We start from the raw sequence: 72089 nt of genomic DNA, 5'->3' as shown, positions 1-72089 counted from the left end.
CAGCAGATGCACGGCCTCTATGGTGCCCACAGCTTAACCGCCTCTCCTTGCCTTTCAGCCCCTAGACTTGGTGTCCTTAGAGGGCCCTCACTTCTGAAGAAACTTGAGTTGCCACAGGGCCAGCCAGGGGCTATTTCTGACTCCTGCCCAAGAGGCTGAGAGGGGTCAAGAGGGAAGACCAGCCTTGCACCAGTCACTACTACCAGGAGGAGGATGCACCAGGCAACCCCTCTATCAGAGGATAGCAGGGCAGGGAGGAGGGTTTCCCAGAGCTGGTGGCTCCCTCTCTATTTTATAGAGAACTTAAGTATCTTGTTCAGGGTCACCCAGCCAGTCCAGGCAAGAACCACGGTTTGAACTCAGGCACTGTGGCTCCAGAATTCATGCTCCTATCCATCCTGCTGTGCTGTTCTCATAGAGTGTTTGGGTATACTGTGGGCTGGACCTCGTCCTGTCCACTAGTCACTCTGTGCTTTAAGCTCTTCTAAGGACCCGTGGTCTTCCAGCTTCTGCTCACATGTGCTTATTGCCTCCTACCAAGGGTCATTCCAACTTTGGACAGAGCTAACTTTTCAATTGCCTTTTGTGGACCTGGAATTATCCTTCTTGAAGCTTTCACTCAGGCGTCTCTAGTCCACCTGTGGCCATAGAGAGCAATTCTTCCTCCCCTCCCCTGCACCTTGCAGAGATCAGCACTTTACAAAGTTGAAAACAGTGGCGAGGAGCTCCATGGCTTCTCTTCTTTGAGGTCATTATTCCCAGGTCCTCAACTCTTCCTTATATGCTGTGGCTTGAGGTCTTGCACTACCCTGGCCATCCTCTGAAGTTTTCTAACTTCAAAGTGGGCCATGTATCAAAGTCTCCAGAGGAGAACACTTTGACCCTAGTGTGGCCCAGTTATCCCAGAAGTGCAGACAGTATCACTGCTTTTGCTTCATAAAAGTAGCCTAACACAGGTTGACTCCCTAGTGTCTGCGTTATGTGGCTGAATTAGCTGGGCCTGAAGGTTACTCTAAGCCCCACGTCCTTCTTCTCTCCCTTTTATGGCCTTTGGTCAATAGAGAAGAGGAATAGAACAGAAAAACAAGAAGAAAGTTGATATCATGGAAAGGCCCTTGGCCTGCCAGTTTCTGTCCTGACTTTATTACCAGGTGACCTGGTAAGTCACTTCCCCTCTTTGGGCCCCAGTTTCTTCATCTGTAAAATGGGAAAGCTGGGCTACTTCTTATTCTATGATTCGTTCTTCAACTTTACCTGGCTGAGGAATGGGAGTCTTAAGCAGATGAATGCATATACCTCCTTTATCTCCACTGGCACCATGGGTCCTCCTACTGTCACTATTTTGCTGAGAGGACATCAAGGCTCAGAGGTCATAGGACCTGCTCAAGGTTGCATGGCTCTAGTAAGTGGCAGAGCTGGGATTCCAGCCCAGACTTTGCTGATCCCCACATCAACCGTTACCCCAACACATGTCACTGCCTGTTTAAAAGGGAGAAAGGACTTTCAAAGATGCCAAATCATTTTGAAAACGAATCCTGCAAACATTCCAAACAGTGCAAACCTGATGCTCAGTGCATCTTAATGATGTTCTCTGAGTCCAAGAAGGGTCATTACAAAGGGAACACAGGGAATCTTTGACTCTGAGGCCTTGCAGAAACGGGCTGAAATTGCAGTGAGGAGTTTCCTGAAGTTCAACCTGAGGAAAATGACTGGCCCTACTGGAAGTTTCATGGCCTAAGGCACCCAAAGGCGACCTGTAAGAACACAGCAGGGCCCGCCTGCCACACACCACTTACCTAGGGCCTTACCTGAATGCTAAGGAAGTAGAATTAGAGGCATGAAAGACTAGGTAGAAAACAGTTGGATAAAAAAATGTGTTTGTTGAATGGAGTAAACTCTCGTGTGGACAGGCAGTGGGGCTTGCCCTGGGAACTCAAATCTGAGGCTCTGGAGTGACTCAGCCTCTCTGGCTCAAGTATTTTTATTTTTATTTCAAACATACATATTTTCTGAATTGATTAAAAGAACAAAACATCCTAAGTCCCCTACTCCCGAACTCTCCTGCTATGAGGAGGTTGAAGTTGGTCACTAGAATGGGGCTATTAGAAAGATTTTCTTTGCCACCAGATGTTCCGCTCCTGATCTTCCTTAAAGGCAATCCCTTGGCACTACTTGTTAGTGTCAGCAACAGTGATGCTTTGGTGCTTCGATCGACCCAAGTCTTTGAAGCAGGGGAGGGAAAGGTAGAGGAGTGAGGAGGTGGCTAAATCATCCTGGCATTCCTGGTGTTGCAGAAGCAACGTGTGTCTAGAAGAGTACAGGGAAGATGACTTAGGAGTGGAAGAGAGCCTGGGGCACAAACGACAGCTAGGAGGAAGGACAGAGGGTCGGGGCGCCTGGGGAGGAGAACCTCTGTGGTTTCCTGTCCCTCTCACACTCGCAACCAGGAGTCTTGGGATGCTTGCTGTTCACCTGAAATTCTAGGCTCATCCAACAGTGCCACCCAGTGGCCACATGGGTTCAGGGACGTGCCTAAGGAAGTGGAAACCAGATGGGAGGAGAAAAGAGCCTCACCAATTCAGAAAAAGAGAGACCTGAGTTTCTTTCTGCCTTGAGGATGTGGTATAGGGCTCTCCAGGGGTCTTTGGACCTGGGCAGAGCCATGCTTTAAGGGTTCTGCATGCCTCAAAGGAATTCCTCTCTTCTCTGAACTCTGGCCATTAGAATCTGCTGGGTTAAATCAGGGACTCTGTAACCTGCAGATCCCCAAGTCAGCCTGGAGAGATGGGGCATCTGTAGCCCCTGGCCCAGGCTTCACTTCCTGAGATGATGAGGGGCTGGCAATGCAGCCCCACCCCCACCCCCACCACCCAGGTTCATCTAGTCAGGGTCAGGGGCCGTGGCAGTTGTCAGGTCAGCTCTGTGGGACAGCAGGGTAGAGGGTGGAAGTCAGAAGGTGGAGTGACTTCATAGGGGGCTGCGCATCACTTCCCTTCTCTTCCAGCTGCACCTTTCCAAAGTCCAGGAGCTTTCTGGAAATAAGAAAAAGTTCTTTCTTTAAGAAACATGGGACCCCAGAGTTAGATCATAAATAAGCCAGCATGGTTCCTAAGGAAAAAACAACAGAGCCTGGGAACAACCGAGCCAGGGTCTAACTGAAACTCTCCAGGCTATGTGAGAAGGATAATTCCTAACAGAGGCAGGTGCTATGTTCACTCCCATTCAACAGTTACAGAAACAAGCTTGGTGAGGCTGAGTGGTTTGCCTGTAGCCACATAACCAGCAGCTGGGTGCAAAAGGCAGGAGCTGAGTCATGGTCTGTCCTCTAGCCCCAGCTCTAACCAGGCATCGAGCCAAGCACTGTGGGGGACACACAGAGCGTGGCACAGAGGAGGTGCTTGATAAATACTAGTTCCTTCCCTAGAAGGATGGATAAGGAAGCAGAATTGTCAACAATTACTCTAACCCAAGGCAGAATGAATTGGCTTAAATTGAAGAATAAAGTACAAAAGCACCTAAGAAGAGGAAAGCCTTCACCAAGGATGGACATTGAGAGATGTCTTTACGGAGGAGCAGAATGTCCAAAGACCCCGAAAGAGGCGTTGAAGTGAAGCTTGGGCATTCTGCATGGGCAATCTGCATGCCTCGCTGCCTGCTTCATTCATTCACTCCCTGGAGAAGGGCTCTCTGCAACAGCCTGTCTCACACTGTGTGAGGAGGGATTTTGAGGATTTTGTTCTCTCCTGTACCCCCAGTGCCTGGAGCACACTGGGAGCTTAATACATATTTGTGAGCTAAATACCCAAATGGGTGAGTGGATTCCAGGAAAAAGGCACAACAGGGACAGACCAGAGAAGCAGCCTCACCTGTGCCAGGGACTCTGCGCCAGATGGAGTGCCAGGAGCGAGCAGTGTGGGAGGACATGGTAAGATGAGAGGTCGATGGGGGAAGACTGAGAAAGGCCTTGAAGTCATGCTGAGGAGTTCAGGTTGTCCTGTAGGTGATAGGGAGCCATTGAGAGTTCTGAGTGGGAGAGACAGGATCCAATCTATGCTTCAGAAAGATAACTTGGGAAATGTGGAGTATAGTGGAAAGGATGGGTCTAAGAGCAGAGGCAGGAAACTGGTAAGGAGGAGGTTGCTTCCCCTCAGAGATGTCAAGGGTCTGGACTCAGGCCATTTGTTCAATAGGTGAACGGTAGAAGGGATGAAGGCAGTGATGAAGAGAAAAGCACCAAAAGGGAGACATTACAGGGAGTGCAGGATTCAGTGATCAGCGAGATGGGAGAGGGAGAGAGAGTGTGGAGGGGCCTTCACAGGGCTTCAGAGGGGTGGTGTGCGCAGTGCATGTGCACCTGTGTGTGTGCACTCATGCATGTGTCGAGGGATGGAGCTCACATGGTGGGCAGTTCTGACATACATGGGGGTTTGTGGGGCTGCTCTGATGGGCCTGTTCCTTGTCAACAGGGCAGATGGCAATGCTGGCCTGATGCTTAGGAGAGAGGTAGAGGGTAGGGAATGGAGAGTTGAAAGTCATCATCATGGAGGGGTCATTGAAGCCAAGGGTGAGAATGAGATCCCCCAGGATGAGAATGTAGATGGAGTGAGAAGAGCAGAGAGGGCCTGGGTGCGGCGGCTCATGCCTGTAATCCCAGCATTTTGGGAGGCCAAAGCAGGAGGATTGCTTGAGGCCAGGAGTTTGAAACCAGCTTGTGCAACATAGTGAGACCCTGTCTCTACAAAAAATAATTTAAAAAAATTATCTGGGCATGATGGCACCCACCTGTAGTCTTAGCTACTTGGGAGCCTGAGGTGGGAGGATCACTTGAGTCCAAGAGTTCGAGGTTACAGTGAGGTATGATCGTGCCACTGCACTCCTGGCTGACATGTGAGTGACCTGTCAGTGTGTGAGAAAAGGCATTTTATCCTCTTTTAATTCCTCTCTGGAGAATGGAGCCTAGAACCCTGACTGCCTCTGACCTTGCCATCCAGTTGGGGTGTGGCCCTGGAATGTGGCTGCCTTCCCTCAGTTCTTTCCCTGTGGAATTGCTGCTCTGTGTGGGCTTCCTTTCCTTTCGGAGGTAGGATGAGGCAGCTTGGGTGGCCCTCAGATGGGAAAAAGACCCAGGAGAGCCACGAAAGGAACATAAGGAGAGGATGGAGAGGGTAGAGAGCCTGCTCAGGTGCACCGAACATCATGACTTAGAGTCTAATTGGCAGCTCAAACATGGCACATCCCAAACCAAATTCTTGCTTCCTTCCCATGCCCCCACACCTGAACCCCCATCCCTCTGAGTAGCACCACTCCTCCCTCATCCAGTTGCTCAGGCCCAAACCCTGGGACACAGCCTTTGGCTAATCCAACAGGGATTCCTATGGCCTCTGCCTTCAGACCATCTTCTGAACCAGATGTCTTATCTCTTCTGGCAGGCGAAGCAAACCTGGCCCCAGATGCTCTCCTCTCACCTGGGCTCCTCACAGGCCTCCCTGTTCCTATTCATGCCCTCGCAGAAGCCAGAGTGATTTTATAAACAACATAAATCGAGTTGTTTTATGCCTTTGTTCAAAGTCCAATAGTTGTTCACTGCTCTCAGAACTAAGCCTGAAGTCCTATGGCCCAGAAGGCTCTGTACCGTCTGTCCCCTGGACACCTTTCTGACCTCATTTCCAACCACCCTCTGCAGCTGCCTCCTTCCTGGTCTCCACACCCAAAGAATGCATCCCTGTGGCCTGGCTGTCCCCACTCGCTGGGAGACTGTACCCCCAAACATGCTCATGACTTTCTCTGCTTACACATTACTTTATGTAATTCCTTTATGGGGCCTCTGCTTACACATTACTTCCTAGGAGATGCCTGGCACACACTAGGAAAACGAATGAATGTATGTATGATAATACCGGTTTTAACCTTGTGCCTGGCACATAGGAAGTTCTTACAAGCTCTCCTGTCTCGGCTATGAAATCTGCTCCCACTCCCAAGGGTATGGCTGGTTCTTTGTAAAGGAGGCCCCTCCTACACATACAAGGTGGAAATCAGCTCTGCAGAAAAGACAGACGCACGAGCTGCCACTGGCCGCCAGAGGGCGCCACATGCAGCGGTATCTGCACACTGTGGCTCGGGCGGCGATGCAGCAATCTGGGAGGGCTGCAGCCGTCAACGCCCACGCAGCAGGGAGAGACCGGGAGTGGACAGCCACAGGCAGGGCTTCTTAACCAGCCGCGCCTGGCTCCCTGCGCATCCCGTATCCCGGGTCCTAAGAGATAAAAGGTCAGGGGAGATTTTGAGGGTTTGATATTTTTCGCCACCTATTTGTTAAGCCCTTAAACCCCAGCACTTTCAGTCACCTGAGGTCACCTCTCTGACAACACCTCCCCTTCCGCATTCTAAAAATACAAAACCCAGAAACAGAAGCTTTAGTGTGGTTAAGTAACAAACACTCTCTGCCTGACAAACCCCTCAGCCCTCCCCTGGACAGCTCCCAGTCTCTCCAAGCCGACTTAATGTCCTAGGAGACCACCTCTCCCTGTTCACGGGCCCTGTAGCAAATGCTGCTGTGAACTGCGATTGTGTGAGCTTCCTGAGAGCAGGTTAATGAGAGAGAGAGAGAGAGAGCGAGAGAGAGAGAGAGAGAGAGAGAGAAATTTGGTGGGTATGCAGGGCAAGGAGGCTCCTATTAGACTTCTCAGCCCCCAGACCAAATTGGATATCCCTAACATACCCCTGTCCTCACACATCCCGGCCTCTCCTTTCAGACCCTCTCTTCTCCTTTCCCTCTGTGTGAACCATGTCAGGCAGGTTAGCCTTGGAGGCTCTCAGTGTAGACAGTGTCTTAGAGATCCCCTCACTCTTCTTGGGTGCACCCGGCAAACACGGGTTCCAGGAACTCACTGATCACCGCCCCATCCACAGCCCAGGTCTTCCTGTTGTTTTGTGGTCTACTGTGATTGGTGGGAACGTCTGCCCACCGTAGCCAGCAAACTCTGTCTCCCAGGCATGGCTGCCCATCGTCTCACCTGTCTTTCCCATTGCGCCTTCTCGGAGGTGAAGGCTGTGCTGCTAAGAACCTCACGTGGCAGAAGGCCAGAGAGGAGGGCTGGGCAGGGCAGGGTAGGGCATGAACAGTGAGCTGTTGGTCTAGGCAGGGCATGAATGGATGGTGAGCTGTTGGCCTAACCAACAGATGGTCTGAGGTGAGGATGCAGGGTGGAGAGAGTGCTAGGGTCAAGGTAGCATTTGAAGTGGGTAAAGTCGGTCACCTAGGTGCTCCTGTCATCCACATAGCTCCTGAGTTTTGTTCATTATCACTGAAAGTTCCTTTTAAAATATCCTTCCCACACACCCCCAGCGGCCCCGTGTGTTGGATCATCTTGCCTGCAAAACAAACTGCTCTTATTATGTAATGATGAGTGAGTGCGTCTATCCACCGTTAACAACCTGAACGTTTGTAACAACCAACATAGCTTCTGGCTGGCGTGAGAGGCTGTGGACTGCCTCACTCTCACTAAAGTGTGAGAATTCAGCCCCAAGTAGAGTCACTTGACATTCTGTTTTGCCTGGGCAGGCTTGTCACATGTAATAGTGTGACTTTCTCTCAGGCTTCTTGAAATTCTAAAATAACTGAAGCGCCTCCATATGACCCTCTTGGACAACCAATCTCTGGGGATTCCTGGGTGCGGATATTGGCTTTGGTGTCTGACTTGCTCTGTCCTGCAGAGTCCCACTCCTTGTTTGCTGGGTGGGTAAGTGTTCATTAGCTAATATTTTTAACGGTTTCCATAAAAAATGGATTAGTGTGCTAATTTTAACCATAGCTTCACATGGCATAATGCCTTAGCCCAATAAAATACATAAAATTGTATATACAGCCTGATTATAACTTCATTAAAAAGCAACAACAAGGGGTAGGATTTCTAGCCATGGCAGAGTGAAGATAAAATTATATGCTTATATTAGAAAAGAAGATCTTACATCAATGACCTCGTTTCCAACTTAAGAAACTAGAAAAAGGAGAGCAAGTGAAACCCAAAATGAGCAGAAGGAAGGAAATAATAAAGATTAGAATGGAAATTGATAAAACAGAGAACAATAGATAAAATCCATGAAATCAAAACTGGTACTTTAAGAAGATTAATAAAATAGATAAGTATCTAGCCAGTCTAACCAGAAAAAAAGAGAAATAACCAATATCAGAAATGAGAGAGATGACATTACTATTAACTCTACAGACCTCAAAAGGACAATGAGGGAAATTCTAAACAACTCTATGCCAATAAATTGGACAACTTGGTTGAAATGGAGAAATTCCGTGAGAGACATAAACTACCAAACCTCACACAAAGGAAACAAATAACCCAGTACCCCATAGTTATTTAAAAAATAAATATGTAGTTTAAAACCTGCTTAGTTTTAACTAATTTTCTTGGTTAAAAACAAAGAAAATTCCAGGTTCAGATGCTAAACTGACTAATGCTACCAAATGTTTAAGGAAGAAATAATTCTACACAAATTCTTTTAGAAAATGGAAAAGATAATACTTTTCAATCCATTATGTGAGGCCAGCATTACACTTATACCAAAACCAGACAAAAACATCACCAGTAAAGAAAACTACAGGACAATATGCTTCATGAACATAGACGTACAAACCGAATAAAAACGTATGAAATCAAATACAAAATTATAAGAAAAGAATAATACATCATGACCAAATGGAGTTTGTCATAGAAATTCAAGGTTGGTTTAACTTTAAGAAATCAATGTAATTCACCATATGAAAAATATGAAAAAGCAAAACCACATGATTATCTTAATAGGCAGAGAAAAATGTTTGACAATATTCAGTATTCACTTGTGATAACATCTTTCAGCAAACTAGGAATAAAGGGAGTTTTTTTGACCTAATAAAATACATCTATAAAAAAACCTGTAACCAACATTATACTTAATGATGAAAGACGGAATGCTTTCCTTCTAACATCAAGAAGACGAGGATTTCTGCTTTCACCATTTCTATTTAAGATTCTATTGGAGCTTGTACCCAGCACAATAAGGTAAGGAAAAGAAATAAATCACATCTAGATTGGAAAGGAAGAAGCCAAATTATCTTTATTCACAGGTGGCATGGTTATTTATGTAGAAAATCCAATGGAATCTACCAAAAGAGCTACTAGAATTCATAAGTGAGTTTAGAGAGATGTCACAATACAAGATCAATGTACAAAAATCAATCATTTTTCTAAATACAACAAACAATTATAAATTGAGATTTAAAAACCCCATTTACAATAGCATTAAAATATAAGATACTTAGGGACAAATCTGAGAAAGGATGTGAAAGACCTATACACTGAAAATTCTGAAGCATTAATGGTAGAAATGAAAGACCTAAATAATTGGAAAAATAGACTGCATTCCAAGACATCACTTCTTCTTAAATTAATCCACATATTCAATAGAATCTCAATAAAAATCTTGGCAGAATTTTTAACAGAAATTGACAAATTGAGCTATACAATACTGCAAGGAACCTAGAATAACCAAAGCAATTTTGAGAAAGAACAAGATTAGAGGGCTAATACTATATTATTTCAAGACTTACTACAAGGCTGCAGTGATAAAAACAATGTGGTATTGGTGTCAAGATAGACAAATAGATAAATGGAGTAGTAAAGAAAGTCCAGCAATTGATTCACACGTATATGGACAATTGATTTTTGATAAAGATGCAAAGGTAGAAAGAAGTCTTTCAACAAATGGCGCTAGAACAACTGAACAGCTATATGCAACATGAACACATGTACATAGACCTTTTCCTAATGTCATAAACAAAAATCAGCTCAAAATGGATCATTAGACCTAACCAAAAGAGCTAAAACTATATAATTTCTAGAAAAAACAGAAAATGTTTTGACCTTGTGACCTTCGGTTACTCAAAGATTTCTTAGATATGACGCTAAAGAAGCATGATATATAAAAGAACAAATTGATAAATTAAACCTTGCTGAATTAAAAACGTTTGCATTTCAAAGACACCATTAAGAAAATGAAAACATAGATCCAAGCTAGGAAAACATATTAGCAAATCCTACAAAAAATTACTTTTTGTAGAGACAAGGTCTCACCATGTTGCATAAGCTGGTTTCAAACTCCTGGCCTCAAGCAATCCTCCCGCTTTGGACTCCCAAAATGCTGGGATTACAGGCATGAGCCACTGCACCTGGCCCCTCTCTGCTCTTCTCACTCCATCTAACAAGGAACTCACATGCAGAATATATGAAGAATTTCTATAACTCAGTAAAAAAGAAAAACAAATTTAAAAATGGGCAAGATAACTGAATAGGCATCTCACCAAAGAACATATACTAATGGATAATAAGCACATGAAAAGATATTCCCATCATTAGTCATTATGAAATACAAATTTAAAGCATAATGATCAGAACAGTGAAGCCAAAAAAAAAAAGAGAAGCACAAAAAGATATCACTACACACTACAAAACTGTAATATAAAAGACTGAGGATAACATCTGTTGGTGAGAATAGGGAGAAATTGAAACACTCATTCATTGTTGGTGAAAATGTAAAATGGTGAATCTACTTTGGTAAATAATTTGTAGTTTCTTTACAAAGTTAAGCATATACCTACTATATTAGCAATTTATTTATAGGTATCCAACCAAGAGAAATAAAAACATATGTCCACACAAAGACTTATATGAGAATACTTATAGCAGGAATAGTCAATATAGCTAGAAACAGAAAGGAATCCAAATGTCCACCAACTGCTGGATTAACACAATGTGCTATATCCATACAATGGAATGCTATTCAGCAATAAAAAAGAAATAGACTACTGGTATATGCTATAACATGGATGCACCTCAAACATGCTAAGTGAAAGAAGACAGACATAAGAAACACATATCATATGACTCCACTCCTGTGAAATTGCCAGAAATGGCACATCTATAGAGAAATAAAGCAGAACAGTGGTAGCCTGGGGCTTGGGGCGGGAGTAGGGATTGACTGACAAGTGGCAGGAGTGAACTTTTGGGGGTGATGGATATATAAATCTATAAATTTACCAAAACATTAATACTTAGTCTAAAAATGAATGCATTTTGTAGTGTATAAGTTATACCTCGATAAAGCTGTTAAAACTACACAATAACAACAACTACTACACATGCTGGGAAAAATGATGGGGAAAATGTGCCAACATACCAAAAATGGTTATGTTGAGATTGTGTTGCGAGTGGATTTTTTTCTTTATTTCTTACATTTTCAATAATCTGCACTACATTTATCATGAAAAATATAACTTAAACAAGAGTGAATTCAGGACTATTTTGTAAGACCATAAATAGTGGCAAGTCTTGGAGATGGAGGTTGATATCGGTGAAAACTCTGATTGGAAAGGCATTCTTATTTTGAAGATTCTTTATAGGTCCTACAGCCATTCAGAAGTAATAAAATCAATAAGCCTGGGGCTGCCAATAAAAAAACCTTGGCATCATCCTGACTTCTTCCTCCTTCATTTTTAAGACTTCATCTCCAGGTCTTGGCAACTCTTCCTTTAGAGTCAGGATACTTTGGTTTCTTTCTGCCCATTCTGGCCACACAGCCCTCACTCAGCCCTTGGCCCATTGCAGAACCATTCTAACGGGTCTGCTACCTTCAGTCAGCTTCCCCTTCAATCTTCCCAGAGCAGTGTAAATACATTATTTGTAATGGGTAGGGAAATGCCCCACTACTTATTCCGTACTGTAAAACCTCAATAATCAGAAGAGTGTGGTGGTCCCAGCACATAAATATACAGACCAATGGAATTGAATGGGAAGTTCAGACATAGCCTGAGGACATATATAAATTTGTATACATAAAGGTGACATCTCATATAACAATGAGAGTAGGGATGGCTTTTTAATAAATGGTGTAATGACTACTGAGTAGCCACACCACACCCTCTGCCAGTATAAACTCCAAATAGACTGAATATTCAAATGTAAAAAGTAAAATTCTATGACTAGGAGAAATCTCAGGGAAATATTTTATAATCATAAAGAATATCTGTCAATATATGACTCATAAAACTAAGCTATAAAACAAAAAATTGATAAATTCAATTACAACAACAACAAAACTTTTGCACAGTAAAAAATATGGTAAGACAATTCAAAGAAAAATGATAAAGTGGGAAAAATATCTGTAACTCATTATCCAGACAAATGGCTAATCTTCATATATAAAGAGCTGAAAGAAGTCAATAAGGTAAAAGGTAAGCAATACAATAGAAGAGTGGGAAATGGCAATGAACAATCAGTCCACAGACAAAGAAGTGCATGTGCTCCTTAATATGTGAAAAGATACACTCCTTCATTCATAATTAAGAGAAATACATATTAAGGCTACACTGAGACATCATATTTTTTGACCTATTGATTTGGCAAAAATTCAAAAGTTTAGCCATATATTTATTTTCTGTGCTCTCAAGAAACAGGCCCTCTCATTCATATATTGTTGGTGGGAGTATTAATTGGTTCAGCCCCATGGAGGCCAATTTGGCAACAGTTTTCAAAACTACAAATACATTTACCCTTTGACCCAGAAATCACATTTCCAGGAATTTATTCTATGAATACACCTAAGTATATTAAAATGACATATACACAAGGTCATTCATTGCTGCATGATCTATAATAGTAAAAGACTGGAAACAGCCCAAGTGTCTATCACTAGGGGACTGGTAAAATAAACTGTGTTATAGCCATACATGGAATACTATGCTACTATAAAAATGAAGCAGGAGTATTTCTATGTTTTGATACAGAAAAAAGCTCTGGATATATTATAAAGTGAAAAAAAAGCAAGATAAAGCAGTGTATTTAGTATGCTACTTTTGAGTACAAAAATCAGAGGAAGGGAAAGATATATTTGTATTTGTTCATATCTGCACAAAAAATACTAGAACGATACACAAGAAATGAATCTCGGTGGTTATCTACAGGGATTATGGAATGGAGTGGACAGGGCGGAGTGAGAATGAGACATCTCAGTGTGTACCTTTTATAATTTATTATTTTGGTTTTTTGATTTATGTGAAATATTACTATTCAAAGCAAAAAGTAAAAATCTCTTAAATTTCACCATTAATGCATGTTAGAAAACATATATACACAACCATGTTGAAATGTTGTTCCCACAGTCCACACAATCAAGTATAAACTCCTACACCTGTCCTCAAGAGTCTTAATTTCCCAGCTTTATCTCAGCCCTCACCTCTACACAAGCCTCAGGCACCAGCCAGACCAGACTGGTTCTGGTTCTGTGACAACACCATGTGCTCTGGGACCTGAGTCTTTGTTTTTTCCACCTCCCTGCATGGAATTCCCACCCCTACCAGTTAATAACTTTCAAGGCCCTCTTCCTGCATCTCCAGTGAAGTCTTAGTATAAGAAGAATGTGATGATGATGATGATGATGATGATGATACCTCTGTTTACTGGGCACCTATTTTGCAGGCATTGCACTAAGTGCTTTATTGCATCTCATTTAATCTTACCGTCAACCACGTGAAGGAGGAATTGCTGTCTCTGTTTCACACACACAGGAAACTGAAAACAGAAGAGGTAAAACCAGACATGGTGCAGCACCACGACCAAAACCTTCATGTCTAGGGTCAGACAGGCTTGGCCTAGACTCCCAACTCAGCTCCTTTCTGGCTCGGTAACCTTGGAAAGTGACATAATCTATGGAAGCTTTAAGTTAATCATCAGTAAATGGGAATAATTAAAATGTTTATTTCATGGAGTTGTTCAGGATTAATGAGACGCTGGAAAGAAAACACTCGGCACACCGCTTGGCACATAGTAAGTGTTCAATTATTGGCTAGTCACAAAGTCCTTATAGTACCAGATTTTATCCACTGCCCATGTTGAAGTCTCCCTCCCTTGAAGTGTGAAGTCCTAACCACCCAAGCCTCTTGTTTATACGGACAACACCATGCCAGCCAATGCTATGTTCTCTTTCTCTATCTCCATTTGTCTTTATTTCATCAGTTAGATCATAATGGTTTCCAGGGCTAGGGCTAGCTCCTGGGTTTCTCTCTGTGCTCCCTCATTGGACCCAGCACTTAGTAGATGCTCAATAAATGTTTATTGATTTTGTCTGAAGAAAGTGGGTAAGAAAGGAAAACAAAAAGGAAGAAGGAATCTAAAATAAAACAAGAGACATCTAGGACTAATATAATTATAAAAAATGTTAATACAACCCTTGAGCCCAGAAGTTCGAGATTGCAGTGAGCCACGATCCCACCACTGCACTCCAGCCTGGAAAAACAGTGAGACCCTGTCTCGAAAAAAAATAAAAATAATAATAATGCCAGGCTTGATGGGGAGAAAGTGAAGAGGGAGAAACTCCTATGAGGTGGACAGGAAGTGACATAGCAAGAATAGGAAGTGGGAAAAGAGGGTACTGAAAGTAGTGCAATGCAATGCGGGAAACATATTTAGAGGGACTACTCTTGGGCAACACTGAATTTCCTCATTTCTTGAATTCACTAAGATATGGATGATTAAAAGGCCACTGTTAACTCCCAAGTTAGTCTTATTGTTTGGAGATGATGGTGATGGTTGAAGGGCTTTTAACTGATCACAAGTTGTTCTTGTGCCCTGATGGGGGAAAAGACAGTATGTAGCCCTGAGCATTAATGGGCCTGGGTGCTGCAAAGGCCAGGAAGCAGTTCTCCATTCTGTCCTCCACACTGGGTATGCCTTGATTGGGAGTTTGCATCTAGTTTTGATCCATGGACTTTATAAAAAGAGGGAGCAGTGGGAGAGTGTAGCAAAGTGGGTGGGGAATGAAATGCTGTCCCCTTCGTCCATGATCGCCCTCTGAAACGCCATTCATCTTGTTAGGTTCACTGTGAAGAAACCTCCTGGGTGTTAGAATGGGCCTGACCATCCTCCGTATTCCACTGGTTTCCACTTGGTGACAGTACTCACACAAAGCTATTTTGCATAAGAGAAATGAGAGAGCAAAACTCCCTCACCCCAGACTGGGAACTCCTTGAGAGCAGAGACCCATTGTGTCCATCTCTGTACTGCCTGATGGGGGCCTTGTCCAGTGTCCGGCATCTGGTGCCTGACTTAAACAGGTGCCCCATAAATATTTGTTGGTTGAGGCGTCTCTGTAGAGGACTGGACAAGAGGTGATGACTTGAAAGAAGGCAGGAGGTCAGATTAGATGCCCCACTGCAGTGCTTCTTTGACACTCTAGACTTCCCACACATTATCACCAATCTCACAGAATTCGTCTGTACATTTTAGGCCTCTCTCCCCCAACCAGATCCTTCAGAGCAGAGATGGACTGACTTGTGCTAAAAGTAGATACTAAATGATTGTTTATTGAATACACAGACACAGCTTCATAATCCTGTAGATTGCTTTAGAGCTCAGCAGAGCTGATTCCCCTGGGAATCATGGTGGTGCTGCACCATGCCTGGTTTTACCTCTTTCTTGGCAGCAAGACCTGATGTGTTCTCCTCAAATTTGCATTTGATATCATTCGTGTCCCAGGCTAGATCCCTGAGGATCTTCAAGAATGGCTCCCAAATGTTGGCTGCATATTAGAATTGCCTGGGGAAGCTTTAAAATTCTAGTGCTGAGGTCACATTTTGGATAAATTAAATCAGAATGTCTTGGGGTGAGAGCCTGAGTTTAGTGGCTGTTAGTGATCCCCAATTACCACCAAATCACCAAATGATCCCCAATCAGCGAGTGATTTTTAAGGACCCCACCAACGGCCCCAAGATCATCATTCCAGACAATCCCCAATGGATATGAAAGTTTGGGAACTACTGGTTTTGGAAATGCATTTTTATTATAGAAATTGAGTAAGTCTCAATATATCAGAAAATTAATAATGAGACCTATGTCCCTGACACAACATAAATGGAGCTGCCACTGTAGAACATTTATCAAAGGATCTGGTGTGACAGCTGGAATTTGTCCAGATGCTGTTAACGTTTGTAGACTACCCTGAGAAGCAGCTCAGTGAGGCACCTCTTCCTTAGCACAGTTACTCTCTCCTTCCCCTGTGTGTATTCAGCACTTTAAATTATTTGTTGCTATGTTTTTCTCCTCACTAGTTGTGAGCAACTTGAGGGCAGGAACTGTGTATCTATAAGCACACTGAGCATCTGGTGTCTGACCCTCGGTGGATGACAGACACCTGTTTGTGGCATAAATGTGTCAGTGAATTCACTCATTCATTTATATACTCATTCAACAAATGATGATAGTAACAGACAGAAATGTATGGTATTGGCAGAAAACAGGAGTTAATTAAGACGAGAGAAAAACGAGGAGACCGAATTAAACACAGGGAAGTAAAAGCTGAAGAATAAAAGAAAGAAAAGGGTATTCATTTATCATTTGAATTCATGTAATGCAGTGGTGGGTAGGTTTGACTGGAAGAAGCGTTTTTTTAAATCAAATGGACTCAAAAGTGAGTTAACATCTCTAAGTGCTCTGTACTTTTTTTTTTTTTTTTTTTGAGATGGAGTTTTGCTCTTGTTGTCCAGGCTGGAGTGCAATGGTGCCATCTTGGCTCACCGCAACCTCTGTCTCCTGGGTTCAAGCGATTCTCCTGCCTCAGCCTCCCAAGTAGCTGGGATTACAGGCATGCGCCACCATGCCCGACTAATTTTTGTAATTTTTTTTAGTAGAGACAGGGTTTCTCCATGTTGGTCAGGCTGGTCTCAAACTCCCGACCTCAGGTGATCCGCCCACCTCGGCCTCCCAAAGTGCTGGGATTACAGGTGTGAGCCACCACACCCGGCCAGTGCTCTGTACTTTTTCTCCTTTTTAGGATATTTAGTTACAATTAAAATAAATGAGTTACTATGTATTATTTGCATAGCATCCCTTTTCTCTTCCAAGTTCTAGAAAGGCAGAACCTACTTGTGGCACTCACCTCCGTGTCCCCAGCGCCCAGCACAGCATGACACAGAATGGGTGCTCAGTAAATATTTACCAAGCTGTTCAATGGATTCATGGTTTCAGTTCTTTCTCCTATTACCCAAAATCATCATGTCATCTTCATCTCAAAGTTGTTATGAGGAATAACTTAGATAAAATACATAAGCACTGGGCGCATGGTAGGCATTCAGTAATCGTTGTCATTATTATAATTGAGAAAAACAATAGACACTAAGCACCTACTTTGAAACAGACCTTATGCTAAGTGCTGTGCAAAAAGGGACAATCAAAAGTGCCAAGAAATTGCGTCTTTCAAAAGCTGTATGGATTTGAGGACCCCATTGTCACTGCCTCCCCCTGCTCACTCCCCAAAGAGCCTCAGCAAACTCCAGTATTCACTCACAATCATCTATCCACCTGGCCACACCCCAGGCAGCCAGCCCCAGAACCACTAAGCCTGGTCTTCCTTTCCACCACCACCAGATGGCAGCACAAAGCCCACGGATGGACAACGCCCCGTGCAGGAGGGCTGCTGTCTCAAGCACAGGTCTGGCCTTGGTCGGCTGTTTGGGAGTTACACTTAATGCTTTGGGATTGGTCCCTTCCTTTCCACTTCCAAGCCTCAGACCCCATCCCCTCACCCTAGAGTCACTTCACACCTGCAGGATCCTCATTCACAATCCTTCGCAGAGTACCTGGAGTGCCTTCCTTTAGCCTCCATTCCATTACTGATCCCCGGGTTGCTTTTCATGAAGGTGTCAAATCCCTTGTCTGGCCCTTGAGGTGTCTCCCCATCGCAGCTCGCCTCACTCTTTGCTGCACCCCAGCAATGGCCTACCAGTCACCTCCTGTTCTCTTTGCTCACATCATTCCCTGCCTGTTATGTCCACACATGCATGCTCACCCTTGCTGCCCCTCCTCTTCTCTCACCAACTTGAAAGCCCAGCGGAGGCTCTCCTGCAGAAGTCTTCGTGCTGGAAACCAGATGATGGCTCACTCTTCTATGTGCCCCATCACCACTTCCTTTCTTGGTAAGCGCTCAAAGGGTTTCAGGTTCTAGGTGACCTAGTTGCATGATGCTTCATCAACAATCTTCAGGTGTTTCCTGTCACCCCAGCCAGGGAGTGCAAGAATGGGTTTTTCTCTTAAAACAGAAACTGAGCACTGGCAGACTAGCAGGGGTGGGTTAGCCATGCAGAGTTAGAAAGAGCAATCAGCACTTGGAAAACGTGGCAGGAGACAACAGGGAAGGCGAAGGGAGTTGCGTACAAGTAATTCATTATGACTGGAGCTCAGTGTGCAAGCAATAAAAGAGAAGTGTATGGAGAGGGTAGCAGGGACCAGATCTTACAAGGTCTAGAAGGCTCTGCCAACGTTATTTGGACTTTACTTTGGAGGTAGGGGAAACTTAAAGGATTTTAAGCCAGAGAGGTGACATGACTGGATTTTTCTATTAAGGAAGATCACTCTGGCTGCTGTGGGGGATGGACTGCTGAGGGGGCAATGACTGCAGGGGTAGGGAGACCACCTGCCGGGAAGCTGTTGCAGTGGTCCAGACAGAGAAGATGTGGGTATGAACTGAAAAGAGATACTGCAGGGATGGAGTCAGTAGGCTAAACAAGCTCTGTAGACCTGTTGAGTCTGAGGGGTCCATGGGATACCTGAGTGGGGAGTGCAGTGGGATTTGGATGTTCCTGCCTGGAGCTTGGGAGATAGGCCTGGGCTGGATCTAGAAGTCTGTATGGATGAGGCCTCTGAGATGTATGAGATTATGCAGGGGGTAGGGGTGCATGTAGAAGAGAAGAGAGAAAAGTGGGAACATTTAAAAGCCTAAAGACAAGGAGGAGCCAGAAAAGGAAATGGAGAAGGTACAGCCATAGATAGAGGAGGAATCAGGGGAGAGTGATGTCTTGGAAGCCACAGATGAAGGCTGGCTCAAAGGCAGCTGAGAGGTCAGGCAAGAAGAGACTGAATGTGTCATTTGGAGGAAGCAACACAGAGGTCACAGTCTCAGTGGAGCCATGTTGGGCAGAGGCGGAGTTCCATGGGTTGAGTGAGTGGGCAATGAGGAGGCAGGAACGGGCTTATAGGTACTCTTTGAAGACATTTGATTGTAAATACAATGATGAAATTAGGTGGTAGGTGAAGGGAATGTAGGATTAAACAAGGTTTTATTTGTTTAAGGTTTTTCATTTGTTTTAACATGGAAGAAACTTATGGAGAGAAATAGATACAAAATGAGTAGTTGAAGATGCAGGAAAATAAGGAGCGAGAATTCCTGGAGGGGAGAAGTAAGAAGGGATTCAGAGCACAGGTGGAGGGGCCATGCTCAGATAAGACCTGGGACACTTCTTTATTTTTATTTTATTTTTTGAGATGGAGTTTTGCTCTCGTTGCCCAGGCTGGAGCGCAATGGTGCAATCTTGGCTCACTGCAACCTCCACCTTCCAGGCTCAAGCGATTCTCCTATCTCAGCCTCCCAAGTAGCTGGGATTACAGGAGCCCATCATCATGCCAGACTAATTTTTGTATTTTTAGTAGAGATGGGGTTTCACCATGTTGGCCGGGCTGGTCTTGGACTCCTGACCTCAGGTGAGCCACCTGCCTCAGCCTCCCAAAGTGCTGGGATTACAGGTGTCAGCCACCTCGCCTGGCCCAGACCTGGGACACTTCTTTGATGGTAGGAGGTGAGAATGGGTTGGGATTGGCTTTGGCTGAGAGTACAGAGGCTGGCTGAGGTTAGGGTCCTCAGGCGCCTGGAACTGAAAGGTCTTCACTAAGACAGACCGAACTCTGCCCAGATCCTGGTGAAAAGGAAGGAAGTGGCAGTACTTCCTCTCCTTGTGGCTATGGGATTTTCCCTATTGGGACCCCTAGACTGGGTAAAGGAGTGAAAAGGCCACCATGTTATTGATGCAGGGTGGGACTGTGCTGGTGAGGGAGCAGGAAGGGGGTTGCTGGAGTTGGAAATCTTGCAAGAAAGTACTTAAAGCAATGCCTAAGGGTTCTGGGCTACTGGACTGGTGGGAGTGCTGACAGCAGGACACTGATAGGCTGGGAGAGAAGACAGTGCTCAAGGGTGGAAGGTATCAAAAACATGCCAGAGACCATGCATATGGGATTCAGAAGCAAGAAACTTGAAGGCAGAGAGGTGAGAGTGGGATGTTTGAGTTTAAAATTCCCAAGGAGTGCAAGTCCCGTCAAAGTTCAGGATGTGGCCTTGAGTGGGGTCCCCAAGCAGAGTCAGGGTGTAGGAGCCTGGAGAGGAAAAGGTCAAAGGTTTTGGTCCCCAGGATTCTGGATGTCAGGGTGAGAACTGAATTTGAGGGGAAGCCTGGGAGCCAGGTGCCAAGGCCTTTGATGGCTGAGGAGGGAATGGGTGGGCAGCTCTGAGAGGGGGTCTTGTCATGTTCTAGATAATGAAAGATGAGCAGGGAATGCCTCAAAAGGCCACTGGATGTAATCCAGCCCTAGGCCAGCTGGACTTGGGTGACTTGCCTGAGGACAGGCAGCAAAAAAGTGGCTGAGACAAAATAAAAATTAACTTTATGTCTGTAATCACTTACTCTTCCAACCCTTATGGACTGCCAGTCTGTACGGATGTTCTGGTTCACTAAAAGCTTGGTTGACAAGACTTTTTATTCTCCTGAATTTGTAGTACATATTCACCATGTGACCTTGGGAAATGCATGTCATATTCTACCAGCCTCAGTTTCCCCCTCTGAATGCCAAGAGGCTGACCAGAGTGGCAAGTTTTCAGCCTTGTCAGGTGGACCCCAGCAATTCAGTGAAAGAGGCTAAAGGTACCTGGGTGGTGTTGCAGAGCTGGGGGGTGGGGAGATTACAGGGAATCTGCGGGGGATCAGTTCCTGGCCCCACCTTGGTCTCCAGCTGAGCAGCTACCCTTGAATCTGCCAGAATTCTAGACTTCTGCATGAGATTTTGTTTGGAAAGAGGATTCTGCTGCCTAAAACTGTGAAAAATCATGATCTTGCCTAGCCCTGACACTGCGTGAGCCTGTTACCTTCCTGTACTGGAGGGTGTATCCTTGGCAGTGTGTCCCTGCTGCTTGCCCCAGTCAATTTTAATGCCTAAGCACTTGGCAGGAACATGGGTAGTGCCAGGACCTCTGTAATGCACTTGGCAATGAGCTGATGCTCTTTAGTGGTAGTTGTGACGCCTCTCAGAAATCTGACTTTACTGAAGTGGTATTGATGGGCCAAGGGCTTGGGTGCTCCTCAGTGACCTTGATGATGAATTACATCTGGGATCCAGTGAGTGGAACAGACAGGTTCTTTAGCTGAGGAACAAAGCCCAGACCTGTTCTTCATCACTTAGCACCAGCTGGGATCCCTTGTTGCCAGGCTGGCAGCTGTGAGGGATCACTTGGCCACCAGGAAGACTTCCCAGCTGGGACTGTTCTGAAGATTTGTGCCAGAGAAACTACATCTGTGAGTCACTGCTCAGGGGAAAACCCAGCTGCTCAGCTCAGCTCCAGCCCCAGTGGCCCCGGGGAAGGACCAGAAGGCAGAGTGAGAATAAAAGATAGGCTGCTTTGCTTTTCTCAGTTTCCATAGCAGGTTACCGTATTTGCAGTTCTTCATTTCATGAGGGAAGTTGAGAGTGGGACTGGAATCAAAAGAGGTACTCAGATGGTGAAGCCAATAGCTGTTGGGTGTGGAGGTTTTGGCTAAGCCACCAGGGATACTTCTCTGACCGTCTGGATCCTTACTTTGACTCATCGCCCTTTTTTTTTTTTTTTTTTTTTCTTTTCTGATCCACAGGTGGCTACAGCCAGGTTCATAGTCTGGCACATGGCATTTTCTGGACAGTGAGAATCAGGAAATGGGGGTGAATCTTAGAGTGGGTCTGATGAATCATGGGAAAATCTCTCAATATTGAGACAGAGATACTGGAAGGAGGATGAGATTTGTTTTCTAACAAGAGGGATTCTTGGTGTCATGGCTGTCTTCTCAGAAGGGAAGATCGGTCAGGTGTGGGCCTGAAAGCCATGGGTGTTAAAGGGCTGACCCTGGAACAGTCCCTGCAAGGATAGGGGTGGACCATCAGGACAATGATGGGAAAGTGCTGGTGTTTGGGATGTCACTTCCCACAAATTGACAATCACTGCAGAGGCCAAGAAGCCTCCCACTGGGTTTGGGGGGTCAGTATCTCTTCAATTAAACTAAGGCAAATTCTTAGCTGCCAAGGAGGCCAGGTGACTTTGGGTTCTAGTCTCAGATGAGTCCTAGTGGGCTAGAAGCCTGCCTTGCTCTGCTTGACACAGACCAGACATGATGGGTAGGACTTAGTTCCACAGTGGATGTGGGGAGTCCTGTGAGCTGGTGGGAGTGTGTCTGGAGCGTGCCTAGAATCATGGGGCCTGCATGGTAAAGGTCCTGCAACCAAGCCAAAATGGGGATGCTTATGGGGCTGGGGATGTTTAGCCTAGAAAAGGGCATAGGAGTCTAGTGTTTTTTGAATCCCTGTTGCTCTAGATGACAGAACTGAGGCCAATAGATGGAGATAATAGGAAGAAAAATTGTGACTCACCAGAGATAAAGCTAGCTGACATTTTAAGACAGTAAACTCTAATGGTTAAGATCTTGGACTCTAGAGTAGAGTCACAATGGGCACCACCCTGAATCCTGCTCACAGATGTGGGTCTGCAACCCACTTGGTATTGGCCTGCTCTGCCCTGGGATTTAAAAAACTTGCATCAGTCATCAGCACAAATTGGGAGATTATGCTTACGAATCTATATGGATAGCCTCTTTTTAAAAATCTGAGGATCTGATCACCCAAGTTCCTACTCTCTCATGTAACAATAAATGGTACGTGGGTGGCAGCTGCCTCTTCTGAATAAAGCAATTGCACTGTGGTTTTTCACAAGTGCTACTTCCTCCACCTTTCTTACATTTGCACAGTTTCACTGATTCCCAGGTGTCTGCAGGTATTGTAGTTTGCAACCCTTTTCTAGTTAAGAACCCAGGGTTTGTATCCTGGCTTTGCCAATTTTAAGTTATTGTGACCTTAAAGAAAGGAGTCAATTTCTCTAAGCCACAGTTTCCTTATCTGAATATGAGAATAATAATAATACTTACCATGAGTTAAAGAACTCCTGGAAAATGGCTGGCAAGGAGGGAAGCACACCATGAGCGCTCACCAACTCTTAGCTGGTGAAATGCTGTTCAACAGTGGAGGAGGTAGCCTTGGGAGCTCTATCACGAATGCTGGGCCTGCAGAGGGGCTGCATGACCTGGCGGTAGCAGGACTACAGAGGAGGGACAGCCACCAGGAACTCTGAAATAAGTGGGCCATGCAGCAGTACTCCTTGGGCCCTTCCCAATGACCAAGTCAAAGGTGTTGGTGTAGAGCTTCTCTTGATGCTCATTAAAATCAAATTTGAGGCCAGGTGTGGTAGCCATGCCTGTAATCCCAGCACTTTGGGAGACCAAGGCAGGCAGATTGCTTGAGCCCAGGAGTTTGAGACCAGCTTGTGCAACATGGCAAAACCCTGTCTCCACAAAACAAAACAAAACAAAAAAAACCCAAAAAAACAACAACCAAAAAAACCCCAAATTAGCCAGGCATGGTGGTCCATGCCTGTATTCCCAGCTTCTTGGGAGGCTGAGGTGGGAGGATTACCTGAGCCCAGGGAGGTCGAGACTGCAGTGAACCGTGATGGCACCTCTGCACTCCAGTGTGGGCAACACACTGTCTCAAAAATAAGAAAATATTTTGTGTCTCAAAAATAAGTAAAATAAAATAAAAATAAAATAAAATTAGATTTGATCTGGAAAGAAATTTTGTAGAAAAGAATGTGTCACCTGGAGTAACCTACATCCAGAGTAACCTACATCCACTTGGGAGGCTGCAGTGTGCTCAGAGTGAGTTGGAGTTCCAGCCCCAGCTGATGGTGGGTGGGAGCATTCCCCTGCCCCTTCCTGCTCTGCTGCAGGGCTCCTTGGAGCTCACTGGCAGCATGTCCTCCCTTGGTAGCTGGATAGGCCCTTCAGTAGGCTCTGCAGGCTGAGCAGCCATGGGAGACAGCTAAACCCATACCCATACTTTGGCTCTGTGACAGAGTGGTCCAGCACTTCAGGACCTGCCTGGGTCCTGGGTCTGCCCCTGGGTGGGGCCTGGGTGGTCTGGACTCAGCCTGATGAGACAGCCTTTGGTGGCTGGTTTCCACTGGCCCCTGAGAAGCCCTCTGCTGGAGCGGCATGGAGTGACTGAGAGAGTCAGTTCTGTGTCTTGAGCCGTCATGTATTTTCTGGTTCTGGAAGCAGAATCTGCTTTAGGTGCTTGAGATGCTGAGCCAAGGGCAGACACATCCTTATTCTCGGAGAGCCACTACAGGAGGGGAAGCAGGGGTCTACTGGCCGTGAGCACAGCAGTACATGCCGCATGTCTGCCAGACAGGCTGGGAAAAAGCTTGGGGGAGAGGGAGGACTCACCAGGCCTGGAGGCTGCAGGAAGCCAGCCTCCTGGCCTCTGAGGATGGTGCTATGACACCAGTGCTGAGGACTGGTGGGTGCAGTGGGGTGAGTTGAATGAGCTGGGAATTCATGCTCTGAATCTATTTCCCCTGCTGCTTCTCCACTCCTCTATTCTCCCTCCCCTCTCCTCTTCAGCATTCACTGTAGCCTTGATACTTAAAATATCATCACAGCCAGTGAGCAGCTGTCAATGACCGGTCCCCTTGCCTCAGCACTAGGTGGTGCTTGTATCTCCCTTCTGGCTGGCTGAGGAAGCTGGGCAGCAGGAGGCAGATGCTGGTTCAGAGCCCCCCTTCTTGCAGAATCATTAGGCAAAGCTCCCAGCAGCCTGACTTATGCAGATGTCAGAGCTCAGGCTTTGGTTCTTGTGCTTGAGCTAATTGGCATCTTTGGAGAAGCTTTTCAGCCTCTGGCCTGTGGGCACCTGTCCCTGAGGGGTGGCCCATCATTCAGCCTTGGTCTTTGCATTAGGCCTGTATAGCTACCGAGTTTTCACCCCAAGCCATGTCTGATGGCCTTTGGCTGGAATCTGGGATGGTAGAAAGCTGTTGAGACAGTTGAGTCTAAATTAAATATTAGATCTGGGTGGGTTTCACATATTTCATAGCATAACTTTGTTGGGATATTTATTTGCTCTTCTCCTGGTTCTCGCAATTTAATAGTTGAGTAAAATCCGTTTTGACATTCAGCACTGATTTGCTTACATTCTGCTGAAGTGCACCTGCTCTGTGAGAGAGTGGGTGTGTGTCAGGAGGCTGGGAGAAGTGGGGGCAGACAACAGAAGCTTCAAATGAGAGACATGGCTTGGGCACTGACTTTATATGTGAAAATGTGATTCAGCCTTAAACTTGTGGGTCGCTTGCTAGATGACAAGCGCTAGATCAGACTCCATTGGGAGAATAAAATCATGGAAGATACTGTTTTCTTTCAGGAAGCTTGTGTTGGGGAAATAACGCCAAACACAACAACACCAGCTAAAGAGCAGAGTGCAAAGACAGGTGGCTCTCCCCTAATTCCACTGCACATACACTCACAATCAGATACACATATGTACACATTAGGTCAAACCTGTGAAGACCAAACCAGGCTCTGGGTTTTGGGATTAGGGTCATCAAGACCTACAAGTAAAATCTCCTGTTTTCAAATCTGCATTTCCTTATAGCAAAATGGTGGGAGCATAGGCCCTAGAGCCAGAAGGCCTGCCTGAGAATCTGGTTCTCTCCATACTAGCTGTTTATGCTTAGACATGCCACTTAACCTGTCTGTGCTTCAGTTTCCTCATCTGTAAAATGGGAATTTCAGTGTCTATTTCACAAGTTTGCTGAGAGGTTTAAAGAAGTTAAAACATGTATGTGCTTCAAACAGTGTCTGGCACATGGGCAGTGCTCAGTAGCTATGACTATTGTTCCAAAGATCTGACCACTTTTCACTGCTTGCAGAGGTAAATGGTAGATGTTCAGATCATAAGGGAAAAACAGAGGCCCATTTTTAAGATGAGAAAGTGGGACAAGTAATAGAATATCTGCCTGGTTTCAGGAGAGGAGAGGGTCCTGGAAACTTGGTGCTTCTTACACAGCTGCTGAGCCCCAACTGAATTCAAGTCATCAAAAGTATAATGAGGATCTGCTGTGCACAAGGTATGTAAGTGTGGTGGGGAAACAGGTGCTTCAAGTATGGAGCCCATCCTCTACCTCAGGAGGTGGAATAGACAGATAAAAACAAGGAGTATAACATGATAAATATCACAAACACTCAGGAAGACCCTAAGTTGTAAGAAGGGAGGAAAGTCCTCTTGAGTGTTGGAGAAGAAGATATCAGGGACAGCATACATCAGAACAGAAAGGCAGAAAAGCTTGGCATATATTTGAGAACAGGACAGAGTCTATTTTGGTTGGAGGAAGCTTGGGTGAGAAAGGGTGTTGGGCTATCATTGGAGAGTGTGGGATGCAAAGGCAGGGTGAGTTGGCACTTCATCAACAGATAATGGAAGGCCACTGAAGTCTTTCTGAACAGGAGTAGAATCTTTTTATATTTTAAAACTAGTAGACTACAGTAAGTGAGGAAGATGGAGGGATGAAAGATGACAACTTTTGTTCATTTGTTTGTTTGTTTTGCCTGGGTGACTATCCGCATGATGGTATCTGCTAGAGATAGGGAAGTCAGAAGAAAGGGCCAAATCACTGGAGAAAGAAAATGCTTTGCTTGGACAGTCTGGATGGGAAGTTCCAGTGAGTCATCCTGGTGGCAATGAGTGGCAGATTGTTGGAAATGGAGGAGCTAAAGCGAGAGAGGCTAAGAATAGAGATATGGATTTGGGAGTTAGTGGCAAATAGAGTTAAACTATGGGAATGTATATGATGGCTTGAGAAGAAATTATAGGAGAAGTAAGAAGGACTAAGGGCTGAGCCTGGGAGACAGGACATGGAGAGGAAAGGCAGCTGAGAGGAGCCTTGAAGAAGACTGAAGAGGAATAATTGCTACTGAGGAGAAGCAAGGCAGTTCAGTGTGATGGATGCCAAAAGATGGAGAAGTCAAGGAGGTAAGACCCAAGGAAAGGCTACTTTTGGGCTGCTGGTGACCTGGAAGAGCCATCTGCATAGAGTTCTGGGATGGGCAGAGTGAGAGAGCATGGTAGAGCAAAGGGTTGTGGGAAGACCTGAGAGGCTTTGTAGAATTAAGGGAAGAGATGAGATACCAAGCGCATTCAGTCCTGCCTATCTTCCTAATGCATGAATTAAGATCAGAAAAGAGAACTAGAGAAAGAGGCTAGATGGCTGCCAGAAGCCAGAATATTAAGAAATTGGTCCAGGTGAGGTGGCTCACGCCTGTAATCCCAGCACTTTGGGAGGCCGAGGCGGGTGGATCACAAACTCATGAGTTGGAGACCAGCCTGGCCAACATGGTGAAACTCTGTCTCTACTAAAAATACAAAAATTAGCTGGGCGTGGTGGCAGGCTTCTGTAATCCCAGCTACTCGTGAGGCTGAGGCAGGAGAATCATTCGAACCTGGGAGGTGGAGGTTGGAGTGAGCCAAGATGGTGCCATTGCATTGCAGCCTGGGTGACAGGGCAAGATACTGTCTCAAAAAAAAAAAAAAAAAAAAAGAAAGAAAGAAAAAAGAAAAAAAGAAATTGGTATTAGTAGCAGAAATGCAGAGTGTGAGAGGGTGTATATAAATGGATCAGTAAGAAAACAAAGATTGAGATTGTTTATAAAATAGAATTGCCTGATTATGAACCAAATATGAGTCAGTTAAAATATGTCAATATAAAACATTTATTCTTAAGGAAAACAATTTAGACAATATCAAATATATTTAAAATGTTGGGTAGGCAATGGTTATGAAGGAGGAGAAGCACGCACTTCTCCAACTGCACCATCACTAGCCACACGACTTTCTGTGAGTTATGACCCCTCTGCTTCACATTCTCATCTGTATAATGGGGATAATAACACTTTTCAAGGTTTTTGCATTGTTGTAAGGACTGAGTGAGCTATTGAGGAATCTGAATGCAAAGGAGTTATTATCCCAGTGTCTTGTGCATTGTGAGTAGGTGCTGAGTAAGTATTAACTATCATCACTATTAGCTTTTCTCGACTGTCGGTAGTGCAGTCTTGGAGGGAACAGTTTGGCATTCTGGGCCCTGAGATTTAGCTGGATGGATGCTCAAATACTTGCATTGAGTGGATAAATGCAACTGAAGTAGAAGTGAAAGATCGTGTGTGACTAAACAAAAGAGAAAAGGGAAGAGAAAGGAGAGGTTTAGTGCATTTGTGAGTGTGTGTGTGTGTGTGTGTGTGTAGGGAGGGAAGATGGTAATAATGCTAGGAGAAAGGCAGCATTTCATGACTGGCAGAAATGGGTTCCATGGTACCACTGCATGGTCGACTTAAATACAGGAAACCCTGCAACTTGTGGTTTCACAATTCTCAGTTGTGAACATTGGTGCTCTTTATCAAACCCTTCAGTCAAAACTGCAAATATACAGTCCAGAACCACAGATTTCTTTAATTTTGTCTTTGTAGCTAAGTCATCCTAATCAGGGACTCTCTATCCTACCCACACCCAAACTCAGTAAACCCAAAGAATACTGAGAATATCAGACCAAAATATTTGGTGTACAGTTCGGATTCATGTTCTGTCTTCTCCAAGTCTCAATTTTCTTCTCTGTGATGATCGCCTAATGTCTACCTTTTTGAATGTCTATGGAGATGTATTTAAGTACTTGGTAACCTGGAATGTGCTAAATAGAGGTTGTCTTTTTTTTTTTTTTTTTTGAGATGGAGTCTCGCTCTGTCACACAGGCTGGAGTGCAATGGCACTATGTTGGCTCACTGCAACCTCTGCCTCCCGGGTTCAAGCGATTCTCCTGCCTCAGCCTCCCAAGTAGCTGGGATTATAGGCACCCACCATCATGCCTGGCTAATTTTTGTATTTTTGTAGAGATGGAATTTCACCATGACCAAGCTGGTCTTAAACTCCTGACCTCAGGTGATTCACTTGCCTTGGCCTCCCAAAGTGCTGGGATTACAGGTGTGAGCCATGGTGCCCGGCCAGAGGTTATCTTTTCATACTAGTTTTCTTTAATATTTTATTTTGGATTTGTTCTATGTGAATTCACCTGAAGTTGATTTGAACCTGTTTACATTGTAATCTGTAACACATTTTGGGCAGTAAACTTCATATGCTGACTACTTAGCTCCTTTCATTCATTTTAAATTTACTTCCCAAGTGTTCAGCTTCAGGGAATGCTCTTCAGGAACAACGTTCCTGGATCTGGTGATCAAGTGGATCACCAGAACCTCACCCAGAACCTCACCCAGAACCTTTGCTCTCATTTTTCATTTTCTCCCAGTCTGAGGAGGCCCTGACTCTGCCCAGTGAAGCCGCTCTCTCTCTGGCAATGCCCATCCCGTCAGCCATGATGTGAGTGTTCTTGAGCTCTGCCCTGTGCTTGAGGTTTGTCCAGCTGGGGGAGGGAACTAGAGTCAACACTGTTTCCCAGATGTAGGCAATATGGTTGCTGCTCTGGCACGGTAATCTGTGGGTTCTATGGGACATTTTTAAATCCCAGCCTGCTTTCTCTTTAACTAGCTTCTCTTCCTATCCCTTTAAAGCTTTAAAAATTATCCCAAATGTCTGCGAGTAGCCTCCACACAATCCAATATATTTGATGCATTACAAAGTCCTTAAACATGACTCCTGGATGATCTTTTCTTTATCTACCCTCCATTAACAGAAATGACGTAGAACTGCTTATGTGTATTTACATGGATCTCTCTCACCTCCTCCCTCACCTCCCACCCCACCTCACCCCCCACCCCCAAATACTGAAGTATTAATGGGGATAGTGCATTGTTTAAGCTGTCACAATGTGTGATCAAGACAGACTGAAAGTCCTCTAAACCTTCAATAGTAATTCCATTCTCCAGGAGAGATGGAAAATTCTTGCATGCAGGAGATATTAGTTGCTCTGTTTCAGTCTGAATTGTGCACAGAGTTTCCTGGGCTACTGTAAGGTGGAGTAATCCCAGATTGCCGGGGCTGTTCCATGCATCCCATGGGATAATGTGTAATGATCAGTAACCTGTAAAGTGCTGAATTAAGGTTATCCTTTTATCCTAGTTTCCTTTAATAATATATTTTGAATTTGTAGCATGTGAATTAATCTAATGTCTTGTAAATGGGTGGATTTCTGGTGTGTCCTGATCTTTCTCGATCTGCCTGGAGTCAATCAACATTCAGGAGTGAGGAGTGGGATGAAGAATGGAGATTCTAGAACCAATATCTAAAAATATGTATGGAGGTGGGGGCAGGGAGGGAGTTCTTGGGAGGCTACCAGGAAGATTCTTGCTTCCATATTCATTTATCCATAAATCATTTGTTGGGGGCTGTGTTGTTTGGTGGCCTCTGTGGCTGAGCCATGAGGTAAAGCTGATGACAAAGATTTCACTCTGCCAGTCTTCTTGCTCTCTGAAGAAAGGCATCCCCTCTTCCCTTGGGAGGCCCACCCTCTGCCTCTTAGCTCAGCACTCAGTTTGAGACTAGGCTGTCTGAGCTGTCTCATTCCGTTTGTGATCATGTGCCATTCCGACTTCCTCTATTTCCTCTTCTTTATTTACTATTCTGTAGTCTTCCCCACGCTTTCAAAACTGAAGGAATGGTTGAGTTGCCATGGCAACCCTCTGCCCCCACCTCTTTTTCCTTTCTCAACAATTTTTCTACATTTTAATAAAATTACTATTTATGGTGCACAAAGCTGCATTCCCCTCCACTGCAGCTCTGCAAGGGAGGTTTTCTGTCTGACCAGAATACTAATGACTAAAACATGGCTTTCCAGTGAGGAAGTGAGGAAGCCCTCCAGAGCAATCACTTTGGGAGACATATGTGTTCTTTAGGATATTGTTTAAGCATGTATGAAGGGCTTGGCCTGCATATATGAAGAACCTCAGTTGACAGGGCTGAAACCCCATCCTTGTAAAATATACCATATAAATGTTGAATATGGCATTCCCGGCACTTTGGGAGGCTGAGGCGGGTGGATCACTTGAGGTCAGGAGTCCAAGACCAGCCAGCCTGGGCAACATGGTGAAACCCCATCTCTACTAAAAATACAAAAAAATTTAGCTGGGCGCAGTGGCGTGTCCCTGTAATCCCAGCTACTTGGGAGGCTGAGGCAGGAGAATTGCTTGAGCCTGGGAGGCAGAGAGTACAGTGAGTTGAGATTGCACCATTGCACTCCAGCCTGGGTGATAGAGTAAGAGCCTGGGTGACAGAGCAAGATTCTGTCTCAAAAACAAAAACAAACATAGAACTGATCTTTTAGGGTTGTTTTAAGGATCCAATAAATTAATATAGACAAGGACTTAAAAGAGTGTCTGTTGTCATTTGTTATAGGCATTTGAATTATTATTTTAGTAGCTTATTAACATCCATGAAGACTATTCCAAATGTGAGGTTTTACCAAGGTTTTATAGCTGTTGAGGGATAGGCCCAGTGGAGGGGGTTAGGAGGGGTTATTTTGTATGGAATGAAACATTTAGACTACATTGAAGAGTAGAATGAAGGGGTAGCTTTTAAATTCTTAGTGTTCAATAATGAAAATATTCATTCTTTATCATGTTTTGGGACTTTATAAAAACAAATTTTATATAGGAGCAAGGCAGATTATTTTAGCTTAATTTGAACTTACATTGTTTATTCATTCAAAGGGCTCACAGGTGGAAAATCTCTGAGTGAGGTTACACAGTAATGATCTGGTAGTAGTGCTACTTAAACTTTCATGTGCATATAAATCACCTGGGAAGTTTATTACACTTCAGATTCTAATTCAGTGAGTTTGGGGTGGAGCCTGAGATTCTACATTTCTATCAAGCTCTTAGATGCTGCTGCTGCTGCTGGTCCCTGAGGACCATTGAGTAGCAAGGTTTAAGGTTTTTGGGGCCAGCTCTTCCTAAAGACACTTTTTAAACAAAGGTGTGGGTTGAGTGGAAGGGGCTCTCCAATTTCTTAGTTATTACCCAATTGGAATTATCCAATATTAATAGAACGGGGCCCTCATGAGAGAATGAGGTTAAGAATCACCAGTGGAAGCCAGAAGACTTCTTTTTTTCTGAGATTTTAACAAGAGAAGTCAGGAAAGGCTATATACTTTTTTTATTTTTATTTTTATTATTTTGGCCAGAAAGCTCAGAGGTGCCTGACTGCATTGTATTCAGGCTCTTCTCTTGCTTTGTAAGTCAAATGTGATTACTCACTTAATTTTGTTCTTGAAGCATTTTTAGAACCCAGTAAAACTCATCATTTTCCTGAATGAGAGTTAAGGCTTTTTTTTTTGGTGGTGATTTATTCAGAATATTTTGAAGACATGATTATTGGACTAAGATCCAAGTGAAACTGAGCCAAAAGAAGACATAATTATTAAAACATTAACTTGAAATTTTAACTCCTGTTTGAAAGCATTGCTTTCCTATCTAAATGTCTGTCAATATCTTATTTAAGTCTTTTTTTTTTAAACAAAGCAAAACAAAACCTTTGACATGTTTTTAAGAACTAACAATAATGGTGATATACAACAGCTGCAGTCTCACTTCCGAATGGAGGAATTAAAGGCTCATGTTAGAAGATGAGAGGTTTAGCTACTTTATAGGATTAATCAGCCAGTGACTCACAATTACGAGTCATGTGATTTAAAAATCTCAGTGACTGTGAGCTTCTCTTTGGAGGACTGGGCAAACTGTGAAGAAATATGTGAAATTAGAGAAAGAAATGTGAAGTAGACTTCCTCTTTAAATTCTGGATTAGCCATGAGTCAAAGAGCATGGTAGGACATCTGTATATGCTCATTTTATTAGAAAGGCCATCACAATTGGATTTAGACTTCTATTCGTGTAATCCATCTTCTTTTTGCAGGCAGGATTGTCTCTAGGCTAGTACAGAAAAATTGTCACTTCTATTAGATTATTAAGCAAGATCTGTATCATCTCTCAAAAAGACCCACAGATCAAGATATGTTGACATCAGTGGAGGGGGAATTGCCCTTTTAGTGGCACCTTCAGCCTTTGCAGATGCCAGTTCAATCAACCAGTAACAACTCAGATGGGAGATGGGAGAGTGTGGCTAAGATGGACAAGAATACACTTTCAAAATGCAAAGCTTTTCTGCAGCATTAGAGGTCATGGAGATGTTAAAAGACTTTTCAAATAGCAACTACACAATAGGATTCCAGATTAAAGGCTCCTCAGTTGACAGATAACCAGTGGGAAAAGATGAAATGAGAATTATCTGAGAATGGCTATCATAACCTATCCTTAAAACAGAAGAGCTTTGTTCCTTTTAAGCTCATGGGAGCCTGTTATAGTAGCAGCCTTATAATTTGTCACTGAATAAATCACCAACACCAAGTTATTAATTATATCTTACTCTTTAGCTCCCTAAATTTCTCCTTAATAGACCTAAAGGAATTGTGATGAATAAGGATTGAGACCATTTGCAACCTTTGGAGCTAGTGGTTTGCTTTCCAATAATTGACATTTTTATCTATTAATGCAGTTAGGAAAATTCATGTTTTCAGCTTTGGTAAGAATTTTGCCTAGAATTATCAGCAACTAAAATCTTACTCTAAGTTAGTCAATTGTTCTTGATGATTATAATGATCTAAAGTTTGATGCCCACAGCCTTGTGTATGTTAATTTCCAGTAGATTCCATAAGAATGAGAGAATGTGTGTATGTTTTTGAACTGGAAGACATTCTGACTGGGATCTACAGAGATATAAATGGGCAAATCCAGTACAGTTTAAACACAGGAGTTCTTATCTGAGTGGAATACTTCAAAGGGTTAGAGATTGAAGTAGCCCTCTGATGAAGTCTGGAAACTACTGGAAATGTTTAAATACTGTGGTTTAAAATTACACTTGAGATAAAATCTGATTTCCTGTTTCTAAGTCAAAAAGCTTACAATAAGGACCTTGAAGTTTCCTGGAATAATAAACAACACTTCTAAAACGGCAACTGGATGAGGTAAGTGTGGTTGACTAGAAAGTACAGATTAATTTTCTCAACACTACTCATGTTTCAAAATTAGGAGGGAAAATTTCCAAGAGAGAGACATATTTGAGGTCATGTTGAACCCAAAATAGTTTTAAGTGCTGCAATAGTTTGAAACGTTTTTAAGGGTTTTCCACTGCTAAGACAATTAGCTAGTTTCCTCAGATTGCATTTGTTTTACCAATCTAGTGTTGAGAGCCTCTTAACAGTGGTATATCAATGTGCAACATTTCTTGCAACTTATGAAAGATAAGTAGACTGGCACCGGCTACAAGGAGCTAGAAACCCTTCCCCATTTCATTGGCCTCGCTTAGTCCTTCCTACTTAGTCATCAAGCCTAAATCCCTCTCTTATTTCCTGAAGGCCCCTGAGCTAAGTTAATTTTATCTTCCTTCTTTCTCATAGTTCCCTGAGCCTACCTGGTATAGAACTTCTCACTGTTCCATAATCATAGGTGTTCTCATTTCCCACTATTTCTATGAGATATTTGAGGATAGAAGTTACATCTTCTCAGTGCCTTATTTATTCAACAAATGTTTATTGAGCATCCGCTATATACCAGGCACTGTGAATACAAAGATTACAAGGACACAGAGTCAGCTCTCAAGTTACTCACAGTTTTATAAAAGAAACAAAAGAGTAGACGGTTATATTTTGTGTCAAGTTCTTTGATGGAAGGCTCTTGATATAAAATATCAGATAGATACTTAACTGAAATCTTCCTGGAGAAAATGTAAGTCTTGGAAGATAAGTAGCTATCATCCAACTGAGTAGAAGAACAATGTGGGTGAGTGAAGTGGGGAAGAAAAACAAAGTTGTGAAGATATTTCTGGGCAGAGAGATCAGCAAATCTGAAGGTATATGGGAGGGCATACTGTATATACGGGATTCACAGTAATTCAGGGTGACTGGAGCAGGGAGGACATACTGGAGAGTGATAATTGATGAAATTAGAAAGGTAGACAGAAGCTGGACCGTGAAGGTCCTTGGATGTCATACTAAAAGGTTTAGGCTTTATTCTAAAAGGTTAAAGGAGGAGTCATTGAAGTACTTTAGCTGTGAGTGTTATTAGCATATTTGTGACTCAGAGATCACTTCGTCTGCAGTATGAAAAATTCACAAGACTACTCTAGTAACATAGGCAAGAAATCATAAGATACAAAAATAATTCAGAGGTGAAGAAGGCAGCTAAAGTTGCATCAAGAATTTAATAGGTGTGAAGAGTGAGGGAGAAGTTTGAGATTATTTGGTCCCCAGATTTCCAAACAGTAGCATTAAGGAGAGGTGGTTTGATTACCCAAGACAAGAAATACAGTTGGGATGACATTGCTGAGTGTGGGAAATGAGTCGTTCTGTCTTGGACATGTTGGGTTTGAGGTATCATGAATAGTTTCGAGACCATCCAAAAGGATATTTATGGCAAAGAGATTGGTACACAAAAGATAAGTTGTCTGTGTGGGTCAGAAGACTCCATCAAGCTGGCTAATGCAATCATGGCTTGTTGGAGGGTTTAGAAGAATCTCATAGAACCCAGTGACAGGGAGTAGAGTTGGGCCTCCCATGTGTTGGAAAACAGTCTGTAGCTACTTTCGATCTTTCACTGGGGCAGTGTGATTGTTTTGCTTTGTGTTTCATTCTTCTCCTTGCTTCTCTGCTAGGCTTAGTTACTACTTCACCAGAATATAAATTACATGGACTTAGGATTGTTATGATGCTGACTTTGGCTCAACTTGCTGAAACTTCATAGCTCTTCGCCTAATTGTTTCTACTTCTAACTCCCCAAGTTTCAATAAAAATTCCAAGGAGAGAGAATCACCTGGCCCAGTTGAGTTAGGTGACCACCTGTGGACAGAGAATGGGCTCACATGGGTTTTAGGATTGTCCCTTCTAGACTATGGGTTGGCAGGTTCAAAGGTAAACAGGGCAGAAATGATTGGCTGAGAAGGTGACTGGTACCTGAAATATGGTAAGACTAGCACTCAGGTTGTAGCTCTGGGCTGGAGATAAAAATCTGTGGAAGTAGTTAAAACTAGGATATTGGATGAGATTACCTAGGGAAAGTGTTGACTCAGAAAAAGTGAGGCTTGAGATCAGAATCTTGGGGAGCAGCAGTATTTAAAAAGTGATAAGAGAAAGAAAAGTCAGTGAAGGTGACTGAGAGAAAATGTCACAAAAGCCAAGAAGGAGGGAGGGATCAACAGTGTCAAATTCTACAGAGTTGGTGAGGTTGACAATTGATGTATGAGAAAGAAACTAGTATTAAGGAAATGTTCAGTGTAGAAGTGGAGACCAAAGCCAGATTACAGAGGAATAACACTGTAGCCGAAAGTCAAACAAATGAGGGGTCAGGAAGTAGAGACAACTTCTTATTAAGAAGTTTGGCTTTGAGTGGAAGGGGGCAAATAGAGCTAACAATGGTCAAGGAAACATATTCACCGATCATAGATTCTGAGGTGGGGACATACTGAGGATAAGGAAAAGGCAGATGTTATTTAATACAGTCAAGTTCTGGAGGAGGTTGAACAGGATGGACTGGAGCTCCAGAGATTGGGAAAACTTTTCCACTGAAGTGAGAAGGAGAAATACTCGAATATTTTTGAAAGAATAAATGAATAGACGAAGGGAATGATGGCTGACTCAGTCTGAAGAGCTTGGATTTTTATTTATCTTGGTGTCTCACTTTAAGGTAAGGGGATTGGATCTTGAGGCTTGCTGAGGCAGGACTAGGCTCGCCAATGTGAACAAAGTATAAGACAAATACAACGGCAAGGGCTTTCTTCTGCTCTTCTTTAAGATTTTCTGATAATAATGCTCTCAGTTTCTTCACTTCTTAGGGAAGTCAGAATTTGAGATAAGTGGGGTGTTGGGGGGGTGGAAATGTGGCTATACAAAAAGAACTGCAGATGAGGAGGCAGAAAACCTTGTATTCTAGTCACTTTCTGACATTTACTGACCACATGACCTTAGGTAAATTGCATAACTGTGCATCCAGTTTCTTCTTCTATAAAAAGCGTGTGATACTACCTTCTCTGCCTATTTCAGAGAATATATATACTTTATATACTTAAGTATATAGAGTTGCTTTGAACTATATATGCATAAAATATTGTAAATATTAGAAAGCACAGTACAGATATAATGCCCCATTAATGTATATTCCAGACATTCTGAGAATGTGGGTTGCCTCTGAGGGGTGCCCTGTAGAGCTGTCTAATCTTGTCTAACTATACAAACATGTATGGCATGCCCCTGGAGTTCTGTTTGCTAGTTTTTTTCTTGGCTATTACACATGCTGAGAGCTTGGCCTGATAGTGCAGAGATTCCTACTGGCGTGGAAAGTGCCTGCAGGGAGCAGCATATTAAAATCACAAATGCAATACTTTCTCGAGACTAGGACATACAAAGTTAAAATAGCCTTATAAATTGCCTCCAGGAATAAAGGCAAAAATTAACTCTACCTCAAAAATTTTCATCCACATTTATGAATGTCACTTTCCTCTCTCTTATTTCCATCTCTATTGCCACAAATTAAGACAAAACACAAACATTTTCCTCTGCAGAATTCCTCAGCTTCTCTATCGAGGTAAATGAAAACTAGACTTAAGATATATTTATCATCGATTATTCAGGATTCCAGATTCCTATTAGGCCCTCTGACTAACTTACATCATGCTGTCTCTGATTACTTTTAGATTCAGGTTATATGGAAACAACTGTCTGTTTTCATGGCTGGCATAATGGGTATAAACTAGTAATACCTGGCATCTACATTGTAAAGTTTAATGAATAGTGCCTATGAATCCATTTGTGTTCTTCACCTTCATTTAGAAGCATTTATTATGCCAAATCAAACCAGGCATGGGTGAGGGACTGTGCCACATTTATTCATTTCCTTGTCAATTGTGTGTTTGGAAATCAGATTTCTATTTGTTCCTTCTCTTGTGGCTCCATTTCCTAAAAAATTACTTCACTGACCTTACATTTTAAGACAGTATTGTCCCTGGAATTTTAGCTCCTCATTTGGCTTTTCTAATTCAATGATATAGTCTCCTCCTCTATGACTCAAGTTACCAGATATCGCCGAATGTAAAAAGGATTTTCTGAAACAAAATAACCAATTTGATTGTGATTAATGAAACCTATAAGCAGTAGATCTAAGGGAGAGAAAGTTACAAGATTGATAAGGGTTTGGGTACAAAGTACAGAAAAGTGAATGGACGATTGAGTGGGTCCTAACTCATAGGAGGTGTGCAGCAGTAATTGTGTACTAATTTGTCTCTGTTGAAATCCAGCAGAAAGGTGTGAATTCTTTTGGATAGAGGCATGGTTCAAAGACGATATAGGTAATGCCTTGGAAACAATCTGCATCTCTTAATTTACTCTGTGATTGTTTCCAAAAGACTTAAAGATTTGGTCCCTTAAAATGAAATACTTTAGGCCTGGCATGGTGGCTCATGCCTGTAATCCCAGCACTTTGGGAGGCTCAGGTGGGCGGATCACCTGAGGTCAGAAGATTGAGACCAGCCTGGCCAACATGGTAAAATCCCATCTCTACTAAATATACAAAAATTAGCTGGGTGTGGTGGCACATGCCTGCAGTCCCAGCTACTCGGAGGCTGAGGAAGGAGAAACGCTTGATCATGGGAGACGGAGGTTGCAGTGAGCCAAGATCATGCCACTGCACTCCAGCTTGGGCAACAGAGCAAGACTCTGTCTCAAAAAGAAAAAAACAAAACAAAACAAAACAAAAACTTTACAAATAGTCACTAATGGAGTTCACCACCAAAATTCTATGACAAGAAAGCTTAAAAAGTCATTTCTCAAATCAATTGGAGGATTAGAAAAATATGTTTTGTTCTTGTCTCTAATAGCTAACACCACATGTGTAAAGCCATCTAAATCTGCACTTAGTTTTTTTAGACAAAGTAAAATTCCAGATGGAAACAAGAGAGAGGGCCTCTGTTTTGGTGATGTATCATTTGTTGACATTCCAAAAGTAAAAACACGTTTGAGTAACTAGCTATTATTAGGAAAAAGAAAAAGAGTAAGGATCAATATTGCTAAGCACAAAATGAGAACAATTGGTATATAAAATGTGAATGCTAGAAATTATCCTCTTATGATACAAAAACACTGGGCATATATAGAGAATAAATATTGAAAACAAAATGTGCTTAATATTTGACCATTCTGGATCTAAAGAGGATCCTAACCTACTAGCTTGGGAATATGTGTGTGTGTGTGTGTATATGTGTGTGTGTGTGTGTGTGTGTATATATATCTCCACACATATATACACACACGTGTATATATACATATATGTATATATATATGCGCACGCATATATCTGAGAGCAGGGTCACCTACATATTAACATTCATACCCCCCTGACAGTGCTGTGAACAGGGTCATGCACACAATGGATGTCCAATACTTATTTGTGAATGAAATAATGTACATTTGCTGTGCCATAATTTACTCATATAACTAGCACAAAGCATAAGGGCACAGACTATTGTGAATAAGTTTTTTCTTCCTTGAGACTTTACTGGGCCTCCAACAGTGTAAGATAGGGAGCAATGGAAGAAACCTAGTGAATGTTGGCATTCAAAAGGCTTGCTAAGTGTAATACACAGAAGTCTTCACTATAGTCATGTGGGAGAATACACAAAAGCCTGCAGAGCTGGTCTCAAAGGCAGCTGATGCTTGAGCTACTGACAACAGCCCAGCTTTTGATGTTTCCTCTTTTGCAAAAAGAAAACAAGGAAAGAAAGGAAGGGAGGAAGGAAGAAAGGAAAGAAGGGGAAGGAAGTCATTTGCAACTAATTAGTAATATGCGCAACAGGATTTTTTTTTGGTCTTTTATTGAATTCTGTATATAACATTAGCAAAGAAAACACTTTAAATCCAATGAGAAATTTAAAAAATCAATCAGATGAAAATATCACATAATCAAAACTCACAGATATTTTCTGATATTTACTTAACAAAAGGCCCAAAATTATTATGACATGAACATCAGAGAACATGGTATAAAGCTTATTTCAACTTAATAATATGTAATAAATTAAAACAACTCAATGTCAAAGGATAAACAGAAAAAATAGAATGTTTGATTTTACATCTTATTCAGAATTCCATTATCATCACTGCTTAAGAATGATTATTTCATTTCATAAAAATAATGCTTGCTTATTTGATGAAGAGAACTAAATTCAATGTTAGAAAATTTTAAATTCCAATATAATAAGTTCTAGTTAAATATTCACAGTAACATTGCATTGCTAATCAGTAAAAGTACAGCATGTATCACAGACTGTTGACTTACAAGGGAAAGCAGTAACAGTGTCTCTCTGCTGTCTGAGAAAAGAATAAAAATGTACTATTGTGTCATGAATTGAAAGGAATGTCTTCCTTATTCAAACTAAGCAGTCATTATATTTTAACTGGGAAAATTCTTAAGTAAAATTTTAAATATGTGGAGAAATTTTACTAAATATTTGAACTGTGATAAATGTTAGTAATATTGTTATCTAACACTTGATAATCAATTCTTTTTGAATAGTTACAGGAAATGAGCTTTCTTAAAATAAAGGCAGTTTTTCTCCCCAGTCCCTCTTCTCTGTCCTCCACTAATCACAGAATAAATGTGATGAAATACAGTATGCTGAAAAATGGTCGCTAGGTTGGATTTTTTTTTCCTCTGAATCAGAATGGATGCAGTTTCTTGGATTGATTACTGCTTTATTCAACTGTTCAGAAGTCAGTCCTTATGATGGATTTTTAAAAAGGGAGATTAGAAATGTCAGTCAAGAAGATCAACTTTTAGTCTAGCATTCTGACATCAAGTGAATTCAGTGTCTGTGGTCAGGGTGTGCAAACTTATATGTTTTAGGTGGAAAATGTTTGAATATCACCCTGTGGAAGGGCTATAGTCTGGAGGTATCTGAAAAGGTCTGACAAGAACAGCAACAATGTCTTTGCACTAAAATCTGAAAATTCCCAATGTAACTTTTAAAATTAATTTTTTGTCAAAGTTTTAAAGATAATGGCAGTGACAGGATAAAAATAACATGACAAAAAGTGAATAGTATAAAGAACATAGGAGGTTTAGAGCCATTTATTGGCCATATTATCTTGGACTAGTCATTTGATCTTTCTAAACCTTGGTTGTTTAATCTCTAAACTTCAGATGACATTAGTACTTCATATAAATATTTTCAACGCTAAATAAATTATGTGAATGATCTTTGCAAGTATGATGTAAGCAAATCTTATAGTAAACTAACGCTAGACTCTATAAAAAAATTGAGGTGTTTTATTTGTTATTCTGACTTCTGCATAATCTGTATAAGATTTCAAAAATAGATTCTTATAACACGTAGCATGTCACTTAGAAATACTACATACACTGTTTGCTTTCCCTTGAATGTGTATATATATATTTATATTTGTGTGTGTGTATGTGTGTAAGAGCTTTTAAACTGAAATTATACCATTCTGTGGGATAGTTTCAAAAATGGTCTATACAGTGCCCTTAAAAGTGAAAAAAGAGAATATTCTTATTTGGCTTATATTCATACAATTTTATGGCATTTAAGAAAAACACTTTGACAGTTTAAAGTAAACTAAATACTTAACCCCATCCCCACCCCCAAACCCAGCATTAAGAGATCACATATAGAAACAACTTACCAGAAGAGATACTACTATGATTCGTTTATGATGGTCTGTTCACAAATTGTTGTAAGATACAGTATTAACACAATATGCTAGAATCACCATTTATCAAGTTTCATCAAATTTAAAAAAATGAACGAAATCACTTCTCACAAAGATCACAGTAATACATAAGCGACTCAATTACACCTAAAGTGAAAATTCAGATTCATAAAACCAAAATGATCAGATTAAATGTTTTAACTAATTGCTCCACTAGTCAAAATATACATTTCCTTTTATGACAGAGGCCTTTAAAAACTGCCCCCTTTTCTGAATGGAAGGGATATAAGACTAAACTTCTGGACAAATAATCTCAGTATGACAAAATATTTCTGTATTATTCAATTTCCCGAGCATCCAAATTTTAGTATCATTCTAATACCTTTCCATCATAAAAGCAAGAACCAGAATATACTGCTGTTTTTCAATAGGTATAGTCGCCTCTTATCTGTGATGTGCAAAAGCTATAACCCTTCTTTACCTAACTATCCACTATTGCCAAACAGACATGTTCGGGTTATCCCTGAATTTTGTTTCTCACTCCTGAGCAAAATGAACTACAATATGGCTGTATTAGGCCTCCTTTGTATTCAAAAACATTCACAAAATTGTGTGAATATTATTTTAAATTATAGTAATTGCTTCTGGGACCAAAAGGACATTAACTTTTTAATGTGACAAAAATGCACCATTACAATCTGCTACAGTTCATCGATAAGCATGATATACTTGCTTCTGATTTGCTACATGTTTATTAAACTACAAAAATTTAAAGAGAAGATTAACTGGAACAGACATTCTGTTTAGGTAATTCACTCAGCATTCAAAGATGAAATGATAAATCATAATAATTTAAAGCCAAGGTCAAAATAAAAGGTAAGATTACTTTTTTTTTACTTTTTTATGTCTTGCTGAGATCAATTATTAGTATTAGAAACAAGAACATTTGGACTTGCAATCTGTTCACTCAAGTAGAAATATGTGGCGTCTTAGTGACTAGAGGGGAGCAACATGTACATGTACACATATAACAATCTGAAAACATTATAGAATTCTCAGAGATGAAGAGACATACAGATTACTAAATTTAAAAAGTCTTCACTTTACAGATAAACTCGGGCTCAGAGAAGTTAAAGGAACTTTCCTAGGGCATATGAGAGTTTTTGGCAGAGCCAGCACCACAGCACAGACACCTGCTTAAGCTCTACCAATCTGCTTCTTGTGTAAAAGGAGTCAAGAGATCATAAGGCAAACACTTCTATCACTCCAACCTTTTCCCACCTTCCCCTGCTCCCAGGCTTAAAATGTTGAGTGTGCAATAAGGCTCTGGTACAGTTTTAGCATTTCATAGACAATTTTCAAGTTACCTTAACATTTAACTAAACAAATGCTCTCCCCTCCTTTCTAGCTATTTCATTAATCTGTTTTCATTCTGCAGACTGATTTTTCTACTTTTTTGATCCCATTATAGATCAGTGAAAATTCTAAGGAGAAAGAATCCTATTTCCTTTCATCACAATCAATTTGAAGAATGATATATTTATGATACTTTCAAGGCTTAAATCTTACTTCATGTTTCTTTCCTGCATAAGAAAATCTGGGTACTTAAGTTTTCTTTTTTTTTTTTTTTTGAGAGAAAGTCTCACTCTGTTGCCCAAGCTGGAGTGCAGTGGCATGATCTTGGCTCACTGCAACCTCCACCTCCTGGGTTCAAGCTGTTCTCCTGCCTCAGCCTCACGAGTAGCTGGGACTACAGGCATGTATCACCATGCCCAGCTAATTTTTGTATTTTTAGTGGAGTTGGGGTTTCACTATGTTGGCCAGGCTGGTCTCGAACTCCTGACACCTTGTGATCCACCTGCCTTGGCCTCCGAAAGTGCTAGGATTACAGGCGTGAGCCACCGCACCCGGCCCTGTTTTCTTCAAAGCATTTCTCAAATGTGTATAATGAGAATTTGGGGACTGGTAAGGGCTTTGGAGATCATTGAATCCAGCACGCCCATCTTGCAATTCAAGCCTGCAAACTGAAGCCTAGTAATGTAACAGATTTACCTAAGGTCCCACAGGTAGAAGGTGAATAAATATTCTGGTCTACTGTTATCTAAACCAGTAGCATTTTTACTATCCTTTCTGTGAATCATATTCAGTATAACAGTTTACTCATCTGACACCATCCTGTGCTTTTATCACAAAAATCCAGGTTTTGTCTTTATTTGAAACTGTAACCTGTAATAATAATTCAGATATTAAATATACTATAATGCATACAGTTGTTTCATTCGTGTTTTATAAAGGTAGTTTTTGTGTCTATTTTTGTAACACCTACTGATCCTTACTAAAACATCTGAATATCTAAGACCTCCTGTAACACCGTTGATCAGTTTGTTTCAATCATCCCAGTAGCTAATGTGCATTACTTTACTGTTAACCAGGCTGTGATAATTAGTTATAAGGATTATGTTTGCTGCAATGGACTGACTATTCTCCAGGCCCATATCTCTACTAAATGGGCTAACATAGAACAAAGACAAGGCAGTGGCTAAATTTTCACTTTAATCACAAATCATCTTGACTAAAAGTTCACATAGCTCAAATCTGAGATAGCTGTCAGACTTTCATTTTTTCCTGTAGTGATCTAGTCTCAAAATTTTGACACAAAGAAATTACCAGCAGATTGTGAGACATTCATTGTAGACTTTGCCTCAAAGAAAGTTACCTAGATTGTATCTCTTATTTATCTATCTGTTTGGCTGCAGGTATAAGATTGTTTTAGTTACTGATTCTCATACAATGCAATTCATCACTTTTACTCCATTCTGTAGGGGATCAAAACATTTATAATCTTGGCTTTGCTACTGAAGTATTTTTATAATTACTAAAATTCTACAAGTGCTCTTATTATAACATAGCATGGTTATACATTTAAGTAACAGAGGATTGGTTATTTGTGCATTTGTTCAGGTATATTTTGAAACTAAAATATGGAAATAAAAAAGGGTTCCATATAATAAATTTTCACAGTTTGACTTTCCATAAGGCTTGTGAAATAATATACAAATAGCTACCATTCTGCTGAAATGTCACAGTAAATACATTAATGGCACAGAAGTGAAATGTCCCCAAATGGGAAGCCATCTTCATGACCTCCTAAATCTCTTTTCCAACTAAAACTTTTTTTTAATTGAAAAAGAGTTCCATTTCTAAAAGAATATAAAAATAGAAAATGAGTTAAGGAAACTTTTACATATATAATTTTGAAGGAAAAGCTATAAACATTAGATGAAATATTATATATATCTTTAAGAATGTGCTTTGTCTCACCACACCAAACATCCCATGAAAACAAAATTAAATGAATATATTATATATGAACTGTTGAAAGTATAACTAAATGTTACAATTTTAATTAAGATAGAATATTAAAACATGTAATAAGTACTAATACATTTTTGTCAAGTTCAGCTCAGCTAAAACCTATAAGGCTAATTTGCAAATTTATCATTTTGAATTAAAAAATAAAAGAATGTTTAATCAAGCAAGGCACATTTCTTTTAGGCAAGTCTGTCTTTAATACCATTCATTTGGGCACAGTGTAGACTTCACTTATTTATATGTAAATGGGCTAATCTATGTATGAGAGCCTTTGGTACAAAACACACCTTCACAAATAAAGTTGCACATAACCCAGAACATGGAATATAACACGACTATATCTCATGATTAAACACAGTCCACTACTTAATTGAAAAAAAAAAAACAAAACAGTAATAGTTGGCTTGCTAGAAACAAATTTTAGGCTTTCTTTATCTGCAGCACTGATTATAGTTTTTGGATGATTCGATTTCATCAAAATGTCAAAAGGTTGCAATGATACCTTAATATTTTTAGCATTCTTCATCTCTTGATGAAATGTCTTTTATATGCACGCATTATGAAGCGAATCCTCCAACTTCAGAGTTGTTCCCTTTATATAAAGCATTTGTTAGAGACATATTATTTAATGTCAACTGAAATAAAAATATGTGCTGGCAGATGGATCACTGCCCATCAGTGATATAACTGCTACTGCATTCTTGATCCAGGCAATTTAAAATGGAGCATCCTACTGGTCAGTGCAGCTCTACAGTTCTTTATGTGGGGGGCTCTTCAGGGATCTGTCAGACAGAGTAAACACAATAATTTACAGGTATATTTAACTTTTAAAAAACTATAGACTTTATGTCAATAGAAAATGTTCCATTCATGAACCAACCCAAATGTCCATCAATGATACACTGGATTAAGAAAATGTGGCATATATACACCATGGAATACTATGCAGCCATAAAAAAGGATGAGTTCATGTCCTTTGGAGGGACATGGATAAAGCTGGAAACCATCATTCTCGGCAAACTAGCACAAGGACAGAAAACCAAACACCGCATGTTCTCACTCACAGGTGGGAATTGAACAATGAGATCACTCGGACACAAGGCAGAGAACATCCGCCTGTTGGGGGGTGGGGGGCTGGAGGGCTGGGGAAGGGATAGCGTTAGGAGAAATACCTAATGTAAATGACAAGTTGATGGGTGCAGCAAACCAACATGACACATGTATACCTATGTATCAAACCTGCACGTTGTGCACATGTAACCTAGAAGTTAAAGTATAATTTTTTAAAAAAACAGAAAATGTTCCATTCATTAATTATTTTTTAAATGTTGCTTTTTAAAAACTGTTACCCTGAAAAGCTCAAGCAATTTAATTGTCTAAATGTATTAACTACATATTTCTTTTAATTTGTAAGTTAGAAAACGTTTTGGAGTATGCTGAAATTATAGACATTTTTCTACTAATAATGATCTTGAAATGTAGTCCAAACCAGTGCGATAATTTGCTTTTGGACACAAAATTTATCTTCAGCCTTAGAATCATCGAAAGGTTCTGAGTGCCTATTGATTTTTAGAAAAATGTATGTATTAATTTTCTCAGTGTATTTCCAAGGATTTTTTTTCCTGGCTGCCCATCTTACTGTGGTAATCTATGATGAGAACTCTTGAAGTGAATAAAAATCCAACGCTAAGTGTCATGGAGAGAAAAAGAGAGAGAGAGAGAGAGAGAGAGACACAAGACACCAAATAAGTGCTGAGAAAACCATGTTCTATGTGCTAATAGGATGACATTCCTATCATTTATCTCTTCATTATAAATAACTTTTAAGTCTGTTGATTCTTTAAAATATGAACTCTGCACAGTTATGTACCACTTTAAAATTTCCCAAATTAAGACAATAATAACCACTTGACCAGGACAAGAAATAAAGGTTAAAGGTTTGGTGCTTCTGTTCCCTAACTGCCAAAATAATTATTGAGAAATTCTGATAGCAAAATATTTCTTAAGAAGAGGATAAAGCTATACAATAGTCTTATTCACTTCCTACATCCAGAATCTAGAATAGTGTTTGGCATATAGTAGACACTTTCTATGCTGAATTAATGAATAAATCTCTTATCACCCTGGGTAGTGTCTGACACATAGGAGGTACTCAGTAAATACATGTTGAATACATAAATGGATATATAAAAATTAGATTTATGTATTCTAGAAATTTACTAACTATATAATATAAAGACAGAAATTATAAAGACAAAAATAAAAGATGCTATAAACCCAGCTCTGGGTTTGAATATGTGAATATCATCCATCACAATATGTAGAGAAGACTATTTCCCATATATACTCCTAGTTTCAGCAGGTGCCCAAAACCAGTGGTAAATGCCCAAAGATGGTAATCTGGAATTTGAGTGTGCTTTTGATGGAAGAATCATTCACTTGCTAAATTAAATACTGTATGCCTACTGTGTGCTGGGCAATCAATTAACTATCTATTGAAATTTTTTTCTTATTGGCCTGGATTATATACTTGGTCACCTTGATCTCACAGACAGATCACTGCTCATCAGTGATTTTAAAAGTCTTAACACTGATTTTAGGCAGAAAGAAAGAGTACGTTCACAGTATGCTTAATTTTCACTATCAGAGTTTTAAAGTTATAATGGTCTAATAGTTATTAATGACTACTAATCATAAGAAATCACAAGTAACATGAATGACCTAGCATCCATTTTATTTCCTAAGTGCCTAGGATCTGCTCAATGCTACTGCAGCTTTGCTTACCTTGAGAAGTCTGCATTAAGCTATTCTTGTCTTGCTGCTGTTACATTCTTTTTATATAAAATGTTGGGCCTTAAAAAACAACCTCATGTATTAATACCTGCCTCTCAAGGCTCTTGAGATTATTAAATAAGAATGGTATAGCATGGCATCCTAATAAAGTATAGGTGTGGAGGGGGTGGTAATTCAACAGAAACAAAAATAAAAGTGATATCAGGATAATCATCATAATGTCGGCCGGGCGCGGTGGCTCACGCCTATAATCCCAGCACTTTTGAGAGGCCAAGGCGGGCGGATCACGAGGTCAGGAGATCGAGACCATCTTGGCTAATAGGGTGAAACCCCGTCTCTACTAAAAATACAAAAAAAAATTAGCCGGGCGTGGTGGCGGGCGCCTGTAGTCACAGCTACCCGGGAGGCTGAGGCAGAAGAATGGCGTGAACCCGGGAGGCAAAACTTGCAGTGAGCCGAGACAGTGCCACTGCACTCCAGCCTGGGTGACAGAGCGAGACTCCGTCTCAAAAAAAAAAAAAAAAAAAAAATCAGAATGTCTATATTAGTGGTTAAGATGTGGGTTGAAAGGCTTAGAAGAATGGACCCAAAATCGATTCTATAAAATGAGAGAAAGGAAGTACAATAGAAAACAGTGACCTATAATTGAAGATAATTTACCAAATAAATGTTCCAACATATAGAACAAGAAAAGAGAATAAGAATAGTCAAATTTCAATAATTATCCAATTTATGAAGAAGTAATTAATACCTCCAAAAGGCCTAAATGAAAGAAGTACAGAAACCTAGCTTACTTAACTGTTAGTCTCATCAACTTATATTTGATGAGAAAAGAGTTGGGCCAGGCGCGGTGGCTCACGCCTGTAATTCCAGCACTTTGGGAGGCCGAGGCGGGCGGATCACGAGGTCAGGAGATCGAGACCATCCTGGCTAACACGGTGAAACCCCGTCTCTACTAAAAATACAAAAAAAAATTAGCCGGGCGTGGTGGCGGGCGCCTGTAGTCACAGCTACCCGGGAGGCTGAGGCAGAAGAATGGCGTGAACCCGGGAGGCAAAACTTGCAGTGAGCCGAGACAGTGCCACTGCACTCCAGCCCGGGCGACAGAGCGAGACTCGGTCTCAAAAAAAAAAAAAAAAAAAAAAAGAGTTGAAGTCATTCTATAGCATGTAGTTATATGGGAACTTTGTTTTCATGTGTCTATATACTTTGGCATCTATTAAATTACTTAGTGTTAGCTACACACCAATAAGTTTTACCAGTTCTACCAAGTAAATGGTAATGAATAAGCTCATGGACTAGAAAGATTTCTTACTCGATTATATATAATTCTCTGATTGAAGTCTTGAAAATTATGTACTCTCAGCAAGCAAAAACCTTTAATCTCACTCAGTAATTAAAGTCAGTAATATGTTAAGATGTGAGCTTTTAAAAAAATCTAGAAAGTCATGGGAAAATGAGCTATGAGGTATAATTGATACTACTTTGAGCTGTATTTAGGTCTACTAATAATAAATATCTTCAATTTATATGGTCACACAATAAAATGCTCTTTTAAAATCAGTTAAAAGGTCTGCAGGGAAAAGATCTACAGACTCTAGGTATAAAGCAATTCAAACAGTTCTTGCTTGGAGTAATTATTTCTGTCTGTACTTTTTGGTTACCCAGTAAATTTTGCTCTTTAGAAGTCTGACACATAGTCACTCTTGTTTAACAAGCTTTTCATAATAATTTCTTATAGAAGAAATGTATTCATGACTATCTGATATTTTATTGTCCTGTAGTCAGACACGAGGTAAATACAAAATGTAATGGCACATAAGGCTGCCTCTTAAATGTCTAATACCTTGACTAAACAAAGTTACAATAGAAAATCCAGTAAAACCCATAGTGAGTTAAATCATAAAAATAAACAATGTCACAATCCTTTACCCAAAACCAGAAAAAAATAAAACTATAGATTTCAATCCTATATTTTGTGTCATTTCTTTAAAAACCCCTAACATTTTTCTCAGAAGAGAAAAATGATCTTTATCCTATGTGAGCTTAACTGCATAAAGTGATGTAAGGAGAAAGAGTTTCTAATTTCTGCTGGTCCACATATGTAAACTCAGGCACATATGTTAGTTTCAAATTTGTTGACACATTTGGTAAGGAAATTGTGCCACTTCGATATGCAGAGGCAACAGTCAAGTCATTCTCTGGTCTGGTTTGCCTGAAAATGCAGGGAAAGGAGAAAATTCAAAAGTGGTGTGGAGAAAGTTCCTCTCTATTCTTATTAGAAGAAGCCTCATTTCCCACTGCAGAGGAAAGTGCCTTGGTTACAATATTACATAAAATCATGGCACTATCTGCAGTGGTCATATCAATGCTTTAGTTAGTTTCGGTCATTCCATACTATATGTGTTGGTATTTCAATACCGCTAGGAATCTCCCAATACTAAGAACCAAATGCTACTGGATTGCCTTCACCTTCCATTTTATTATTTAGAAGTAGTTTAAGTTTGACCGTTTTATAAATGTCACTCTACAAATCTGCTCTTACTTTTCATTAACTGATTTAAATGTCCCCATCTGCTTTCATGTATGAACAATCACTTCAAAAAATAGCTAATTTTTATTATTTTAAAAAATAGCTAATTTTTAAATGTCATAATTTTAAAATGTAATGTTAATTACATTTTGCAAAAGATACCCAGTCAGGCCATATCTACAGTGATGTAATTCTGTAATTCTGTAATGTGATTCACTAGTGAAATCTAATGTTTGATTCAATCAGCTTCCATAGTAATGAAGACTCCATGGATTTTCAGGACTCATCATTAACTGAAACTGAGACTGAACTTATAGGGAAGTTTCTTAGTATGTCTGCTAGATAGATAAGCCTTTTGTAGATATTACTTGTTCGTTCTGATTTTGCTGTGCTGTCCTGGTCAATTAGTCAACATGTTTATGTTATCATTGATTAAAAACACTCTATTAGCTATTATGTATGAAAAAACATGGTCTTTGTGAAGCATTCTAACTTCCAGGTATCCTTAGTGACTAGGTACCCTCAATGATATCTCATATAAGGTAACAGTTAAGTTACTTACATTAAAGGATTCCATCCCCATAATTGGGTGGTGTAATATTTCTTGTGGAAAACTTGCTGGAGCATGTTTTCACAAATGCAAGCCTTCTCCAGTGAACTGATTACAAGGAATTTTGTCCTTCAGAGCATGATGAGGAGTGTAAGCCACATAGTGATTAAATGAAGCATAGATGCATGACATGAAAATTTTGTTTATAGGTTAAAACACCTCAAATTGGAAGGCAATTTCCTTCCTCTCATCTCTCCTTCCAAAAGATATTTATTGGGCACCAACTGTATTTCAGGTACTATGCCAGGTCTTGGGTGATACAGCATACTGAGCAGACAAAACTCCTTGTCCTCATGGAAGGGAATGGAAAACATACAATAAACAAAATAAATAAAATACCTGATACATTAGAGGGAAAAATAAGAAGAGAAAGGATATAGAGAGTGTTGTGAGGTTGCAGTTTTAGATAGTGTGGCTAGGGAAGGCTTCAATGTGAAAGTGGCACCTGAAGGAAGTGATGGAGGCAGCCATGCAGCTATCAGATGCTAGAACATCCCAGGCAGGGAGAACAATAAATACAAAGACCCCAAGGTGGAGCACGCCTGGTGTATTTGAAGAAGATCAAGGTGGCCAGTGTGGCTGCAGCACAGGATCAAGTGGGAGAGGAGTTGGAAATTAGGTCAAAAGGGTAAGGAGGGCAAAATGAGACAGGGCCTTGCAGGCCATTGTAAAAAAGCCTTTAGTTAGTACTCTGTGTGAAATGGGGTGCCAAATGGTGGTCTTGACACAAAGATGTAATATAACTTGATAAATGTTTTTAAAGAATCACTCTGGTTATGTTGAGAATAGACTCAAATAAGAGGAAGGATGGAAACTGGAGGACCAATCGGGAGGCTACTGTAAAAATTCAGGTGAAGATAATGATGGTTTAGATCAAGTGGTAGCAGTAGAAGTGGTATGAAGTGGTAAGGCGTTTGAAACATTTTAGAAGTGTCAACACAGTGGACTAAATAAGGGGTGTAAGAGAAAAAGAAGAATCAAGGATAATTCCAAGGATTTTACTTTGAGCAACTGGAAAATTGAAGCTGCCAGTAGTGGAGGTGGGGAAGAGGGCAGGAAGTACAGGCTTGATGGGCTAGAGAGGGGAGAAGGACGGAAGCTCAGTTTTGGATATATTAGGTTTGAGATGTCTATTAGATATCCAAGTGGAGACGTCACGTAGGCAGGTGGAAATTCAGTCAGGAGCTCAGGGGAGAGATCTAGGTGGGAGATACAAATTTACATACACAGATAGTTTAAAGCTATGAGAATAAGATAGAATGAAGAACAAAGAGATGAGAAAGAACCAGTAAATAAGATTAAGAAGGAGAGGCCAGAGAGGTAGAAAGAAAATCCGGTGTGGTATCTTGGAAGTCAAATGAAGACAGTCTTCTTAGGAAGAGGTAGCTGACCATGCCAAATGCTTCTGATAGGTCAAATTGAAATGAGAACTGAGAAATGTCCACTGGGTATCGTTATATGAGGTTACCAGTGACCTTGCCAAGTACACTTTTTGTGGAATGATAGCGGGGTGAGAGCCTTTTGGAGCAGACTCAGGAGAGAGTGGGAAGGGATTCAGTGGTGAACAAAGAGAGAGATAGTCCCCACTCTCATGGAAGAAACAGAAATTAATCATATAACACAAATAAATATAAAATTACAGCTATGTCAAGATAACATACTATATTTAATGCATTCTAAGACCTACATTTTTAGATTTGAGCATCTATGAAATTGGGATGCACCTTAAAATCACTGGTACTTTATCCTTACAATTGGAAATCTTGTAAAAAATAGCACATAAATAATAGTATTTCTTATAATCAAGGGCATCTTAAATTTAATGAACTACTATACTATAATAGGGGAATTGAAAAAACCAGAGTCATGAGAGATGCCTTGGAGGAGTATTGAAGTAAAAATAGAAGTCAAGAGGTGAGGAGAGAAAGAGGAGGCTGGCAGTGAAATATTTGCAAAGATCCCCATTAGCTTAAGGTGGAAAGGGAGCTTATCCTGTATCTGGAAGAAGACCAGTGTGACTGGAGCACAAAAGAAGGAGGGGAGAAATATAAGCAAAGAGGAGGTAAGGCTAGATATGAGATCATGTGGGGCCATAAAAGCTATGCTAAACCTTTAAGCCTCTATCCTAAAAACAAGAAGACCCTGCAAGAATTTTAAGTAGGGGTGGGTTATATAATCAGATTTTGGTCTCAAAAAGATCATTCTGGCTACCAGGAAGAGAAAGGGTCAGACTGGCCACAAGAAATGTGAGGATGCCATTAAGAGACCTTCACACTTATGTAGGATAGAGATGACAGTGTGGATTAGAGTGGTCCTGGCAGTGCCACAGTAAAGTGGGCTGTTTTTAGAGATATTTGGGAGGCTAAATGACAAAATTTGGTGATAGGTTGAGTATATTTACTATTTCAATGAATGTTATTTCATTAATAAATACATTGAGAACACTAGGCAATAAACCTGCATTTTAAGTAAGGCTGGAAAAAAAGAAAAATGATTTGTAAATATTTATGCTGCACATACAGAATGAAAACCAATATTTTGGAAATTCACTAATTTTCAGAAAAAAATGACACCATTTAGATCTATAGACAGAAAGTAAATGTACTGCAGGATAGGAAGTAATCTATGAACAGGTGAGGGGTGTGTGTGTATGTGTAATAAATTGTCCCCACTGCTTCTCTTCCAAATTAATTATGTTTTAATTTAAAGAACATGTTTAAATGTATAAAAATAAGAACCTTAGGATTCAGAGGGACTTCCATAATGAACAGAAGTTTAAAATAAATGTAATGGAAGACAAATGAAATAACAGTGCTGTTTGATATAAAACATGTAGGCATGATGCTAACTTTCATTCTAAAAAGTGGGTGGGGGCCTCCATAGAGATTCCCAAGAGCCTTTGTGCTATGATATTAGGAGTGGGTGTGAGGTTGGAAGCTCACTGTAAGAGAAAAAGCTTCTCCCCAATCACTATCACCATACTGGAAGGTACGACCCCTGTATCTGCAAAGTCAGAGTCTTGCATGAACAAATTTATTCATAACATTCTTTAGATATGATGAAATATCATTTTTTTCTCCATTTAAGTGTTATATTGCTAGCAACCAGAATTCCAGGCTTTACTTTTTAGGGCAGAGTTCCTATTTCACTCTATTTAGGTTACAACAATAACAACATGGATCCCAAGAAAATGATGGAGGCTCTTTCCCAGATCTCTTCTTAATATGCATTTGATGGCTAATGGTGCAAATTTTAAAACAGAAGAAAAAACACATCTGGTACAAAAGGACCCAGTAAAATCATGAAAACGTTTCTTTTTAAAATGTATTTTCTTCACAATTTTGAAAATTAGCTCACGACATCATTAAAAATCAAGACAAACATCTGAAAGTTTTCTAACCAGTCTGAATCATTTAAATTATACTTGCAAACTGAATATGAGTACATAAAGAATACTATTATCATATGCTATATAGCAATGGCCATTTTCTGGCAGAAAGCTAAGAGCTGAGTCACAATAGTAAGGTCTGGGCTCTGATTGGCTTCTGCTCCCTTTTTCCTGCCTCCTTTGATTTACTTTCTCTCAAAGGTTATCAACCACTTCCTCAAGGTATATAAAAACAAGTGATTTCATTAATATATATAGAATTGCCCCCAAACCCATACGGAATAGTACAAAAACCAATAATTGTATCCTCCTTAGTTTAAAAGGCCTAAAACAAAACACAAAGAAAAAGCTCCCACTGTAAAAATGCAGCCCTAAATATCCTCTTCCACATTCTTATGCTCCTCACCTCTATCTCACAGTGTTTCCATAAGTCTTCAGATTATGGGGCACGTGTGCTTCTTTGCATTTCTTAGTGGGAAGGGTTATCACTTCTATTCACAGCTGAGAGGTGGGAAGGACTTGGAACTGCTGTAGAAAATGTTGAAATTTTAAATGTATAGAAGTCAATAAGTTATAGTTATGGTTCTCAAAGGAATAGACTACTAGTATATATTATATACATTGTCTTTAAATACTATAGCAAAACAAATACTTGAGTATATTATATGCCAAAAAGGTAAATAACAAGTTTTATGCCAACAAACCATAATTTTAAATGTCTTCATAATGTGCATTTAAGTTTCAATACTGAAATTTTATTTCAAAGTTTAGAAATAACTGACATAATGCTTCCTCCTATGCGTAGGTGTCTATGATTATATCACCACAGTTGGTGTATCATGTCATTTTAAAACATCATAAAAGAAATAAAACAATAACAATGTTAACTTCCATGTTTCTATCTGGATTCATCAGCTGTAAGGCATATACATTTTTCCCCAGGGTGTTGATGGGTGTGCACTGATCCAGTCACACCTCCTCACATGAATCTCTTGCTATACACAGACATCTGTATATTTCTTCAACACCTAAGATGTGCAACTGAGCTCAACAGTGAAGGTTGTAGTTTGGCAAAGCCAGCTGGCATGTGCAAACGTAGGCTCATTAGAATTTTGCTCTAAGCCCAAATCATTATCCATTTTTCATTTCATAAATGATTTAAGAACTTAGAGAAGGGTCTGCAGCTATTATGTAGGAAAAATTATATTTTAATTTCTTTAGAGCACAGATGCCCTTAAAGATCCATGGAGTGGTTAGGTAAGGCAATAATGTCACAAGTTTCAATGAACTGGCAATCTCATTCTGCTTTTAATACTTCTATTCTGAATAATTTCTTCCCTCTTAATAAGGGAGTGTCAAAATATTTACACAACTTTCTGGTATGGTTCTTCAGTAAATGAAGCAAAGTATAAGGAGATAGAAAACTAATTTGCATAATGCTATCATCTATTGTTGATTAAAACACATGAAAACAGAAAAATCTTAAAAGTGAAAAATGTCCATTGTCATAGCAGTTATCACTAAACACTACTATGACTGGTTATACTTTCTAAGATTAAATCTAGATAAACCAACCATAAGAAAATAATCTTTGTTATTAGAAAAGTCAATCTCTTCATCTTATTTAAATAACTTATATTTGATCCTTATATTTGGTTAAAATACCTGCTTATTTTAAACAGGTTAATTTTCAGTATACTGAAATGAAATAGGTTTCTGGAGATATGTTATCTACATGAACTCATTAATTAGTGACATGGGCTGAAGCCAAGTCTAAAAGCATAAGAGATTTATTTTGTCTTTCAAGTCACCTAATAAAAGTAGCATGTGTTTCAGAGCCAGAATAACCTGGCTTTAAATCATAACTGAGTCTCCTGCTAGCTGTGAAGTCTTAGGGAAATCACTTAACTTTAAGCATCTATTTTATGCCCTCCTAAAATGAGTTTAATAGCACTTACCTTGCAGAGTTGACAAGTGTCCAGGACATGGTTGACTCTTAATAAATGGTAATTATTATTCTTATAATAGAAAGGAAATAGGAAGACACTGATTACTTGTGTATTTCATATTCACAAAGCATTGTATTAATTATACAATGCTTGTGAGTGATGATCACAATATAATCTCTTAGCAAAATCTCTGATGCCGTGTCATGGAATTATTTTTTCTAAGTGTTCTACCTGTATTAACATTTACTATTCACAATAAACCTGTGAAGTACTGTTTATCACCCTCATTTTACAAACAAAGAAACTGAGGCACAGAGAGGTTAAGTAATTTGTTCAAGATCATATACCAGAGTCAGGATTCAAATCCTGGAAATATGACTGCAGAGCTTATGCTTTTAACCACTTTATTAAAAGCCTGGAAATAACATTTATGTAAGATAACAGCCATTCACTCAACAAATATAAAAGGTGCCACATTCTGTGCTAGGCACTAGTACCCAAAACGTTCAAGACACAGAGCTTATATCCTTTAGGGAACTTACAATGTGGTGACTACAAGTAATCATATTACCTCAAAGTTATGAGTCAAAAGCCAGGATATTTCTCTGGATTAAAGAACAAAGGCCCCCTTTAAATTACTGCCATTTAATAACCATAAGGATTATGGCACAACCATAATTTACGTATAGAACTAATCAAGGTTTCTACATCTCCTGAATAAATGTGAATAAAATTGTCATTGCACTTCTTCCATCTCTATGTTAAGAACAGATACAAAAATTATTTTAATGTAATTGTTACAATGTATCTAACATATTATCAGAATGTGTCATAAAAATAATTTCTGGTCATTAAGGGTACCAAAAGTTTGGTCAAGAGGTAGATCAATGTCAAAGGTTAACTCAAACAAAAAGCAAAGAAAACTAGATAATGAAGTCCTACTTAGATATACATAGATAAAAACAAATATATGATAAAAACAAACAACAAATCTATGACCAGGTATATTTAGATTTCTTGCCTCTATTTGTTTGGTCTTTTCCTTCCTCAGCTCTCTCTTATAGTCTCAATCACTATTTTCCACTCTCTTCAATGCATGCATTATAAATGTACTCCTAACTGAAAATACTTTATGGGCTTTAAAAATAGGGTTACTCTCATTTACTCTGGAAGGATAGAATAGTTATATGCTATTAAAACCAAAAAACAACTGTAGATAATGTATAATTTATATAATGCATATGAAACAGATGATTATGTTTAAATAAAATGTTACTCTTATTTGTAACCATTTTTTGTTTCAAAGAACTGTACCACTGCATACTATTAAATAATTATGTAAATTAAAATTGGACCAATAATCTAACAGCAGTAGATTCTGCCATTTATCCTTTTTAAAGGGAAACAGGTTGCTTGGAGGCCAAGTGGGTTAGTAAAAGGAATGGAATAATTTTCAGTTTGGCTTGGGTGAAGGTTATTCTGAAGAGCAATGACTGTTTTTTCATCCTTTTGTAATAAACAATGGAAACTAAACGACAGTTAGCAACATGGAAATCAAATGAGAAAGGTGTAAATTATTTTTAAAAAGACACCAAGCATGTAACTAAGATAAAACTGTTGGTTTGGCAAATACCATCAGTCTATATATGAATGACAGTTCCCTGGCTCTGGATAACAAAAGGGACTGCTCCCAGTAGATCACAGAGTGCTCACCTGATTCTGTCTGTCTTCTGGCAACCCTTGGCATATGGCTGAAACTTGCAGGTGTTCTCCCAAGATCTGGTTACTTCCAGTCCCTCCTTTTAATTGATTGTCTGCAATTCACTCAGTTTTAAACGTGCATCCTTTATTTATTTGAAGTTTATTTAGCTTGTCAAGTGCTGTGATGATGACAGAGCTGTTGTGGGATCTGTATTTTTTTTTTTTTTAAAGAGAATGCCTGAAGGTCCCTTGTAGTAAGGTTTCAGGCACACTGATGGAATCTCTCATTTGCTTATGTACAGAACACTTTTACATTTGCTTTTAAATTTCATTTGTTGGCTTGAAAGTTCTTGGAGAAAGAAAACTGTAGAGAAGCATCTTTAAAAATTATTGCCTAATAAATGGCATTTAATCCAGATCATGCCTTATTGTGGTTAATATCTAACATTCCAAACACCATATTTTCCTCCTTGATTCAGTCATTATGGAATGACATAATGATTTTCATAGTTAAAAAATGCATTTGGGATTCATTTCACCTCCTTAGAGTCTCAGACTTAACTTTATTTTTTGTGCGGCTTATTCAAACAGTGGTTTTCCTTATGAAATCATTTAAGTAGGAACCATCTGGAAAGGTTACTGTGGAAACGGCAGGGGCTGGGAGGTGGGGCTAGAGAGCAAGAGATGCCATGACAACCTTTTTCGGGTTTCCCAGGAAACATGGGTTGCTATGGAAACTGCATCAGTCAGGTCCGAATTAGTAACTTCCGCTGGAAGGGGTGTCTGCCACTTTAATCTTCTTGTGATACTGCCGAAGCTTATCTCTCAGATGCATTAGGAAATTTTTTGTTTCTCTCAGCAACACTGAAAACATCTGTTTCTAGACTTTGATAGTTGTTGAGGCTGGGACATATGCACAGAACTTCACTGGAATCTGTTAGTCTAATGCTTTAGAAATGCTTAGCAAGCCCGAAAGAATTAAACTAATTAGTCAGATCAGGACATCTTGGGCATTTCCCTTTATTCAAAGCTGTAGAGACACTTAAAATTCCGGGAAAGGGGATTCAAATAGGAATTTAAGTCAAAAACCAAATAACTCATGGCGGGTTTACAAGTCATATTCTAGTTAGACTCTTCATCCACATATCTACAGGGTAGGCAACCGAAATACATATTCAATAAATAACGTTGAAAGGTCCATCAAACTGAAGCATCATTTACTACGAATTGATGTGCTTAGGAAAGAAACAACTGCCTTTAAAATTCTGAGGTTAAACAGTTACTCTAACTGTTCTTTAGTTTCATTTCCTCCCAGGATGTACTGCTCTTTTTAAAATAGGGCGTGTACTAGAAATGAAGTTTAATGTAAGTCTGTTGTTTACAATGTTAAGAGAGAGAGGGTAAGAGGGAAAAGGAGAGCTGAGAGAATGCAGCCCACTTGCAAAACAGGCACCTGTTTCAGTATGAAGCAGCAGGGAGAGGGAGAATGAAGTGTGCTTTCCACTTCTTCAGGTCCTTTCCTTGATGAATGGTCTGGAAATGTATAAAACAAGGGCATAGGCAGACCAAGGGGGCACGTTCCACACAATACTGAGCACAGCATGTCACTTGTATCACATATTAAACATCGGTGAATATCTTTTTGATGTTGACACAAGAGTTGGGATTATTGTTCGTGGTGCAGGTGGCAGTGGAATTGCCCGTTTTGAAAGGGGTCTGGGGGAAAGCGCTATGGTTCATACCCCCCTCTTCGATCACCATATACTCCGACTTACTCAGAGTCGAGTTACTCCTTGCTTTTCGGAGCTCCTCGGCTGAAGAGGAGAGGTGCTGGCAACTTCCCACGTGCATGTACTGGGCTTGCTCTTCCCCTTCTGTCTCCCGGTGGTAGAAGTAATTGAAGTTGGAAACAATCACGGGAACTGGCAATGCGATGGTCAAGACACCGGCGATGGCACAGAGAGATCCCACAATCTTGCCCCCTATGGTCACTGGGTGCATATCGCCATAACCCACTGTTGTCATGGTTACCACTGCCCACCAGAAGGCATCCGGGATGCTGCTGAAACCTGAAGTGGGGTCGTCTGCCTCGGCAAAGTAGACCGCGCTGGAGAAAAGGATGACCCCAATAAAGAGGAAGAAGATGAGCAATCCCAGCTCCCGCATGGACGCCTTCAGCGTTTGCCCGAGGATCTGCAGCCCCTTGGAGTGGCGCGACAGCTTGAAGATGCGGAAGACCCTTACCAGGCGGATGACCCTCAGGATGGCCAGAGACATGGCCTGCTGTCCATTGCCCTGTCGTTCGGCCAGCTCGGTACCCAGAGTGATAAAATAAGGGATGATGGCCACAATGTCGATCAGGTTCATGATGTTTCGCGAGAAGGTGGCTTTGCTAGGACAAGCGAAGAACCGCACCAGCAGTTCGAAGGAGAACCAGATGATGCACAGCGTCTCCACCACGAAGAAGGGATCAGAGAAGCTGGAGGCTCCTGCGCGGGCCCCCGACGTGCTGTTGCCGGCTGCTTCGAATGAGTCCTGCGACGTCGAGGCGGGGTAGTCCTTCTCGTCGCGGAACTCCGGCAGCGTCTCCAGGCAGAAGATGACAATGGAGATGAGGATGACCAGCACGGACACGATGGCGATGCCCCGGGCCGGCCCGGAGCTCTCGGGGTACTCGAAGAGCAGCCACACCTGGCGCTGGAAGTCGCGGCGGGGCAAGGGCCGCTCCTCCTCCCGCAGGAAGCCCTCGTCCTCGCGGAACTTCTCCATGGCCTCCTCGCCCAGCTGGTAGAAGCGGATCTCCTCGGAGAAAATGTCGATGGGCACGTTGACCGGCCGGCGGATGCGGCCCCCGGACTGATAGTAGTAGAGGATGGCGTCGAAGCTGGGCCGGTTGCGGTCGAAGAAGTACTCGTTGCGGAGCGGGTCGAAGTACCTCATGCGCCGCTTGGGGTCGCCCAGCAGCGTCTCGGGGAACTGGCAAAGGGTCTTCAGCTGCGTCTCGAAGCGCAGCCCGGAGATGTTGATGACCACGCGCTCCCCGCAGCAGTCCTGCTCGCCCGCGGCCGGCAGTGAGGGCGGCAGCGGCTCGTAGCGGTCGCAGCCGCCGCCGCCACAGCCGCCTTGAGGCGGGGCCCCTCCACCATCGGCCACCTCCGGCTCCAGCAGGTGGTCCCCGGGCACCACGGTCATGTCGGGCGGCAGCTCGCGGCCTGCGGCGGGCTCCGCGTAGCCGGGGTTCACCAGCGTGTGGGCACCGCCGCTGCTCGCTGGGCGCTGGGGAGGGTGGGCGCGGTGGCGGGCTGAGGGCGGCGGCGGCGAGCGCAGAAGGCTGAGGTGCTCGTCCATGCGGCGGGGAAGAGGCGGCAGCGGTGGGGCCAGGTCGCTCCTCCTCGCGCTCCCCGCCCTTTCGCCGCCTCCGCCCCCGAGCCGAGCCCGCCGCCTGTTGCAGCCAAAGCCGCGATGCTCTGTCTGGGTCTGGCGCGGTCAGCCGGGCTCCCGCACGGAGACGCCTCCTCCCTCCTTCTCGCGCTCTCCGCCCCCTCCCCTGCGGGGCGCGCGCCCGCCTCCGCGTCCCCTTAGGATTCCCGCCCACCGCGCGGGCGCGCGTCCCGCTCTCGGGGGCAGCCTCCGGGCTTGCATTTCTTGCAGCCCTCAAGGCCCCTCGGTGTCAGCGAAAGAGCCCTCATGTTGTACCTCGGCGCCCCGCGGGAATGCCCACCCAGCAGAGCCGGCCCACGGGGAGTCAGGCTGCCGGCCCGGGCCCCTAGGCTCCGCCCGCTTCTGGTCAGCGCCCCTCGCCCCCGGCCCGCCTGGCCGCGTCCCAGTCGCCAGGGTTTTCGGCCCGTGGGCCGGGAGAGCTCCCGCCGCGGCCCCGCGGGCGCCGGCCCCCTGGCCTCCACACCCCTAGGTACAGCCCGGGGAGGGCAGGCGGGCCCAGTGTCCAGGGAGGGAGTGCAGGCCAGGCGGGCGCCCTGGGCCAGAGGCAAGCCTGGCGCCGGCATCCCAGGTTCCCTTGAGGGTCGAGGACCGCCAAACCCTGGGGAGGAGCGGGGGTTTAAACAATTTAGCTTCTGCTAGGATGCGAAGCCAAAGGGAGTAATGGGTGCTGATGGGCTTCGCAAACGGAGTCCGAAGGAAATGGATTGTTAAAGGCGTTCGGGCCCTGCTGCTTTAGTGAATAGTTCACACCCGTTTTCGCAGCGGAGATGTCGGCCACTGGGAAGAATCAAGGACCAAGTTTCTGATTGGGATTAGTGGTGACAGCCTGGTCTTTATCCACTACACAGGTTTCCTGTTGGCGGGGAAATAAGAGGAAAAATGGGAAAGGAAATTCACGAAGTCTAAGTTGTGTGGTTAGAAAGTCCAGCTTTATGACTCAAGCCTGTCGTGGAAGGGATGAGAGCAGGACCTGTACCTAGACTTTTTACTTAATATTTTGGCACTGCCCTTGTGGTAGGGAATTTGCAGCGCTCTAGTTGTTAAACTGGAAGGACATTCATTCTTGTACCTCTTGCTTGATCTGGGCCCAGAGATAACTTACATGTATCTTCTTTAAACTTATTTTTCCAAATTATTGTGGTTACTTTGAACACAATTTGTTTCCAGAAATTTTAGCAATCTGATATAACTCAACCCTAGGCTTTAAAAAGTCTGTTTTTTATTGTATCATTCCAATCATTTACAGAAGAGGAACTATTGTCTAGACAGCTCCTCACCCACCCAAAGTTAGCTGACAATTCAATTTTAAGTAAGTGATTTGTGGTCAATACTTACCACCACCACTCCCAACCATGGGGTTCTCTAGGGCACAGAGTAGGTCCTAGCCAATTTATATTTCTAGCAACTACCAAAGTGCCTTGTAAATGGTGGAGACTTGGTACATACTTGTCAAATTGAATTCCCCAAGGAGTGTCTCTTTGTGTTGCTATCTGCTTTGGAGTTTCAGCATTTCTTCTTTTTGAGCCCAAGATGCTGCTGTGATTCCTAAGATGAGGAGTGAGGAAAAACTGAGCTCACCATAGAAAACACTGCTCATTTATTCCATAGGATTTCCACCTCCGGCTCTCCTGGGCACAACAGGCACCCATGTCCTTTTATTGTCCCTTCATCTTCCGTTTCACCTCCTGGTCAGTGCCAGACAATGCAGGCAGTCACTTATGTTGTGGAATGGCAAAACTGGGCAACCACGTAAAACTCTTTCTCTTACAAAACTCCAGAACACTGGAATGTGACAGCCACCTCATTATTTTGCATATATATTTTGAGCTGGTGATTAGAGTAGCAGTATAATCAATCATTCATATATTTAAATCTTAGAATGAGACAGACTGCTTGCTGCAATGATAGCTCTTGGAAAGGCAAAGACCCTATTTTTAAAGACCAGATGTTTCATGTACTTCTATGTCTGACTTAGAAAATGATTTATTCCTTCTTTTGCAGGAATTAGTACTGAAATTAATATTAATCAATGGCAAGGAAGACCAGAGCAGAGGATAGTCCTGTGACAAATGGTCACAAGCTTCTCCCAGCTGTGAAATGTCTTTCCTTCATAAGTGACTGTTTCCATTCCCTTTCATGTATTTGCCTTGTCTGGAAGACTTTGATTATGTGCTTCTTAGGACACATATAAAGTCCTTACTTTGTATTTGGGGCCCAGAGAAGTTTAGCAATTTGCTTAAGCTCACATAGCTAGTTAGCCGCAGAGCTGGGCCTAAAATCTTGGACCATTTCCAAATCCAGTGTTTGCTTTACTGTATCACACTGTGCAATGCTTGTGTTGATCACTGTGAGTACTTAATATACTAGATTTCTAACAGCAGCCTATTTGCTTCTGATTGCCGACTAGTTCTCTTCAATTCATATTTATCTTAACTGAAAACCACTCCTTCTGACGGCTTGTCTGTTGTCTATAGAAAATGAGTTGGTGGGCTCATTCTAGCCCTGTTGGACAGCCGAACCCATCACAACAAATCAGTGCCAAAAATGGCATTTCAAGAGGAAAACATAGCATTTATTTAGTACCCCCAACAGAGTAGCTCAAAGTGATTTGAAAATGTCTCATTAATCCTCATAACACCCCTGTGGGATAATAATAATATTATTATAACGTTTAGGCGTAGAACTGTGGCAAAGCCAACAGCTTCTCTGAGCATGTGCAGGATTTCCTCATATTTCAGTCTGCAATACTAGAGCCTGACTAAAACCGTCAGGTTTGCAAACAGCAAGGGTAAATAAATCTTGGTGTTTGGCCTTTCTGTGTTGCTCTAGGCATAGTCTGTGTTTCCTACTGACCACATCAGTCCTAGAAATAGTTCACCAGTTGTTTGCCAGATGGTAAGCAGCATTTAAGATTAGCTCAGAAGTGTTTGAGAGTGGGACAAGGCAGGGCTAGAGATCCTGATCCACAATTACAGATAAATGAATGGAGAAATAGCACCTAGTAACAGTGTAAAAGCGTTCCTATTTCTCCACATCCTCTCCAGCATCTGTTGTTTTCTGACTTTTTAATGATCACCATTCTAACTGTTGTGAGATGGTATCTCATTGTGGTTTTGATTTGCATTTCTCTAATGACCAGCGATGATGAGCTTTTTTTCATGTTTGTTGGCTGCATAAATGTCTTCTTTTGAGAAGTGTCTGTTCATATCCTTCACCCGCTTTTTGATGGGATTGTTTTTTTCTTGTAAATTTGTTTAAGTTCCTTGTAGATTCTGGATATTAACCCTTTGTCAGATGGATAGATGGCAAAAATTTTCTCCCATTCTGTAGGTTGTCTGTTCACTCTGATGATAGTTTCTTTTGCTGTGCAGAAGCTCTTTAGTTTAATTAGGCCCCATTTGTCAATTTTGGCTTTTGTTCCCATTGCTTTTACTCATGCAGTCTTTGCCCATGCCTATGTCCTAAATGGTATTGCCTAGGTTTTCTTCTAGGGTTTCTATGGTTTTAGGTTTTACGTTTAAGTCTTTAATCCATCTTGAGTTAATTTTTGTATACTGTATAAGGAAGGGGTCCAGTTTCAGTTTTCTGCATATGGCTAGCCAGTTTTCCCATTTATTAAATAGGGGAGTCTTTCCTTATTGCTTGTTTTTGTAAGGTTTGTCAAAGATCCGATGGTTATAGATGTGTGGTGTTATTTCTGAGGCCTCTGTTCTGTTCTGTTCCATTGGTCTATGTATCTGTTTTGGTACCAGTACCATGCTCTTTTGGTTACTGTAGCCTTGTAGTATAGTTTGAGGTCAGGTAGTGTGATGCCTCCAGCTTTGTTCTTTTGCTTAGTATTGTCTTGGCTATATGGGCTCTTTTTTGGTTCCATATGAAATTTAAAGTAGTTTTTTATAATTCTGTGAAGAAAGTCAGGGGTAGCTTGATGGGGATAGCATTGAATCTATAAATTACTTTGGGCAGTATGGCCATTTTCACGATATTGATTCTTCCTATCCATGAGCATGGGATGCAAATTAGTTCAGCCATTGTGGACGACAGTGTGGCGATTCCTCAAGGATCTAGAACCAGAAATACCATTTGACCCAGCAATACCATTACAGGGTATATACCCAATGGATTATAAATCATTCTACTACAAAGACACATGCACATGTATGTTTATTGCAGCACTATTTACGATAGCAAAGATTTGGAACCAACCCAAATGCCCATCAATGATAGACTGGATAAAGAAAATGTGGCACATATACACCATGGAACACTATGCAGCCATAAAAAAGGATGAGTTCATGCCCTTTGCAGGGACATGGATGATGCTGGAAACCATCATTCTCAGCAAACTAACACAGGGACAGAAAACCAAACACCACATGTTCTCACTCATAAGTAGGAGTTGAACAATGAGAACACATGGACACAAGGAGGGGAACATCATACACTGGGGCCTGTCAGGGGGTGGGGGACTAGGGAAGGGATAGCATTAGGAGAAATATGTAATGTAGATGATGGGTTGATGGGTGCAGCAAACCACCATGGCACATGTATACCTATGTAACCTGCATGTTCTGCACATGTATCCTAGAACTTAAAGTATAATAATAATAGAAAAAAGAGCACCTAGTATGTGCACAGCATTGTTCTAGATACTGTGGGGATATGAAGTTTAAACATAGATCATGCCCTCATTGGACTTACATGCTGTTGAAAAGATAGGATATAAATCCATGAAAATTTTTACAATGCTGTTTATTAACAATACATGACAAGAGTACTAGAAATGTTACTTGTGACTATTTTGTCTATTCTAGCCAAGCTGGATGCCTGGCTGTTTCTCAGTTATACTAAATGAGTTCTGCTCTCGGGGTCTTCATACTTGCCCTTCCCTCTGCCTGCAACACTCTTCCTCCAGTTTCTGTTTTTTTTTTTTTTTTTTTTTTTGGCTCTCTCCATCACTTTAGGTCTCCATTAAAACTGTCAGCTTCAGGGAAGTTGCCTTCCCTGACCACAACCACACTATTTCAAATAGCAATCCTTCCCCGCCTCCGTTTGGTAACTCTCTAGTCTCTTACCTCCTTTATTTTTCTTCATTTCGTTTATTTACTTGACCTTATATTTTATATTTATTTTGTTACTTTCTTATTGTCTGTCTCCTGCACTAAAAAATAAACTCCTTGAAGGCAGGGTTTGGGCTTTTTGACTTCTGTATGCTCCAGATCTAGAAGAGTACCAGGCACATCGTAGATGCTTAATGGAAGAAAGAAAAGGTACAGAATGAACATACAGACATGTGACAGTACTCTGTGTGTGTGTGTGTGTGTGTGTGTGTGTATGTGTGTGTGTGTGTGTGCCGAGCGTTTATTTTGAAGACGTATCTGTCTAGTTCTGGTTCATAGAACCAGTTAGGCTATACACATATATATACAAGGATTGTTTTTTAAGTGCCACTTCTTCCCTTTTTTTTTTCACCTTCCCTTCCCACCATCCTGAAGGGGTCTGTCCTGCACTCCAGAATTATACTTTAAACTCCCCCACTTGATATTCTTCCTGAAGTTCCCCAAATTTAATATTTATAACACTGAACTCATTATCTTCTCCCCCAAACTTGCTTCTCTTCCTGTTTTTTTGTTTTTTTTTTTTTTGTGCTGGAATATGGAGTCATCCCTGCATCCTTCCTCTGCTCTCACATCTATTCAGTCACTAAGTGCTTTCCATTCCCCCTCCAAGCCCTTCTCAATTCTGTCCATACCTCTCCATTCTCACTGCCACTGTCCCAGTTCAGGCTGCCATGACAGTTTCATAACAGGCTCCCTGCTTGCAGTCTCTCTTTTATGTGTTTTATCCTCCAGGATATAGCTGAGTTATTTTTGTAAAACATAGGTTGGATCACATTGCTCTCCACTGCTGCCATGATGGCCAAACCCTGGCTCTGACCTGTCATTCTGGCCGCATCTCCACACTACTTGCTGGTCCTTGGACAGGTCATTCACTTACACGCTGCTGAGCCATTGCTCATGCTAGCTGCTTATGCTCTAGCTTGCTGGATACTCCTTTCACCTTTTTCCACTGGTGAATTCAATCTTCAAGTCCCAGCTGAGAGACCACTTCTTTTAAGAGCCCCACCTTCTTGTCAGTCATAATTACCACTTCAAAGAAGATTCCATGTAACTGATAAATGAATTCAGTGATACTCTTTCTCATCAGAGCTCTTATGGTATTTTGTTTAAAGCCCCATTAGAGGGCTTTATTGTACTATATTTAGGTGTGTTTGATATGATCTGTCTCCCTATGAGAATGTGAACTCCATAATACTAATAGCTAACATATTGAGCAGTGAATACACTATGCTAAGTCAGGCATGGTGCTAACCACTTTATATGCAGTAACCTCCAACAGCCCTGTAAGGCAGATAATATTACTACTGTAATAGCAGTAGTAATATTTCACAGATAAAGAAACTGAATGCAGGGTGGTGAATTCACTTGTGCAAGGTTATATAACTAGAAAATGGTAGAACTAGGATTCAAACCAAGAAGTTCACATCCTTAAGCCCTACTGTAGGCTACCTCTGTGGTGATTAGAGGCCTTATCTTATTCATCTTTGTATTTCCAGTCTCTAGTATTGTGTTGCTATATGATAAATGCTTTTCATATAGTATAACAGAAGAAAAATGATTATGAAGCATACTAGCTATTTGCTAAAAAACTGATAGACCATGATGAAAGAATTAGTCGTGTTCCTCAATGCAAGGGCTATACATGGGCTTTCCTGAATCTGTACCATTTTTTTTAAGAAGTAAGAAAGATGCAAGGTATAAAGAGAAAGTTATTCCAGAAGTAGATGCAGATATAGGTCCTGACTGGGACTAACATGGCTCTCCAGTGTTGCCGTATCCTCAGAAAGACCCAGCAGTCTAAGTCCTTGTTCTCACATGGCAGAGTGATTTTGAGAAAAACATTTCTAAGCCAAGCGCATTGGCTCATGCCTGTAATCCCAGAACTTTGGGAAGCCAAGGCAGGCAGATCACTTGAGGACAGGAGTTTGAGACCAGCCTGGCCAACATAGGGAAGTCCTGTATCCATGAAAAATACAAAAAAATTAGCTGGGCGTGGTGGCGCGTGCCTATAATCCCAGCTACTCCAGAGGCTGAGGCAGGAGAATCACTTGAACCTGGGAGGTAGAGGTTGCAGTGAGCTGAGATTGAGCCACTGCACTTCAGCCTGGGTGACAGAGCGAAACTCTGTCTCTAAAATAAAATAAAAGAAAAAGAAAAACATTTTTACTCAGGGAACATTGGAACTCTTATCAGCAAGTATGCCAACCAAAGAGTTAAAAGTATTGTGTGACTGAGCATTTACATAAGCCCTTGAGCCTCTATATGTAAGAGACAGCAATCAGACACTGAGCCACTTGCATAGCCTTTTCGGGTTGTAGTTAATTTATTGAAAAAGCAGGCACAGTCACACCTCTAATCATAGATAAGACATACAGTTAATGATGAGATAAGCTGTAAAGCCCATGTATGCCAGTTATTTATTTGCAGATGGGAATTTTCTCAACATTTTTAGAAACAATTGAATGGCTTTAGAGTACTAGCAAACATACTACCTCTCTTTTAGCAAGATGTACACTACAAGTAATACTTTCACTATGATTTTTCTCAAAGTGGATTTGGCCGAGAATGTTTAAAAATATCTTGAAAATTAATTTATTTCCTCATGTTCCTTCTGTGAGGTACTTTGTTGTGAGGCTGTGGTAAGTCACAATAAAATTAATTTCAAGAACTAAAATGGATTATTTCAGTTATATGATTGAGTTGACATTAATGTGAACTGTTGAACATAAATTGACATTGTAAGCAAACACCTATGGGAAATTATTGAAACGCTGTAAGGTCAAGGATACATTTTGATTGAGGTTTTTGTATTACCATCTGGTGAAACCCAAAACTTATTAATCTGCAGGCATCATATTACAGTGTTATTACTTTGTCATTAGGTTTTGTAATTATGTTGATAAAGCAATTCAAGAACATGTCTGTAGAATAGCATTACACTTTTATTGAGTTTTCATTACAATTGTAATAATGTTAATGAAAGTATATGAAGGCCCATAATGATCCAGTTAACACTGAGTATTATAATAACAAAAGAATATGAATAGAATTCTTTGGGGATTTCATCATACCTGAGATATGATGCAATGGATACATTACTTGGTTATAAAATGGATGCAAATAAAATTCAACGTGTTATGATACATCCGTCCTTGCCTGACCCAGGCACAGCTGCAAGTATTGAAAGCTTTCATTTATAGGCTCAGGACAATTTAATTCTAGAGCCAATTTTAAACAAACTTATGGAAATATATCAGAAAATCTGATCTTCACCCCAATCCCTGGTGGAAGATTTAGAATCTTTCTTGCTGCTCTAAGCTCAGTGTGTCTGAAGTGGGCCCCTTATTGCCTATAAACGTTCATCCTGGTTCTGAGCTTTCACCATCTTTTGCATGACAATAGAAACATACTCTGTCTTAGCTTGTTACTGTTCTCTTTAGTTTCTCTGTTGATACTGAAGCCCTATCCTGAAACCTCAACTGTCTTGTTTGAGATACCATTTTTCTTTTTAGCCCTTAGTAGGCTCCTCAAAGGCTGAACCTTGCCATGGGCTGGAGGCCTTATTTATGCCAGGTGAATCTCTTGGAGCTACACAGCTTCCACCACCCACCTGATTACCAGTATTGCCATTGCCATGGCCATTCTGTGGCTTGCATCCTCCACTTGTTTGGACCTTATGAGTGATGAGGCTTTCCCAACTTGCATCCGAATTTTATCCTTCCCTCTAGGATTTTATAATTTGAGAAGCTGGCCACCCTTCTTGGGGACCTGTCCTAAAGCTGAATTTATTCTCCTAGCATGAAATCTCACCACTCCCAACCTATTGAAGTCCTAGCATGCCTCATGACTGAGTTATGTATATTGGCATGCACAGTTAGAAACACTAAACCAACTTACACTGAGGTTCATTGTTTATATAGTCATTTAAGTGAATTATATAATGAATAAATGGAGATATATATCAGTTGTAAGGATAAATTGTCTTGATTCCCCCCCCCCCCATCAAACTTAGGAATCCACCTGTAGCATGCCAGCCTTAACATGCATGTGAACAGAACTTTCTGCCAAATGCTTTTATGTTGAAGATTAGCTTTCAGGTAAAGCTTACAGTATGAGCATGTTTATCTATTATGTTATTCAGAACAAGCTAATGTAAAGATGTGCTGTAGTGTACTAGAAGCGTTCTAGCCTTGGAATCAAATTATAGTCCTCCGCCTTTTATCCATGGGGAATATGTTCTAAGACCCCCAGTGGGTGTCTGAAACCACTGATAGTACTGAATATAATTGCTGTCAATCATAACATGTTTCCGTTCATGTCTTCCACCCACAAATTTAATGCCTTTCCATCTTAACTAAGCACTTGTCATGCACTGTGGCTATAACTTTTGCAGTTTGAGGTATGACAGCAAAACTAGTACAAATTTCTTTTTCCCTCTTCACAATTTCACAGACAGAAGGTTTGTTCTTACTCAGTATAAGATGTTTTTTCCTTATTAAGTTGAGGACTTTCACCTTTTGACTTTTAAAGGAAATACTTCATAGCTTCTCTTTGGCATATCCAAATTTCCAGCAACACTACTCTTGCTCTTTGAGGCCACTATTAAGTAAAATAAGTGTTAACTCGAATGCAAGCACTGTGATACCACAACAGTAGACCTGATAACCAAGTGGCTACTAAGTGACTCATGGGCTAAGTGACTGGAGTGGATAGCATATACAGTGTAGATACACAGGACAAAGGGAGAATTCCCCTTCCAAGAGGGATGGAGTGGGAGGGCAAGAGATTTCATCATGCTACTCAGAACAGCATGCAATTTAAAACTTATGAATTGTTTATTTCTATACATTTTCATTTAATATTTTCAGACCACAATTGAGTGAGAGTAACTGAAATTATGGAAAGCAAGATCACAGATAAGGGAGACTACTGTTTCTGGAGTTAAAATGCCCTTGAGAAATTCATTTTACCTCTCTCTGTCTTAATTTCTCACATGTAAAATGAAGAAAATAATATCTAAGCCACATGCTACGAGTGTTGAATGAGATTATAGAGGTGGAAGTATTCAACTCCTTGCCTTAGATACAATAGGTGCTCAATAATTGCTTGCTCACTTATATTTTCTATACAACATAGATGCATAATGCAGGGAGGGTGAGATGCATTAGGATGTTCATACTTCTGATTGCAAAAGGCCATATGCAATGCAAATCCTTCACCTTTGTTGTGTCTTGAAGAGGGACACAATTTTATGGCTTTAATTAATACGTAGTCCAAAATCACCCACACTTAGCAGGGCTTACAAAATTAGTCAGAGAACAAAGTACATGCTTTAGAATCAGAACTCTGGCCTTTCCTGATTATTACTCCCATTTTTTAAATTTTTTTTTTTTGAGACGGAGTTTTGTCACCTAGGCTGGAGTGCAATGGC

At 41.2% G+C, this 72089-nt stretch overlaps 1 protein-coding gene across 2 annotated transcripts; it reads right to left on the bottom strand.

The window, feature by feature from the left end:
- Positions 1–43326: 43326 nt before the first annotated feature.
- KCNA3 (potassium voltage-gated channel subfamily A member 3) lies at positions 43327–61619 on the bottom strand. Of its 2 annotated transcripts, none has more exons than XM_008962996.5 (3): positions 58110–61619; positions 54854–54975; positions 43327–45905 (listed from the first exon to the last, which is right to left on the bottom strand). In XM_008962996.5, the coding sequence occupies exon 1, from the start codon at positions 61443–61445 to the stop codon at positions 59718–59720; it is 1728 nt and encodes a 575-aa protein (XP_008961244.2). In that variant the 5' UTR covers positions 61446–61619; the 3' UTR covers positions 43327–45905; positions 54854–54975; positions 58110–59717. The 2 variants fall into 2 exon arrangements, with proteins under 2 accessions (XP_008961244.2, XP_034789289.1); XM_034933398.3 differs by having other exon boundaries at positions 54854–54972.
- Positions 61620–72089: the final 10470 nt, after the last annotated feature.

This window comes from Pan paniscus, chromosome 1 (assembly GCF_029289425.2).
Source record: "Pan paniscus chromosome 1, NHGRI_mPanPan1-v2.0_pri, whole genome shotgun sequence".
In the NCBI taxonomy this organism is placed as follows: domain Eukaryota; kingdom Metazoa; phylum Chordata; class Mammalia; order Primates; family Hominidae; genus Pan; species Pan paniscus.
The sequence above is the reverse complement of the archived record's forward strand: the minus strand, read 5'-3'. Positions and strand labels throughout refer to the sequence as shown.

What these genes read in the sequence shown, in the direction of transcription:
- KCNA3 (XM_008962996.5), bottom strand. Translation starts at nt 61,445, where the DNA reads ATGGACGAGCACCTCAGCCTTCTGCGCTCGCCGCCGCCGCCCTCAGCC.